Source organism: Haliotis rubra, unplaced genomic scaffold, assembly GCF_003918875.1.
Source record: "Haliotis rubra isolate DU_JTF1 unplaced genomic scaffold, ASM391887v1 Scf1886, whole genome shotgun sequence".
In the NCBI taxonomy this organism is placed as follows: domain Eukaryota; kingdom Metazoa; phylum Mollusca; class Gastropoda; order Lepetellida; family Haliotidae; genus Haliotis; species Haliotis rubra.
The window spans coordinates 30,520-96,963 of NW_025765876.1; the positions used below are offsets into that span (position 1 = coordinate 30,520).

Consider the following 66,444-nt stretch of genomic DNA (forward strand, 5'->3'; position numbering starts at 1 on the left):
GCATTAAATGTCACCTATACATTTTCTGATACCAATTAATGGACAGGACACCTTCGCTCGTGCAGCTAAATATGTTTGTGTTCTGAGTACAAGATATTTTAGAGTAACTATTGCACCTAAATATCTATTATTTATTTTGCTTTTTAAGTAACATTTTCCAATTTGATGAAGTGGTCTATCCTTTCTAATAAAGAATGTCTTGCTTTACCTTAGGTTAATATAATAAATAACAATTCATTTGTACATAAAATTTAACAAAATATTGTAAAGAAGTAAAATTAATATCTGTAGTTTTCATTGTGCCCAGAGACAACTACGGATTAAGTTTGACGAGTATTTGTAGTCTAGCTGTATACTTGCCAGGATCCAAACGTTACCATGGTTACAATGGTATGACGAGTCTGAGAGGAGAACTATGCTGGACACAACTGAAGAAATGTTGCTTTAGGCACTCAACTATTCGTGTACACTATCATCATTCTTGCCATAACACAGAGTCAACATTTTTCAATAATCACAGGGGTTGAGACGCGTGCATGCAGGTGTTTTGGTGTGCTTTATGATGTTTTCAGACATAGATTAAGAATGACATATGCAACCACAAAGATCGCACTCAATGGGGACGCGTTGGAATGAAAGAAAACAAAAAATCTTAAGAATAACTATCTATCAATGTTGGTGCTGTTATTTTTTAAATAGTTGGGACCTTAACAAGATTTCCTGATTGCCCATACACTGAGTGATTGAGCGAATTTGTTTAGTTTTACACCGTTTTAAGCAATATGTCAGCAATATCAGAAATGGGTTTCACATGTACCTATGTTGGGAAGCGAAGGCTTTAACTACAAGAACTGGATTTTCTTGTTCATTGATCACTTGATTGTGTGGTTTGTTCACTGACCGCCATCACAATGGCCTGAGTCCTGCTGTGTGGCGTGGGCTGAACACACATTGTGTGAACAGGTGCTACCAGAAGATAAAATGCTATACAAATTCCATGAACACCTGGTGTCATCTGATTTTCACAGTGTTTCATACTTTGAAAGAATGTGACAATCATATTTGTAGGGAGTGAGTAGGTGAGTGAGTGAGTGAGTGAGTGAGTGAGTGAGTGAGTGAGTCACACAGTATGGTTTGACACCCCTTTTAGCAATATTCCACAGCAATATCACCAGGAATGAGCTTCACACATTGTACCCATGCAGCAGTTTGTAAAAGTAATCTGAGATGTGGGTAATGTTATGTGAAACAAACACTGGTTCAGTGAAGGCAAGGGTTAGAAATGACACCTACAGTGTTCGAAGTGTTGTAAAACTGCACCTGTAAAAATCAGAAGTACAATGTATTTGTTTATTTAAAAGAAGAGGGTTTCATGTTCTGAGCTTTCAGGAAATAAAATTACTTGGATGAGTGAGTGAGTCTGGTAAATTACAGTCTCTGCCTCATTAGGCAAATGAAACTACTTTGAATTTCCTTATCCTTACATCCCTATATCTGGTATTCATTAGCAAAGTGACAGGTGAAATAGCTGCCTGCCTGTTATTTCCGCAGCTAGTCTAATGCTACATTATGATGTCATGTAGGTAATTGATTCCAACTAGTTCTGAATACTTTAATGTCGGTTCTGCCCTTGGCAAATCATTACGCTAGTTTCAGACTTCATTATCTGCTGATGAAAATGGTCATGAGAATATGAAGGGCATCAAATTAAGTTGTCAACACTTTTCACCTACAAGAGTGTGTCACTGGCAATATTTCAGCAATGGCTCCCTAACCCTAAGACTCTGAAAGGGGTGCCACACCCTCGACATGGCTCCCTAACCTAAGACTCTGAAAAGGGGTGCCCCACCCTCAACATGGCCCCCTAACCCTAGGACTCTAAAAAGGGGTGCCCCACCCTGAACATGGCTCCCTAACCCTAAGACACTGAAAGGGTGTCCCACCCTCAACATTGCTCTTTAACCCTAAGACTCAAAAAAGGGGTGTCCCACCCTCAACATGGCCCCTAACCCTAGGACTCTAAAGGGGTGCTCCACCCTCAAAATGGCTTCCAAATCCTAAGACTCATAAAGGGGTGTCCCACCCTCAACATTGCTCCTTAACCCTAAGACTCATAAAGGGGTGCCCCACCCTCAACATGGCTCCCTTACCCTAAGACTCTGAAAGGAGTGCCCCACCCTCAACATAGCTCCCTATCCTAAGACTCTGAAAGGGGTGTCCCACCCTCAACATTGCTCCCTTAACCCTAAGACTCATAAAGGGGTGCCCCACCTTCAACATGGCTCCCTAATCCTAAGACTCTGAAAGGGGTGTCCCACCCTCAACATTGCTCCTTAACCCTAAGACTCATAAAGGGGTGCCCCACCTTCAACATGGCTCCCTATCCTAAGACTCTGAAAGGAGTGCCCCACCCTCAACATAGCTCCCTACCCTAAGACTCTGAAAGGGGTGTCCCACCCTCAATATTGCTCCCTTACCCTAAGACTCTATAAGGGGTGCCCCACCTTCAAAATGGCTTCCTAACCCTAAGACTCTGAAAGGGGTGCCCCACCATCAAAGGCACTCCCTAACCCTGAAACACTAAAAGGGGTGCCCCACCCTCAACATGGCTTCCTAACCCTAAGACTCTAAAAAGGGTGTCCCACCATTGATATTGTTCCCTAACCCTAAGACTCTGAAAGGGGTGCCCCACCTTCAACATTGCTCCCTAAGCCTTAGTCTCTGACAGGGGTGCCCCACCCTCAACAAGGATGCCTAACCCTAAGTCTCTGATAGGGGTACCCCACCCTCAACAAGGATGCCTAACCCTAAGTCTCTGATAGGGTGTCCCACCCTCAACAAGTATGCCTAACCCTAAGTCTCTGATAGGGGTGTCCCACCCTCAACAAGGATGCCTAACCCTAAGTCTCTCATAGGGTGTGCCCCACCCTCAACAAGGATGCCTAACCCTTAGTCTCTGACAGGGGTGCCCCACCCTCAACAAGGATGCCTAACCCTAAGTCTCTGATAGGGGTGTCCCACCCTCAACAAGGATGCCTAACCGTAAGTCTCTGAAGGGGTGTCCCACCCTCAACAAGGATGCCTAACCCTAAGTCTCTGAAAGGGGTGACCCACCCTCAGCACAGATGTTGATAGGGTTGTAAAAAAAGGGATGGTGACTCAAAGGGATAAGTATATATATATTTTAGGGGGTTGGGTCATTTTCAATATTTGGAAGTGATGAAAATTCAATATTTCTTTTGTGTTGTATTGTCATTTAGATGATTAGTAAATAAATAGTAATATTTCCACTGTTAAATCAATCATAACAAACGCCAGTATCCTGAACAAATAATGTTATTTATTCATTGTAAGACGAACTGAAAAGAAATTACTTCATGAAGACTTGTAGCATGTCAAAAAGTAAGATTATTTACTGACAACATTTCTGCACTTTGTGACCAGATCACTTCATTGGCATGGTATTTGAGTTAATCATTCTCAGTATGTAACTGTGTATGACACACCACCAAATGCAACTACAGCAGAGTTCAATGTCAAATAGCCAGGATAAATGTCTCCTCTGAGTTCTCTGGAACAATCTGACAGCTCTGTCAAACTATCACTGAAATCTATCATTCTTTGTTTATCGAGTTGATTTTTTTAAACTGCATTCTAAGGGTCACACATAAGAACTGCGTCAAGCTTGACTCGTATTATAATATTTTGAAAGTCTGTTAGAAAATTGTTGTGTCAAATAGGCAGGAATCATGTGTCATGTAAAACCCCTCAACATGGCTCCCTAATCCTAAGTACCTGAAAGGGGGGTCCCACCCTCAACATGGCTCCCTAATCCTAAGACACTGATATTGCCTTAGTTCCCTGTTTAAGGGTACTCACAACAGGCTACTGAAGATTTACCAGCTCCTATCTTCAAAGAAACTAAGCGAGTTATAAATGTGTGCCTAGTGGGGCACTGGGTTATTGACCAAACTAGCATCTGCACACCGGCGCGGCGCGGCGTGGCGTGGCGTGGCGTGGCGTGGCGTGGCGTGGCGTGGCGTGGCGTGGCGTGGCGTGGCGTGGCGTGGCGTGGCGTGGCAGGGCAGGGCAGCAGGGCAGGGCAGGGGCAGGGCAGGGCAGGGCAGGGCAGGCAGGCAGGGCAGGGCAGGGCAGGGCAGGGCAACTTCTCAGCCATGGAACTATTTCAGCAGGTAGAACAGGGAACTGGAAACCCATCAAGGACTGAAACAAACATTTGAACAAACTAGTAACTCTTCTTCAACACCCTTTATGTAAATAAAAAAAAATCATAATGGAATCACTTTTCATTGGCCAATCTGTATTGACTGATAAACACTGACACACTTACACTGCCTTACAACTGTGTTGTACAGGCAGGAGCATCTAGTATGTTCTCAGTATTTATTCAGTTTATAGCTTGGAGGTTTTATTCAATCCCTGGAGACAGTTTTCTTAAAGCACCCATGGCACTCACACATACATGCAGGCATGTGTTGCTTCACATATAGTGTGTTCTCTACAATGGTGGTGAGGCTCTCCAGTAGGACTCTACACTGAGGAAGGTAAACAATATTGAAAAGCAGATAACAGAGCTCCATAGAGAAGCAGGGCACACAAACAGCTCCCTGAATGTCATCAAAGCCATTTAGCACCTCAACCCTTATATGCTGTTTGCATTTTAATACTCAAGGATGACAAAAGTACCTGGGACATCCTCAGAACATTGCTAGAACATTGTTGTGGCATGGGACATGCTGAAGAGACACTACTTGAATCTGTCCTTACAACTCATACATGTACAGACCAGTGTGGATGCTTGTGAAGAGGCTGTAGTCATTTAAAATAATTGAAAGATTTTAATTAAAATTAAGCACCCTGACTGAATCTGAGTGGCATTGTAGTGCTACTTGTCCAACCAAGGTAGAAATCTCTGGGGCTGATGGTGTCTTTGTAGGAAGACTGCTTGAACTTGATTATGATAATATAAATTATTACACAATTATATTTCATGGGGATTCTTTAAACATGGTTACAAACATATTCTTGTCATAGAATCCCTAAAAGTCTCATGTTAATTGTCTTGTACATGTAGAAGTAAGCTCACACCTGATTCACAATATCAGCTGACAATGGGAGACCAAGGGAGCTCACTCTTCCACCAAACTTTTCCGATTATCTCCCCTTGACCACTCATCAATTATATCACACTAGCAGTAGTCATCTGGTAATTCACATACATGTAAATATCTTTAAAAGCGGCATTTAGGTTTCAGAAATTGTAAAGCCTTTCACCCATTATAATATCTGTCAACAAAATCTACAAATACTAGCATGTATTTGGACACAATAGACCTTGTGAGGTCTTGACCAATTCTTGAAAGACCTTTGAGCTGTAAATCATGGTCCAGATATCAACAGAGCTAAACAGTCACACATGCATGTACAGTATTAATACCACCTGTGTGTGTGTGTGTGTTGGGGTGGGTGGGGAGGAAGAGAAGGGAGGAGAGAGAGAGAGAGAGAGAGTGAGAGAGAGAGAGAGAGAGAGGAGAGAGAGAGAGAGAGAGAGAGAGAGAGAGAGAGAGAGAGAGAGAGAGAGTCCTAGTAGTCCTGTAGTTAAAATCAATCTTTGCAGTCTTGTATGTCATAACTGTACATGGTCTCAACCATTTCCACAGAATATTTTTAACCTGAAGCTACACAAATCACTGGGAAGACATCCTACAATGTATATCTACCCTTGTTAAGATGAATCCTTGCTCAAGTGTATTTTGACCATTTCCAGACTTGTGACCTAAGTCTACCAGTGCCCTGATGTTTCTTACCACAAAACAGAAGAGTTCCCCACTAGAATATTTCCAGACATACACCTCTAATCTGAAGCTACAAGAAACACCCTCAAGATACACTGTACTCAAGACACACTGTACTCAAGACATGCTGTTCTGAAGACACACTGTACTCAAGATGGTGTACTAAAGTAATGCCAGAAATATCGAAAAACTTAGAAAAAATTCCATGGTAGAAACACTTCTAAGAAACAAACGCACCAGCAGTACATGTCAGGGACCGTCTCAAAATATCAAGTGTCAGTATCACTGCTGGTCGAGGACTCTAGCGGAATTACAACAGGTGCAAATCGGCTGATGTTAACGCCGTCCCGGTATTCATCCTTGATTTTGAGAACACGGTCTTCTGCCTTTTGCCACAACGTCTGAAAGCTTGAATGTGGTAGTATTGCGAGCAATAAAATTCTTACGGTTACCCCAGATCAGCTCGATGGGATTGAGCTCACAGTGCTGTACTGGTGTACGCAGAACTATGTGGCCATGTTTTGCAGCTAGTTCGTCAGTGATGTACTGGATTGGCTTTTTGTGCTGCCAGACTTTTTCCATGAGCTGGGGCTTTGTTCCTGATTGCCTGTAAATCACCATCAGAACAAAGTCACAACCCCCAATCAGTCCCTTGCTACGGGTACCAGCATGCAAGATGATCAGGCGTCTACCTTTGCCTGATGGTAACACTGGTGCCTTAGAACAATCTGAAGGAAGCCACATCCGATCGGTTGAGTGATTTTTATTACACCAGGTTTCATCAAGGTATATAATTTGAAACCCCAAATTGCGGTATTCTTCAACTGTTCTGAGATAAGCTGATCGCATGGACAGGATTGAGTACTTTTCTCTAAACACAGCTCTGTCATCTCCCCTTTTGTTGTACCTGAACCCCATTTCTACCACAGCTACAATAAGTGTTGTTTCAGAGACATTTGTTGTATCTTGATGTCATCTTTGATTGCGTTCATACAGTTTATAAACTGCACGGTGTATGACACCCTTATGAGATTTGTTTACAACTTTGCAAACCTGACTATATGTCAAATTAAGGGCTGGGTTGGGATATAGAGTGGTTGTATAGCATATTTTGGGCTTAAGTTGTTGGTGGTATTGGTTAGGTAAGGGTGTGGAGGATGCGTGTGGTTGACTTAGGGTCGGGGTGGTGGAAGAGTCGTTTGTAAATGCCAGGTTGAAGTATGAGCTGATGATGATGGTTTGGGGTTTAACGTCGGCTTCTGACTGTAGCCAATGTCGCTGACGGGGTAGGTGGGATGTAAGATTTATAATAAAGAATAAACCACCCTACCCAAAACAATGTAAATGATGGGGCGTTAACCTAAGTGGAATTTTGAATAAAAACGTTTAAAACAGATAAACGAAATAAAATAGTAAAAGGCGAGTTTATGAAGGGAAAAAGAGAAATAAAAGGGGTAATGATAGTTAATAGGTTAGAGATAGGATTAAATTAAACGATAGATAGTGTAAAGGGGCCCTAGGATGTGAGTGGGGGTTGGGGGGAGGAGGTAGGGGGTAAGTTATAAACACGTATAGCATAGTGGGGCATAGAATGTAGATGCAGTTAAGCTGCATTAGTTTAATAATGGGACTGTATAAAGAAGGAAAAAGGGGTTAAGCTGGGATGGGTGTGGGGAGGGGCGAGAGGGAAAGCGTAGAAGGCGATGGGCAGGGCCGAAGCTGAGAGGCAGCGCAGTGAGCGGCTGTGATTGAATGGCCTTGACCATGTCAGTGAGGGCTTGCGACAGGTTGTTTACATTAGCGAGAGGGGAGAGCTAACGTGGCGTGTGCAGAGTATGGATAACTGAGTTTGAGCGGCGGGTCTGAAAGTGTGGGCTTATTTATTATACTTGGGACATAGTATGGATAACTGAGGGTTAAACGCCTGGTCTAAATGTAACAGTAGGTTGAAGGTGAGAGTGGTGTATGTAGTTTATATGGGAGGTTCTAGATCCTTTGTAATAAGTTTGAGTTTTGAAGGTAAGCGGCTATGGCCTTCAAAATGATGGGGTGGGGTGGTGGAGTTTAGGAGTAGTGGGATATTGTTGTGATATTTAGGGGAATGCTGTTGTGTAGTTGCTTGATATTTGCTTGTTGTAGTTTGCAGTGAATGAATATGTGGTTCATGTCTTCTTGAGTAGTGCAGTGTGTACATAAGCCATCTGTATGTCTATTTTGTTTATAAAGTGTTGGATTTAGGTTTGTGATCAGTCTGTTTATAGCCGTGTCAATGTTTTTAATGTTACAGTATACAGGGATTTTCCTTAATGGTGATTTTATTATTCATGTGACCCATGTTGATTTGTTTGTGTTGATGTTGTGATGGAAGTTGGTATGTAGTATGTTTTATTACCCACGTGGTCAACGTATGGGTAGTTGCATACTAATCTAAGTACGTAGTACGTCACACGAGTGTCGTATCGCGTTGACCTGTGTTGTAACGACTTGACCTGAGATTCTAACGATTTGATTGGATAACCGATGACCTCTCAATTAGGTCACATTCTGACATAACTATTTTTTCATTCATAACAAACACGTGAATTCATTCATTCTACAACTTAAATGCATTGTGGGAATGTAAACATTGCGAACGTTGCCGTGTCGCTGTTTAATTGTGAGTCGAACTGAGACATTATATCCGTCGAAAAACATAAACGCAATGTTTCCACCAGTGATGTTAGCCGAATGAAGCAACTGCAAACCAAGAAACGGGGTGCTACGGAGTAGTTTACTGTAGGAGGCTGTACGAGGCGATGGCAACTGACATGCATCCTGACGTCTGTTACCAAGGCAGTGACGTCATTACAGTGGTGTATGTGTATATCGTTTGTATTGTAGTGTTTAGTTGTTAGGAGGTTTATTTGTATATCATTTAGCTTGTAATAGCAACATATTAAGGTGTATGTTATGTGTTTCTTGAGTTTAGTTGTTGTGTATTTGTGCAACTGTGTAATGGGAGGTGTATATTTGTATGTCGTGAGTTTACTTGTTATAGTGGTTGTGAGTGTAGCTTGTAATGGGATGTGATTCTATTGTATATTTGTATGTCGTTTAGGTGTTGTTGTGAGTGAATAGCAGCTTGTAATGGGAGGTGTATATTTGTATGTCGTTTAGTTATTTGTGAGTGTAGCAGCTTGTAATGGAAGTGTATGTTGTATGTCGTTTAGTTGTTGTGAAGTGAGTGCTTATGCAACTTATTTGTAATGGGAGGTGTATGTTGTATGTCGTTTAGTTGTTGTGTTGTTGTGGAGTGCAGCTTGTAATGGGAGGTGTATGTTGTATGTCGTTTAGTTGTTGTGAAGTGTAGCAGCTTGTAATGGGAGTGTATGTTGTATGTCGTTTTAGTTGTTGTGAGTGTGAAGTAGCTTGTAATGGGAGGTGTATGTTGTATATGGATTTAGTTGTTGTGAGTGTAGCTTGTAATGGGAGGTGTATGTTGTATGTCGTTTAGTTTGTTGTTGGAGTGTATGTTGTATGTCTAGTTTAACCTGTAATGGGAGGAGTATGTTGTATGTTGTATGTAGTTAATGGGAGTGTATGTTGTATAATCGTTTAGAGTTGTGTGAGTGCACTTGTAATGGGAGGAGTGTATGTTGTATAGTTGTTGTAGAGTGCACCTGTAATGGGAGGTTTATATTTGTATGTCGATTTTTGTGTGAGTGCTTAGCTTGTAATCAGGAGAGGAGGTGTATGTTGTGATGTCGTGTTAGTTATGTCTCGTTTAGTTGAAGTGTAGCAGCTGTAATGAGGTGTATGAGTATGTGTATGTTGTGAGTGCAGCAGTAATGGGAGGTGTATGTTGTTTAGTTTAGTTGTTGTGAGTGTAGCAGCTTGTAATGGGAGGTGTATATTGTATTGTATGTCGTTTAGTTAATGGGAGGTTGTGAGTCGTAGCATTTGTGAAGAGTGAAAGCTTGTAATGGGAGGTGTATGTTGTATGTCGTTTAGTTGTTGTGAGTGCAGCTTATAATGGGAGTGTATATTGTTTGTATATCGATTTAGTTTGTGTAGAGTGCTTAACTTTGTAATGGGAGGTGTATATTTGTATGTCGTTTAGTTGTTTGAGTGTGCAGCTTGTAATGGGAGGTGTATGTTGTATGTCGTTTAGTTGTTGTGAGTGTGCACTTGTAATGGGAGGTGTATGTTGTATGATCGTTTAGTTGTTGTGAGTGTAGCGGTAATTAGTTGTATGTTGTATGTCGTTTTAGTTGTTGTGAGTGTAATGGGAGGTGTATGTTGTATATCGTTTAGTTGTTGTGAGTGTAGCTGTAGCTGGGAGGTGTATGTTGTATGTCGTTTAGTTGTGAGTGTATGTGGGAGGTGTATATGTCGTTTAGTTGTTGTGAGTGTAGCAGTAATGGGAGGTGTATGTTAGTTTAGTTGTTAGAATAGCAGTAATGGGAGTGTATGTTGTATGTCGTTTAGTTGTTTGTGAGTGCTTAGCTTGTAATGGGAGGTGTATGTTGTATGTCGTTTAGTTGTTGTGAGTGTAGCTTGTAATAGGAGGTGTATGTTGTATGTCGTTTAGTTGTTGTGAGTGTAGCAGCTTGTAATGGGAGGTGTATATTTGTATGTGAATTTCTAGTTGTTGTGAGTGTAGCTTGTAATGGGAGGTGTGTATGTATGTCGTTTTAGTTGTTGTGAAGTGTAGCAACTTGTAATGGGAGGTGTATGTTGTATGTACGTTTAGTTGTTGTGAGTGTAGCAGTAATAGCTTGTAATAGGAGGTGTATGTTGTGTGTCGTTTAGTTATTTGTGAGTGCTTGCAGCAGTAATGGGAGGTGTATATGTTGTATGTCGTTTAGTTGTTGTGAGTGTAGCTTGTAATGGGAGGTGTATGTTGTATATGTCGTTTAGTTGTTGTGAGTGTAGCTGTAATGGGAGGTGTATGTTGTATGTCGTTTAGTTGTTGTAGAGTGTAGCAGCTTGTAATGGGAGGTGTATGTTGTATGTCGTTTAGTTGTTGTGAGTGTAGCAGTTTGTAATGGGAGGTGTATGTTGCATGTCGTTTAGTTGTTGTGAGTGTAGCTTGTAAGTGAATGTTGTTGGGCCCCAGCCCAGTAAGTGAATGTTGTTGGGCCCCAATGGAAGTAAGTCAGTGTTGTTGGTGCTAGCCAGTAAGTCAGTGCTGTAGGAGGCTCCATCCCATAAGTCAGTGTTGTAGGGCCCCAGCCAAGTATGTCGGTGTTGTTGGGCTAGCCCAGTGAAGTGAGTGTTTGTTGGGCCCCAGCCAAGTAAGTGAGTGTTGTTGGGCCCAGCCCATTAGTAAGTCAGTGTTATTTGGGCCCCAGCCCAGTAAGTCAGTGTTGTTGGGCTAGCCCAACCCAGTAAGTCAGTGTTGTTGGGCCCCAATGCCGAGAATCGTCAATGTTGTAGTAGTCACTAGCCCAGTAAGTGTGAGTGTTGTTGGGCCCCAGCCCAGTAAGTGAGTGTTGTTGGGCTAGCCAATGAAGTGAGTGTTGTTGGGCCCCATTGATGGGGGTCAGTGTTGTAGGGGACTATTGATTAAGTGAAGTGTTGTTGGGCCCCAATTGATGAAGTGAGTGTTGTGGGGCCCCTGGCAGTGAAATTGAGTGTTGTTGGGCCCCTAATGATGAAGTGAGTGTTTGTTGGATGGCCAGTGAAGTGAGTGTTGTTTGGCCCCTGTGAGTGAAAGTGAGGTGTTGGTTGGGCTGGTGAGTAAGTCAGTGATGTTGGGCTATTGATGAGTAGAAGTGTTGGGCCCTGGCCGGTAAGTGGAGTGTTTGGATATTGGTCCAGTGGTGAGGTTGTTGTTGAATGAAGTGAGTGTTGGTGAATGTGATGATGTGTGAGGTGTTGTTTGGCTGGTGAGTAAGTCAGTGTTGTTGGGCCCCCAGTAAGTCAGTGTTGTAGGGCCCCAGCCCTGATCAGTGAATGAGTGTTGCTGGGCTCAAACCCAGTAATAAGTCAGTGTTGTTGGGCCCCAGCCCAGTAAGTGAGTGTTGGGCTAGCCCAGTAAGAGTAGTGTTGTTGGACTATTGCAGTAAGTCAGTGTTGTTGGGCCCCAGCCCAGTAAGTGAGGTGTTGTTGGGCCCCTGCTCAGTGTTGAAGTGAGTGTTGTTGGGCCCCAGCCCAGTGTTGTTGGGACTGCCCAGTAAGTGGGTGTTGTTGGGCCCCAGCTCCTGCACTGAAGTAAATTGTTGGAGCTTGTAGTAAGTTAGTGTTGTTAGCCCCAGCCCATTGAGTGTTGTTGAGGCACCAACCCAGTAAGTGAGAGTGTTGTTGGGTCCCAGCCCAGTAACTGAGTGTTGACTGCCCCAGTGAGTGTTGTTGGGCCCCAGCCCACAGTAAAGTGAGTGTTGTTGGGCTTATTGAGTAAGTGAAGTGATGTTGGGTCCCAACCCAGTAAGTGAGTGTTGTTGGGCCCTGGCCCTGATGAAGTCAGTGTTGTTGGACCCCTATTGGTATGTCAGTGTTTTAGCCCCTATTGAGTAAGTCAGTGTTGTTGAGTCCCGGCCCAGTAAGTCAGTGTTGTTGGGCCCCAGCCCAATAAGTGAGTGTTGTTGGGGCCCCAATGATAAGTGAGTGTTGTTGGCCCCTGATGAAGTCAGTGTTGTTGGGCCCCAATCAGTAAGTCAATTGTTTGGGCCCCAGCCCAATAAGTCAGTGTTGTTGGGTCCCAATCCCAGTAGTGAGTGTTGTTGGGCCCCAGCCATGTAAGTGAGTGTTGGGCCCCAACCCATTAAGTGAAGTGTTGTTGGGCTATTGATGAAAGTGAGTGTTGTTGAATTTAATCCAGTAAGTGTTGGTTGCCCCTGTAGTAAGTGGTGTGGGCCAGAAATCCCAATGAGTGGATCAGGTGGTAGGGCCCGTTGCCCAGTATGTCAGTGTCGTTGGGCCCCAGCCCATGGAAGTGAAGTGTTGTTGGGCCTAGGCCAGTAAAGTCAGTGTTGTTGGGCATATTGCCCAGTAAGTCAGTGTTGGTGGGCTGGCCAATGGGTAAGTCAGTGTTGTTGTTGGCCCAGCCCAGTAAGTCAATGTTGGGGCCCAGCCCAGTAAGTCAGTGTTGTTGAATGATGCTGCTCAGTAGTCAGTTGTTGGGCCCCAATCAAGTCAGTGTTGTTGGGACTGGCCTAGTAAGTCTGTTGCTGGGCCCCAGCCCAGTAAGTCAGTGTTGTTGGGCCCCAGCCCAGTGAGTCAGTGTTGTTGGCCCCCAGCCCAGTAAGTGAGTGTTGTTGGGCCCCAGCCCATTAAGTCAGTGTTGTTGGCCCCCAGCCCTGTGAGTCAGTGTTGTTGGGCCCCAGCCCAGTAAGTCAGTGTTGTTGGCCCCCAGCCCAGTAAGTCAGTGCTGTTGGCACCCAGCCCAGTAAGTGAATGTTGTTGGGCCCCAGCCCAGAAGGTGAATGTTGTTGGGCCCCAGCCCAGTAAGTGAGTGTTGTTGGGCCCCAGCCGAGTAAGTCAGTGTTGTTGGCCCCCAGCCCAGTAAGTGAATGTTGTTGGGCCCCAGCCCAGTAAGTCAGTGTTGTTGGGCCCCAGCCCAGTAAGTGAATGTTGTTGGGCCCCAGCCCAGTAAGTCAGTGTTGTTGGCCCCCAGCCCAGTAAGTGAATGTTGTTGGGCCCCAGCCCAGTAAGTGAGTGTTGTTGATAACCCCAGCCCAGTGAGTGAGTGTTGTTGGGCCCCAGCCGATAAGTGAGTGTTGTTGGGCCCCAGCCCATCAAAGTGAGTGTTGTTGGGCTAGCCCAGTAAGTGAGTGTTGTTGGGCCCCTAACCAGTAAGTCAGTGTTAGTAGGCCCCAGCCCAGTAAGTGAGTGTTGCTGGGCCCCAAACCCAGTAAGTCAGTGTTGTTGGGCCCTGGTTTGCAAGTGAGTGTTGTTGGGCTGGCCAGTAAGTGAGTGTTGTTGGACCCCAGCCCAGTAAGTCAGTGTTGTTGGGCCCCAGCCCAGTAAGTGAGTGTTGTTGGGCCCCAGCCCAGTAAGTGAGTGTTGTTGGGCCCCAGCCCATTGAGTGTTGTTGGGCCCCAGCCCAGTAAGTGAGTGTTGTTGGGCCCCAGCCTAGTAAGTAATTGTTGTTGGGCCCCAGCCCAGTAAGTTAGTGTTGTTGGGCCCCAGCCCATTGAGTGTTGTTGGGCACCAACCCAGTAAGTGAGTGTTGTTGGGTCCCAGCCCAGTAACTGAGTGTTGTTGGGCCCCAGCCCAGTGAGTGTTGTTGGGCCCCAGCCCAGTAAGTGAGTGTTGTTGGGCACCAACCCAGTAAGTGAGTGTTGTTGGGTCCCAGCCCAGTAAGTGAGTGTTGTTGGGCCCCAACCCAGTAAGTCAGTGTTGTTGGACCCCAGCCCAGTATGTCAGTGTTTTTTAGCCCCAGCCCAGTAAGTCAGTGTTGTTGAGTCCCGGCCCAGTAAGTCAGTGTTGTTGGGCCCCAGCCCAATCAAGTGAGTGTTGTTGGGCTGGCCCAGCCCAAGTGAGTGTTGTTGGGCCCCTGCCCAGTAAGTCAGTGTTGTTGGGCCCCAGCCCAGTAAGTCAGTGTTGTTGGGCCCCAGCCCAGTAAGTGAGTGTTGTTGGGTCCCAGCCCAGTAAGTGAGTGTTGTTGGGCCCCAGCCAAGTAAGTGAGTGTTGTTGGGCCCCAGCCCAGTAAGTGAGTGTTGTTGGGCCCCAGCCCAGTAAGTGAGTGTTGTTGGGCCCCAGCTCAGTAAGTCAGTGCTGTAGGGCCCCAGCCCAGTAAGTCAGCGTTGTAGGGCCCCAGCCCAGTATGTCAGTGTCGTTGGGCCCCAGCCCAGTAAGTGAGTGTTGTTGGGCCCCAGCCCAGTAAGTCAGTGTTGTTGGGCCCCAGCCCAGTAAGTCAGTGTTGTTGGGCCCCAGCCCAGTAAGTCAGTGTTGTAGGGCTCCAGCCCAGTAAGTCAGTGTTGTTGGGCCCCAGCCCAGTAAGTAAGGTGTTGTTGGGCTGGCCACAGTAAGTCAGTGTTGTTGGGCTAGCCTAGTAAGTCAGTGTTGTTGGCCCTGGCCCAGTAAGAAGTCGGTGTTGTTGGGCCCCAGCCCAGTGAGTCAGTGTTGTTGGCCCCAGCCCAGTAAGTGAGGTGTTGTTGGGCCCCAGCCCATTAAGTGAATGTTGTTGGGCCCCAGTGAGTAAGTCAGTGTTGCTTACCCCCAGCCCATGAAGTGAATGTTGTTGGACTGGCCAGTAAGTCAGTGTTATTTACCTGGCCAGTAAGTGAATGTTGTTGGGCCCCATGCCAGTGAAGTCAGTGTTGTTGGGCCCCAGCCCAGTAAGTCAGTGTTGTTATTTGGCCCATTAAGTGAATGTTGTTTGGGCTAGGCCAGTAAGTCAGTGTTGTTGGGCTGGCCAGTGAAGAAGTGTTGTTGGCCCCCAGGCCAGTAAGTGAATGTTGTTGGGCCTGTGAGTAAGTGCAGTGTTGTTGGGCTGGCCAATGGAAGTGAGTGTTGTTGGCCTAGCCAGTAAGTGAGTGTTGTTGGGCCCCAGCCCAGTAAGTGAATGTTGTTGGGCCCCAGCCCAGTAAGTCAGTGTTGTTGGCCCCAGCCCAGCAAGTGAATGTTGTTGGGCCCCAGCGTGAGTAAGTCAGTGTTGGCCCCAGCCCAATGATAAGTCAGTGTTGATGGGCCCCAGCCAGTAAAGTCAGTGTTGTTTATTTAGCCCAGTAAGTGAATGTTGTTGGGCCCCAGCCCAGTGAAGAGTGAATGTTGTTGGGCCCCAGCCCAGTAAGTTAGTGTTGTTGGGCCCCAGCCCAGTAAGTCAGTGTTGTTAACCCCAGGTAAATTGGAAGTGAATTGGCTGGTCCAGTGGCCCAGTAAGTGAATGTTGTGTTATTTATTGATAAGTGAGTGTTGTTGGCCCCAGCCAGTAAAGTCAGTGTTGTTATTTAATACAGTAAGTGAATGTTGTTGGCCCCTAGCCAGTCAAGTCAGTGTTGTTGGGCCCCATTTGCCAGTGACAAGTCAGTGTTGTTATATTGAGCCAGTAAGTGAATGTTGGGCTCCAGCCCAGTAAGTCAGTGTTGTTGGCCCCAGCCAGTAAGTGAATGTTGTTGGGCCCAAGCAGATAAAGTCAGTGTTGTTGGGCCCCAGCCCAGTAAGTCAGTGTTGTTTTATTTGCCCAGTAAGTGAATGTTGTTGGGCCCCAGCCCAGTAAGTCAGTGTTGTTGGGGCCTAGCCCAGCGTCGTCAGTGTTGTTGGCCCCAGCCCAGTAAGTGAATGTTGTTGGGCCCCAGCCCAGTAAGTCAGTGTTGTTAACCCTAGCCCAGTAAGTGAAGTGTTGTTGCCCCAGCCCAGTAAAGTCAGTGTTTGTTATTTAGCCCAGTAAAGTGAATGTTGTTGGGCCCCAGCCCAGTAAGTCAATGTTGTTGGGCCCCAGCCCATTAAGTCAGTGTTGTAGAGCCCCGGCCCAGTAAGTCAGTGTTGTTGGGCCCCAGCCCAGTAAGTCAGTGTTGTTGGGCCCCAGCCCAGTAATTGAATGTTGTTGGGCCCCAACCCAGTAAGTGAGTGTTGTTGGGCCCCATCCCAGTAAGTGAATGTTGTTGGGCCCCATCCCAGTAAGTCAGTGTTGTTGGGCCCCAGCTGAGTAAGTCAGTGTTGTTGGGCCCCAGCCCAGTAAGTGAGTGTTGTTGGGCTCCAGCCCAGTAAAGTGAGTCAGTGTTGTTGGGCCCCAGCCCAGTAAAGTGATGAGTGTTGTTGGGCCCAGCCGAGTAAGTCAGTGTTGTTGGGCCCCAGCCGAGTAAGTGAGTGTTGTTGGGCTCCAGCCCAGTAAGTGAGTGTTGTTGGGCCCCAGCCCAGTAAGTCAGTGTTGTTGGGCTCCAGCCCAGTAAGTCAGTGTTGTTGGGCCCCAGCCCAGTAAGTGAGTGTTGTAGGGCCCCAGCCCAGTAAGTGAGTGTTGTTGGGCTCCAGCCCAGTAAGTCAGTGTTGTTGGGCCCCAGCCCAGTAAGTGAGTGTTGTTGGGCTCCAGCCCAGTAAGTCAGTGTTGTTGGGCCCCAGCCCAGTAAGTGAGTGTTGTTGGGCCCCAGCCCAGTAAGTCAGTGTTGTTGGGCCCCAGCCCAGTAAGTCAGTGTTGATGGGCCCCAGCCCAGTAAGTCAGTGTTGTTGGCCCCCAGCCCAGTGAGTGAGTGTTGTTGGGCCCCAGCCCAGTAAGTGAGTGTTGTTGGGCCCCAGCCCAGTAAGTGAGTGTTGTTGGGCCCCAGCCCAGTAAGTCAGTGTTGTTGGGCCCGAGCCCAGTACGTCAGTGTTGTTGGGCCCCAGCCCAGTAAGTGAGTGTTGTTGGGCCCCAGCCCAGTAAGTCAGTGTTGTATGGCCCCAGCCCAGTAAGTCAGTGTGGTTTGGTTGATTCTTTGTGTGATGGAAGTGGTGCCTCAGAGTAGAAGGAGTGTGTTTAGGGAGGTACCACTCCTCGTGCCTAGGGCTAACTTTTGGGCTTTGTATTGAATAGAGTTTAGTTTTTGGAGGTTGCAGGGGGAGAGGGAGAAAGGACCGGGGCAGTGTAATCCAACTAAGGCAGTATAAGGGTTTTATATATGTTGATAAGTGTGTGTTTGTCGGCACCCCAGTTTGTGCTGCTGATGGCTCTCATTAGGTTGAGATCTTTTTGACAAGAATTGACCAGGTTGTGAATGTGGGGTGTCCATGTCATATGTTGGTCGAAAGTTACTCCTAAGAATTTGGCTTCCTTTTTTAATTCTATTTTTTGGTTATTTAGGTGCTGTTTGGGTGTGTAATTTTGCATTCGTTGATTTTTGAAGAGTATGCCCACGTTTTTTTAACATTTATGAGGAACCCCCATTGTTGAGCCCAATTTTGAATATGGTTAAGCATTTTTTGACATTTGGTCGAGGCTTGTTTAAAAGAGGTGGAAGAGGTCCAGAAGGAAATGTCATCTGCAAATTTAGCTTTGGAAATTTCTGGCCTTTTTTCTGGGAATATATTGTTCATCATGCAGTTAAAAAGTGTTGGAGATAATATGCTGTCCTGGGGGTCCCATTTTCTAGGGGTTGGGGTCCGGAAGGGTGTTGCGAGATTTGAGGGTTATGAGTGTATTATTAAGGAAAGAGTGGATGAAATTTAGAATTCTGCCGTGTATGGCATGTTTTTGTAGCTTTTGTATGAGGCCGTTGTGCCAAACCATGTCAAATGCCTAACTAAAGTCAATGAAAATGGCCATGGTGTTTTGGTTTTGTGCATGGGCTACTTTGATATCTTGTTCTAAATGTAAGATGTGGTCCAAAGTTTTGACTAAAGCTACTCGGGTCTTTTGAATAAATGGGATGTTTGAGCCTGTTGTTAATGATGATCTAGGGTTTTACATAAATGTGAAGTGAGGGAAATGGGGAGATAGGAGTCAGGCTCATTGCTTGGTCTCCCTGGTTTGAGGATAGGTACCACCCTGGCTGTTTTCCATGTCTGGTATAGTATCTAAATTCCAGATATGATTGAGGAGGGTAAGTGTTAGGTTTTTCATGTTGGGTGTGAGTTTGTTGAGTATAGTGTATGTAATGGTATCTGGACCCGGAACTGAGGCTGTCTTTTTGTTTCTGAGTGCAGATTGTAGTTATTGTATGTTTATGAGTTTGTTTATTGGCAAGTCTGTATGGGGTGGTTGTGGGGTGTATGGGGGGTGGTTATTTATGGTGTTTTGGAAGGAGGGTGGGTAGTTGGTGGAGCTGCTTACGGCCGAGAGGTGGGCAGCAAATGCATTAGCTCTGTCTTTGTTTGTGGCTTACTAAGGTCCGGAAAGTTTGGATAAATGTTTTTTTTGGAGATGCCCTTAAATTTGTTGCACATGGTTCTGGAGTTTCGGTTTGTTAGCCTAAGGGTAGAACAAAAAATTGTCCAGTGGTCATTTTTTGCTGCCTTGATTAATTTCTTAGTTTTATTTCTTAGTTGTTTTGCCAACTGTAATTTGGAACGGTCCCTTTTTGATTGATTTAGGGCACTTTTTCACCGTTTGTCTTTCATGTTGTTCTGGCAGATATCCATGTCTGATCATCCTGTTTTTGTACTTTGGGCAGCGCCATCAGTTGGTCATTTCAGTTTTCTTGTTGCTATAGGGCGATTGGGGTGGCCTAGTGGTTAAAAGCGTTACCTCGTCACGCCCGAATGGGTACAATGTGTGAAGCCCATTTCTGGTGTCCCTCGCCCATTGATGTTGCTGGAATATTGCTAAAATCGGCGTAAAACCAAACTCAGTCAGTCAGTCAGTCTTGTTGCTATATGTTAGCATAAAATATTACAAATTTATAAGCAATGTTATTATTACATCACAATGTCTCTGTTCAGCTTCAGTTGAAGGTAGTGATGGGCTTGCTGCTACACTTGGAGTCTTGGGCCATAGAAACAAAGAGCACTGATCATGAGCTGAATTTGATGGAAGGACAAAAATAACCAGTCTCACATCCTCTCTTAATATATTTTATTCCAGTACAACACATATTCTGCACATGCAGAGTGTCAGTTTATGGCATAGAAAAATAGCTAGAAATTATCTCCTACATCTGCATGGAACTTGAAAGCACATCTCAAGTGTAGGTCATTTGCAACAGTGATGCACCACAGCAACCATCCATACTACAGCCTCCCTACATATCCCTGACAATACAACGACATTCATTACATGTACTCCTAAACCTGGGTCTCTCGGGACACATTCCCTCAACTATACATCAACAGTGTTACGACTGTCATGGAACTGTGTCCCAGTATAGACAGTTGGTGTTAGAAACTGCTTCTCTTGACCGTGCATTCCGTCAGAACAATCATTTGTTTGAACTGAAAATATCTTTCTAGAGGTTTTGTAGCTTATTACGCTGTGGAAAATAGACAAAAAAATATTTTTACTTTGTTTTGTAATAGCAATATTAACATGCTAATTGCCCTGAAAGAAAATGTTCGTAAATTTTCAAATTGTACATTTCCTCATTTATGAGAGAGTAATTTATGTCTTGAAACAGTGAATGACAAAAGAATCCGGTTTCTATTAAAAGTTTTACCAAAATAACTAATGGTTGGTCCCAATTTTGGAAAATTATGAAAATTTCTAGGAAAATTATATTAATATTGCATTCTGCATAGGTGCAGACTTCATGCTGTGTTGTCCTCTTGTTACCAGCGTGCTGGTTTAGACAAGAGTTCCACATTCCTGTCTCTTTGACACCGATATGAACTTCCAGTGAAGATCACCTGACAATACTTATAAGAACACATACCATGTACTACAGGATCTATGCAAATCTCACAACAAGTCCAGGTACTCATTGAAAATGTTTGCATAGTAACATTCTGTAACTTACAAATCAGTGAGTAAACATGATATTTAATCATTCATGTTTCCAAAATCCTGAATACAGCCACACAAAAGTTATTGTATTGTGTTAGAACGATTTTGTTAAAAACACCATCTTATAAAATCCACTGTTACACTATTGCTTGATTATTGTGTAAGTTTGGCCGAGGATGCACCATCTTGTCCGGTTTCCATGACAACTACACACAATGTATGTACAGATTTAATCTGAAGTATGGAAAACAACCAGTGAATGGAATGTATGATATCACAAATGCTTTAAATCTTCAAACACTTCACCTGATATCCTCTCATACAATATTACATGACTTTTGGCACAGGCCAGACTTTGTACAGACCTCCCAGAAGTGAGTGAGTTGGGTTTTATGCCACTTTTTGCAATATTCCAGCAATTTGATGGCAGGGGACACCAGATATGGGCTTCATATTTTGCACCCATGTTGGGAATCGAACCCGGGCCTTCGGTATGGGTGTGTGTGTGTGTGTGTGTGTGTGGTGTGGATGTATGCGTCGTCGTCGTGTCGTCGTCTTGTCTGCTTGTGCAAGACAGACAGAGACCACACTCCTTATTCTCCAGGCATCATGGTCTTCAGCCCTGCTGGGAGGTCTGTGTGAATGACTATCACATTAAACACAAGCAAGCTTGCTAAACAAACATGTCAACTAAATACAATTTCCTCGCAGCAACACTGAGTATTTTCATTTGTTATAAACACTGGAACCACCTTCAAGAATAATATTTACATATCGCTCCTATCACTCTCATTATAGATCAACTTTTAGGCTAGGGTAAAATTTGATAAACAAGAAAACTTTCAACATTTTAAGTTTATGAACATAAAATTTCAAACTGTTTGAAAAATACTGCTACATGAACTGTATGTCATTTGTTTTGAACATTATTGAACTGACAAACTGTCATGAAGACGTACCTTCATACACTGACATACAAATTATATTCTGTACATGAGATAAATTCTTCTGAATTCTTACAGATATCAGAATGTGCTTATTTCACTATTACATATTACATTTCAGCTTTAAAATCTCACATTTGAGGGCTTTGTTTTGTGTAATTAGAAATATTTAAATATGTCCAGGAATCATTTATGAAACAAAATCAGTGAAGTGACATTAAAATAACCTAACCATCTGCAGACATTATATTATATAACTCAGACAAACACTCATTCTTGTCTGAGATTCTCACTAACCTATTCCAAGCTGCATCTACAAGCATATAGTGTCCACACAGTAACACAATGTACCTGTTCGTTCATGCCCACCTCCGTCGTCTACATGTGTGCATGATGTAGCTGTAATCTGCAGATGTACCTGTATCTACATGCCCACCTCCGTCATCTACATGTGTGCATGGTATACCTGTAATCTGCAGATGTACCTGTATCTACATGCCCACCACCGTCGTCTACATGTGTGCATGATGTACCTGTAATCTGCAGATGTACCTGTATCTACATGCCCACCTCCGTCGTCTACATGTGTGCATCATGTACCTGTAATCTGCAGATGTACCTGTATCTACATGCCCACCTCCGTCGTCTACATGTGTGCATGATGTACCTGTAATCTGCAGATGTACCTGCATCTACATGCCCACCTCCGTCGTCTGCATGTGTGCATCATGTACCTGTAATCTGCAGATGTACCTGTATCTACATGCCCACCTCCGTCGTCTACATGTGTGCATGATGTACCTGTAATCTGCAGATGTACCTCATTCACAGGTAAGTGAAGTCAAACTGTAGCCTATTGTGTCCCTTATCAAGGCATGTGGAGAATGTCATGTAAATATATAATGTCACGTCATAAATACAAACTATACAAGTAACATTTAGCATTTCAGCCTTTGATGAAAATACGCTGCAAGCTGGAACCCAAGTGTTGCTCGTGTCAAACAGATCTCACAAATAAAACAACAAAATATGACTGGGAGAAAACCGTCAGACTAGGAAAACCATTGAAACAAAAGAAGGATGACTAATTGTGAACAGGAGTTAAAACATTGTGACATATATCCTCTGTTAAGAGCCTCCGTATATTATGGGATGCATGTACAGGTTTAAAAGAGCCAAAATCTTTGGTAGGTACAGGAGTATATTTCATGACTTAAGGTTGCAACTGAAAACACCTCTGGTGAATATATTTGTATATTTCACACAGTGGTCAGTCGCCACAAGAGTCTGGACACTAGGGCTGCAGCGACTCACGCAGACTTCGATTCGAGTTTTGATATTGGACCCTCGATTTGATCATTTTCGATTCGATTCTTCATACAAAAAACGTCAGATTTCATTTAACTCTCAGAAATTATTAAACAAAACATATCACATTGAAAACCGTTCTCCAAGAGTTTACAAGGAAATCAGGAATGTAAAGGATGTAACCTTTTTCAAACAAATATAATATGATGTTTAACCACCAGCACTTTGGTGATGTCTACTATCAACAGTTCTCATTGGATAATTAGTCCGGCATCAACCAATCACGTTTCGCCTAATTTAAACGCTGTTTGGGTTGGAGTCAAAATTACATTATCTCTGTGTGGAAATAATTTAGATTGATATTCAAATATCGAATTGAAATAGTGATATTTTACAAAAATCGAAACTGAGGTGTCAGATTTGATTTTCGATCACACCGAATCGTCGCAGCCCTAATGGACACCACTGTTAAAGGTACTGATTTCTCACCATTATTTCTTACAGCCGTGGCAATGACTAAGCAAAGACTCCCTTCTTGTGACACAGATAACATTAACAATTAGATGCTATATATTAAGGCTGAAATAACGTGTACATCTGGATCCAGATCCACAGACCGATGCCAGTCTTCATGTAAGTCTTGGTAAGGAAAGGCAGCTCTCAACACAGCAGCTGGCTGTTGTTGGTCCCTGTGATATAGGACTATTCAAGGAACGTTCCTTGTGTAATAAAACTAATGCTGATTCAGATAATGACAGTATAACAAGCCATCAAAACTGAGAAAACTAAAATATAACTGTAAAGGTGAAAAAAGAGTAAAACTTGTAACAAGTCCAAGTACATGTAAATGATGATTAGAAATTAGTTGTTGTCATCTTACCTTTGTACACATAGTTTAGGTTTAGGAACTGACTACAGTGAGGTTCCGTTAAAACTCCGTTAATAGACTAGTTGCCCACCTGTGACACTGTGGTGATGCTCGGAGTATGCTCCGGTGACACATGGGTGAGCTCTGGTTACGAACTAGTTACACACAAGTGATGCTCGGAGTATGCTCCGGTGATACATGGGTGAGCTCTGGTTACGACCTAGTTACACACCAGTGATGCTCGGGTATGCTCGGTGATACGCTGGTGAGCTCTGGTTCTGAACTAGTTACACACCAGTGATGCTCGGAGTATGCTCGGTGATACATGGGTGAGCTCTGGTTCACGAACTAGTTACACACCAGTGATGCTCGGAGAATGCTCGGTGATACATGGGTGAGCTCTGGTTACGAACTAGTTACACACCAGTGATGCTCGGAGTATGCTCGGTGACACACGGTGAGCTCTGGTTACGACCTAGTTACACACCAGTGATGCTCGGAGTATGCTCCGATTTGACACCGCGGTGAGCTCTGGTTACGACCTAAGCTACACCCCAGTTACACCTGTATCATGTTCGGTAATGCTCTGGTTATACTCATTGCTTAACAACTACTCATAATTACATTTATTCAAACCTGTTCTTCCAACTGGCATATAAAATATATAATGGATCAACTTCAGGGCAATGTGCAAGAAGAATACCCGTGGACAAACAGACAGTGGACTGTAATAAAACAGCATTAAAAGAGATTCCCTTGCCAGTGATAGATCATAAGATAAGAAACCTTCAACAACACTGTAAAGTCTTCAACAACACACAAGTAATCAGATCAGCGGACATAGCTACATCCTCACTCATGTTTGATTCAGATACAAACTTGATTGTAGGGGCTCGCATAATATAACCAGTTTACGGTATTTACCGGTTCAGACATGAAAACGATCGCATAGTAATGCGATCGCTGATCGAAAACCGGTATTCGACATGCATTAAGTAAAACTTAAACTTTCGGAAATCTTCGGATATTTCCGCTTTTTAAATTGTTCTTTTCATTAGTGCCAAATGTTACTTACATTTTTAATTTGACATGATCAAAAGTTTTTATTAAAGGTTAATCAATCATAGTCATTTTGTTGTGTTTTTGGTTTATAATCAAGCATGATATCGATTATAAGTAGTTTTTGTTAAAAAATAATTCTTGCAATATATTTCAATACATATCGCAATATATGCTTTCGCATCGCAATATATCGCAATATCGAAATTCTCTGCAATACCCACCCCTACTTGATTGCATTGCTCATGTCTGATTAGCATCCTCAAACAGTACAAAAATATAGAATACCTGGATGATATGCAAATGTTCTAATAATACTTCATAAATATTTTAAATATGTGCTCCATATAAAACACCTTGTCCACACACACATGGCTCTCTCACACACGATCTTTTGTTGAGTGTCAGTTGGGGCCAAAATTACAAGGAGGTGGTAAAAAATTATCAAAAAGCTTCTATGAATTATGAATTTCTATCAATGGATGAAAAGCCAACAAGTTTTCACTGGGATTTAAAGCTCTAATTTGGACGAAAAAGTTGATTTTTTTACGCCGCTTTAAGCAATATTCCAGCAACATCACGGCGGGGGACACCAGAAATGGGCTTCACACATTGTACCCATGTGGGGAATCGAACCCGGGTCTTTGGCGTGACGTTTTCCGGCTGACACCCACAAGTATCAGTTGGTAACATCATGGGTACCAGAGCTTTGTATTGACAACTGTAACAACACCAGTTTCTAAAGTCATCACTTTGTACACAGATATGGTCCACCTTCGAGTCGCCTACAAATAATACAGTTCTAGATGACACGTAAATGTGAAACAAAGTTCCTCACTCCCTGAAGCCCAACCCCATCTCATGCACAATTTTAAAAAAGTAATTTTCTCTCATTCATGTGTTCATTTGTTCATAAACCAACTGATAGTAAACCAAAGTCTGTGTGGACTGACCATCACTGTCCGTGAAGTCTGGTACTGGAGCTCACCTTCACAATACCTGGTAAAACCAAAGGGCTAAACTCCACCACAGTGCACACAAACATCGTTCATCCTCCGTATCATACACACTGATCAAGGCGGCAGGACATAGCAAGTTGTAGCAAGTATCTTGTCATGCAGCGTTATCAAAGATCAACAGGTTCACCATACTTGCTTCAAACGCATACCACGGATCTACATATGATCAGTTTCTGGACATTAGGTCATGAAAGTTCCATGTCAGGTCATATCAACAAGCAGTTAGGTTTCTCTCAGTTGCAGATGAATAATAAGCTCATTACCAATAATGGTCTCAAAGTTTTGATAATGATTACTTGCTCGCCAAAACCAAAATGGCAAATTCCACTGCAATGGGATTAGTAACATTTTGCAGATTCTGACTTCCCTGAAAATCTGAAAAGAAGTCATCTGGTTCAACAATCCCCTGTATCTTGTAAAAAGAAATTTTTCTATCTGACAATGATTTCCCTTTTAATGACACGGAACAAATTGATGAACCCACTTCTCTTGGAATGATCCAACACCACAACACGTTCACACATAGAAAACTACTGCCTTTGACAAAGACGACTAGCGGACATTCAGTGACAAGAAACTTAAGCTCACAAGGCTCTGTATACCATGAGAACAAATACACATGATACACAGATAAAGATATTGCATCCAAACTTGTTGTGTCACAAGAAAGACTGTTGTCATAGCGATCGCTGTCCTACTCCACATCGTACTTGCTGTCGGGGAAGGTGTTTCCATTGTGGTATCTACTGGAGTAGGGGTCGTTGTTGATTGAGGCCATGGAGTACGATGAAGCGGGCTGGTTGACCACGCCGCCGTGGCCAGCACGTACGTCCACCTCCTCCACGAGGTCCCCATCCGTCATGTTGTACAGCAGCTTCTCCTTCATATTGCGAGATCGGTGTCCCTGGGCGCTGCGGGCCGCGCTGTTCAGGGAGATGGTTTCAGGGCTAAATGAAGTCCCGTAAAGTCGGATTCTGGAAGCAGAATGTCACAGGTCTCAGCACTATCCCAGCTATATGGCGGTGGTCTGTAAATAATCTGGTCCAGACAAACCAGCGATCAACAACATGTGCATCAATTTACCATCAGGGATACGATGACATGTGTCAACCAATCCCATTAGTCACCTATTACGATAAGCATGGGTTACTGAAGGCCAATTCTAACCAGGACCTTCACGGGACAGATGCGTGTATAAGATTCAGAGAACGAAGGCACAACCTGCAGAGAGCCCAGAGCCACATTTATCATTCCACACGTTTCAAATCCACTGAAGTGGGGCCAAAATATCAGACCAAAACTGACACCAGTGTACCATTCTTCAACAACAGTTACATGATACAAATACTTAACGAGGACAATGGGATTCAACATTATGGGATTCAAGTGTTGCACACACCTCTGTACTATAAACACCGTGATGATTATCACAGCTGACAAGACGTCCACGGTCACCCACAGGATTAGGTAGCTGGACGGTACCTGCAACAAACAAACCAATCTGTTGACTCTTCTGTTTTACAATTTAACCAGTGGAAACAAAATCCTGTACAATGAGTACTGACAGGACCATATTTCATTCTGTGACAAAACCATCAATATTTGATTCTGATGATGAGAATAAGCAATGATGAACTTGTTGTTTTAATAAGTGGGTGGTGCCTGGATGTCTTGATGGGTGTGTGGATGGATGTCTTGGTGGGTGTGTGGATGGGTGCCTTTGTGGGTGTCTTGGTGGGTGTTCTGATGGGTGCCTTTGTGGGTGTGTGGATGGATGTCTTGGTGGGTGTGTGGATGGATGTCTTGGTGGGTGTTCTGATGGGTGCCTTTGTGGGTGTGTGGATGGGTGTCTTGGTGAGTGTTCTGATGGGTGCCTTTGTGGGTGTGTGGATGGATGTCTTGGTGGGTGTTCTGATGGGTGCCTTTGTGGGTGTGTGGATGGGTGTCTTGGTGGGTGTTCTGATGGGTGCCTTTGTGGGTGTGTGGATGGATGTCTTGGTGGGTGTTCTGATGGGTGCCTTTGTGGGTGTGTGGATGGGTGTCTTGGTGGGTGTTCTGATGGGTGCCTTTGTGGGTGTGCTGATGGATGTCTTGGAGAGTGTTCTGATGGGTGCCTTTGTGGGTGTGTGGATGGATGTCTTGGTGGGTGTTCTGATGGGTGCCTTTGTGGGTGTGTTGATGGATGTCTTGGTGGGTGTTCTGATGGGTGCTTTGTGGGTGTGTGGATGGATGTCTTGGTGGGTGTGTGGATGGGTGTCTTGTTGTGTGTGTGGATGGATGTCTTGGTGGGTGTGTGGATGGATGTCTTGGTGAGTGTTCTGATGGGTGCCTTTGTGGGTGTGTTGATGGATGTCTTGGTGGGTGTTCTGATGGGTGCTTTTGTGGGTGTGTGGATGGATGTCTTGGTGGGTGTGTGGATGGGTGTCTTGTTGTGTGTGTGGATGGATGTCTTGGTGGGTGTGGATGGATGTCTTGATGGGTGTGTGGATGGATGTCTTGGTGGGTGTTCTGATGGGTGCCTTTGTGTGTGTGTTGATGGATGTCTTGGTGGGTGTGCTGATGGGTACCTTTGTGGGTGTGTGGATGGATGTCTTAGTGAGTGTTCTGATGAGTACCTTTGTGGGTCTGTGGATGGATGTCTTAGTGAGTGTTCTGATGGGTACCTTTGTGGGTGTGTGGATGGATGTCTTAGTGAGTGTTCTGATGGGTACCTTTGTGGGTCTGTGGATGGATGTCTTAGTGAGTGTTCTGATGAGTACCTTTGTGGGTCTGTGGATGGATGTCTTAGTGAGTGTTCTGATGGGTACCTTTGTGGGTGTGTTGATGGATGTCTTGGTGGGTGTGCTGATGGGTACCTTTGTGGGTCTGTGGATGGATGTCTTAGTGAGTGTTCTGATGAGTACCTTTGTGGGTCTGTGGATGGATGTCTTGGTGGGTGTTCTGATGAGTACCTTTGTGGGTGTGTTGATGGATGTCTTGGTGGGTGTGCTGATGGGTACCTTTGTTGGTGTGTGGATGGATGTCTTGGTGGGTGTTCTGATGAGTACCTTTGTGGGTGTGTTGATGGATGTCTTGGTGGGTGTGCTGATGGGTACCTTTGTGGGTGTGTGGATGGATGTCTTAGTGAGTGTTCTGATGAGTACCTTTGTGGGTCTGTGGATGGATGTCTTAGTGAGTGTTCTGATGGGTACCTTTGTGGGTCTGTGGATGGATGTCTTAGTGAGTGTTCTGATGGGTACCTTTGTGGGTGTGTGGATGGATGTCTTAGTGAGTGTTCTGATGAGTACCTTTGTGGGTCTGTGGATGGATGTCTTAGTGAGTGTTCTGATGGGTACCTTTGTGGGTCTGTGGATGGATGTCTTAGTGAGTGTTCTGATGGGTACCTTTGTGGGTGTGTTGATGGATGTCTTGGTGAGTGTTCTGATGGGTACCTTTGTGGGTGTGTGGATGGATGTCTTAGTGAATGTTCTGATGGGTACCTTTGTGGGTCTGTGGATGGATGTCTTGGTGAGTGTTCTGATGAGTACCTTTGTGGGTCTGTGGATGGATGTCTTAGTGAGTGTTCTGATGGGTACCTTTGTGGGTGTGTTGATGGATGTCTTGGTGGGTGTTCTGATGGGTACCTTTGTGGGTGTGTTGATGGATGTCTTGGTGAGTGTTCTGATGGGTACCTTTGTGGGTGTGTGGATGGATGTCTTAGTGAATGTTCTGATGGGTACCTTTGTGGGTCTGTGGATGGATGTCTTGGTGAGTGTTCTGATGAGTACCTTTGTGGGTCTGTGGATGGATGTCTTAGTGAGTGTTCTGATGGGTACCTTTGTGGGTCTGTGGATGGATGTCTTAGTGAGTGTTCTGATGAGTACCTTTGTGGGTCTGTGGATGGATGTCTTAGTGAGTGTTCTGATGGGTACCTCTGTGGGGGTGTGGATTGATGTCTTGGTGAGTGTTCTGATGGGTACCTTTGTGGGTGTGTGGATGGATGTCTTAGTGAGTGTTCTGATGGGTACCTTTGTGGGTGTGTTGATGGATGTCTTGGTGAGTGTTCTGATGAGTGCCTTTGTGGGTGTGTGGATGGGTGTCTTGGTGGGTGTGCTGATGGATGCATGTTTTTTAAGTGTTGGTTTTGGTCATGTGTGGATAAGTGGTAGTGTGTGTGAGTATGAGAGCTAAAGTGCAGCTTACCAGGTGCCAGATTGGTGCCTGGACGTTTTTCAGTTTGTGGCAGCTGTCGGATGTGACGGACGAGATGCCCATGCACCAACACAGGGAGTACATCCACTCGGAGTTGACGGTCCACATGTTGATGCTGATGTTGGAGACCTGGTACTCTCTGGAACACAAACAGTTGCAGCTACAGCTGGGTACATCTCGGGACGAGTCATGGACTGAGTGGACTAGTTTTACACCACTTTTAGCAATATTCCAGGAATATCACAAGAGGGGACACGAGAAATGGGCTTTAAACATTGTACCCATGTGGGGAATTGAACTGGGTCTTTGGCGTGATGAGCAAACACTTTAACCACCATGTTACTCCACTTCCCCGACATTGTTTTGAAGACAACTTTCTGCGTCATGTTTTCTTGATGTGGCTAAACCATCAGTGGCCTACTTTAAGGAAGAAATAAGAGAGAAATATACACAGCAAAACATCTCTAGATAACCATTACGTGGACTGAAAGCAAGATTCAATGAAAGGCTAACAGGAGTTATGTCCCTTACATAAACAAAATATCATTAGTGAGTTTAGTTTTACGCCCGCACTCAGCAATATTCCAGCGATATGGCGGCGGTCAGTAGATAATCGAGTCTGGACCAGACAATCCAGTCATCAACAGCATTAGCATCGATCTGCGCAATTGGGAACCGATGACGTGTCAGTGAGCCTGATCACCCGATCCCCGTTAGTCGCTTCTTACAACAAGCATAGTCACCTATTGTGGCAAGCATGGGTTGCTGAAGACCTATTCTACTCCAGATCTTCACGGGTCCAAAATATTATTAGAACATTCATCAGGCTTGATGTTATTTGAGATGATATTTGTATATTTTTCTAAAGGAATCAATAAAACATATTCTACAATTCTGATATTGTGATACTGATTGATGAGGGCCTAGCTGGTCCATTGTCATACTGTCTAACCGTTGCTACACAACTAATCAAACTGGTTCAGTCGAAGTCTTCATTCCAAGAGTGGGGGCGGTGGGATAACCCAATGGTCATATCGTTTATTCTTCACACCAAAGACCCAGTTCGATGATACAATGTTTGAAGCCCACTACTGGTGTCCCCCGCCGTAATATTGCTGGAATATTGCTAAAGGGCGGTATAAACCCATACACACTCACTCACTCACTCTGCATGTGATATCAAACTGTAACTGTATTTTGTCCTCAGATAATCCTAATGAACGTCACTCACTCTATCTGGCTGTCGGTCAGCTCTGTGTACTGGACGTTGACCATGGACATGTTGTCCTTCTTGAGATCGTCGACAGGGATGTAGCGATCTCCAATGAAGGTGACACCGGTGGGACGGCTGTTCTGGAACTGCAGCCACAACACCTGCAGCAAGGGGGCAACTGTAACTCACACAACTGTAACTCACACAGCTGTAGCTAACACAACCCTAACTCGCACAACTGTAGCTCACACACTGTAACTCAGACAACTGTAGCTCACACACTGTAACTCACACACTGTAACTCACACCTTCAGACATCTCAGATAATGTGAAGTCTGACTTGAAATCTGGTGACTTGTACCTAGGGTATCTGTGATGTCTTGTGTGTGTACCTAGGATATCTGTGATGTCTTGTGTGTGTACCTAGGATATCTGTGATGTCTTGTGTGTGTACCTAGGATATCTGTGATGTCTTGTGTGTGTACCTAAGATATCTGAGATGTCTTGTGCGTGTACCTAAGATATCTGAGATGTCTTGTGCGTGTACCTAGGTTATCTGTGATGTCTTGTGTGTGTACCTAGGATATCTGTGATGTCTTGTGTGTGTACCTAGGATATCTGAGATGTCTTGTGTGTGTACCTAAGATATCTGTGATGTCTTGTGTGTGTACCTAGGATATCTGTGATGTCTTGTGTGTGTACCTAGGTTATCTGTGATGTCTTGTGTGTGTACCTAAGATATCTGTGATGTCTTGTGTGTGTACCTAAGATATCTGAGATGTCTGTGTGTGTATTACCTAAGATGATCCTAGGATGTCTTGTGTGTGTACCTAGGTTATCTGTGATGTCTTGTGAGTGTACCTAAGATATCTGAGATGTCTTGTGTGTGTACCTAGGTTATCTGTGATGTCTTGTGTGTGTACCTAGGTTATCTGTCATGTCTTGTGTGTGTACCTAAGATATCTGTGATGTCTTGCGTGTGTACCTAAGATATCTGTGATGTCTTGTGTGTGTACCTAAGATATCTGTGATGCCTTGTGTGTGTACCTAGGTTATCTGTGATGTCTTGTGTGTGTACCTAAGATATCTGTGATGTCTTGTGTGTGTACCTAGGTTATCTGTGATGTCTTGTGTGTGTATTGTCACCCGTATAATTTATCTGTAAATTAAATAAACCTAAAGTGGTTATCTTTAAAAACGGCGGAGTTCTTTCGAGGGGCGAAAAATGGTATTTGATGCTAATGTTATTGAATGTGTCTCATCTTATAGATATTTAGGTGTGGTATTTTCTAGGAATCTAACTTGGAATAAGCAGTTTATTAGTTCATCGTTGCAATCTTGAAAAGCATTATTTGTCAAAGCTTAGACCATTACCATATAATGATTTCTTTAAGGTTTTTGATAGTGAAGTGATGTCAATTTTCTTGAATGGTTCTGAAATATGGGGACTAGACTTTAATTTTGAATGTAAGATGAGCAGTGTTATTGAAGGAGTTCATGTTCAAGCGTGTAAATATTTTCTTGGTGTGAAAACGTCAACTTCAACGATGTTGTTTGTGGCAAGTGTGGGAGATACCCGGTATATATCTTTGCCTATAAGTGTTGTATAAAATATTGGTATAAACTGCTATCCATGACAAACTCACGCTTGCCCAAGAAATGTTATAACATGTTAATATTAGATATGAGTCATGGTAAATGTAATTGGGCTTCAAAACTGAGAAATATGTAATTTTCTGACTAAAATTGATATTTTATACTTATCCTGATTCATGCTAATTAAACTTGTCTCCATCCTCTTGCGAATGATAGTGGAACACTTGAAATCCCTTGAAGTTCCCTTCTTAAAAAGCGGACTTAAATTCACTCACCCATGAATAGTCTCCCTTTCCTCCCTTTTGGCACCCTTTTTGGTCACATGACCAGCCATGTTTTGTTACTCTCTCCGTATGTATGCCCGACACCCGGATTTACAGGGAAATCCAGAGTGCCATAAGAGGGGAGGTAGGTAGCTAACCTCATGAGTCAGGATAAGTATAAAATATCAATTTTAGTCTGAAAATTACATATTTCTCCTTATCCTGACTCATGCTAATTATGCTCGCAGAATCTGTCAGAAATGGTGGTGGGTCAGGCCACGTTCTGGATTCACTGGCTGTTGATTTACGTCTTATGACAGCACTGGTGAAGATTCTGTTCTTTCAACTTCTCTCTGATGAGTCTGGGGGGTACCACAACTTGTCAGATTTCTTCCGAAACTTCTCCTGACATTTTCTCCTACAAGTACAGGGTCTATCAGTCATGCTAGTCTGTCCTAGACATGTGCGTGGACTTATAGCCATTGCTCTCCAGAGCGTTGGTTTTCACAAGTCACGTGATAAAAAGGGGTGATATTTACTCAGCGCCTTTGTGGAACCATTAGTTTTTGTGCTACAACAAGTGACCCAAACTGGTGAATGCCTGAGACGTCTTCAGTGGCAAACACCGTGTTCGATCTCCAAAAGCAGCCCTACAGAGCAAGTGTTGAGGCCAGGGCTCTGCCTTCATGTGGGTTGGAGGCTCGTGGAGGCTCAAGTCCTGCTGCTTTATAGGCCCTTAGTATAATGGCTCTCATCCAGATCGGTACTGTTGTCCAACTTCCGTTGGCGTTTCAGTGGATAAGGGGATGAATAGATGCTTGAATTTTCGTCTCTTTGTTAATATTTCTCTGTAAGTAGACTTTAAAAGCTCTGACTGGGCATAACGATAGATCCTGCGTATCCTGTGGCCCAAGGACTGTAGATAGTGGAACTGTCTGTCAGGCTGACTGGGCGGTTGTTTCTTGGCGATAAAATCCCATCTCAGGCCAAGATGTACGATGTCACGATGTCTTGATTCAAATCGTGTTTGTTCAAAGTCCAGAGCATGTATTTCCGACATCCATGCAACTGTTGCTAGGGCGATCAGGAACAGCGTTCTCTGAGTTAGTAGTTCAAAGGATGTCCGTCCTAGAGGCATCACTGGTCAGATGTTGTAGAAATATGTTGAGATCCAAGGCAGGAGCCTTAAATTTCTTTTGTTGGTCTTCCACCTTGAACGAGCATAGTAGTGCCAGAATCTCAGGTACTTTGGTCAGCTTGATACCCGTTTTCATGGTAATAACTGTACTGAGGGCAGCCAAGTAAGTTGAGAGTGCATACTTTTCAAATCTCTCCCACTTGTCGCTTTTGCATTGCAAGGGCGAAGTTGATCTCGGGCGTAGAGCTAGTGTAACTGCTTTCGCTACTCTGGTGGAGTACCCTCTGGTCTTCAGGCAAGCTTTAATACGCTCCACTGCTGTAACTGGAACAGTGTTGGGTTCCCGTGAGCTTGCTTGGTGTGTGGATGGACGAGTAGGTTCGACCACTCTGGTAGTTTCAGGGTTGAACTTCCGAGTTCTTGTATGAGGAGGAGAAACCATACCCTCGCTGGCCAATAGGACATGGCCAAAATCAGTTGCAACATAGTCCTCTGCTTGATTTTCTGTAGTACTTGTGGTTGCAGTGCAGGAGGTGGAAACGTGTAAACGTTTAGTCCTTCCCATGAGATGCTTAGAGCATCTGTTGCCCATGCCTGAGGATCTGGAATCGTTGAGACGAATGTTGGTAGCTGTTTGTTGAACTTTGTTGCAAACAGGTCTATTTTTTTTAGGGATCCTATAGTCTGTATGATGAACTGGAATGCTTCTCGATGCAGCATCCATTCTGTCGGAGCGTCTGCTATGACATTCTTTGCTCCCGGAAAGTGACATGCCTTCCTGTAGATGTTCAGGTTGTTGACTATGCTGAACAGGAGAAAGATAAGTTGTAGCAGACTTGTTGATCTTGTTGACCCTTGTTTGTTAATGTAAAACGCCACTGTGGAGTTGTCTGTGTGTACCATGAGTCGTGCGCTCTTGAGTGCGCTGGACCAGTGTTGAAAGGCGTTGATTATTGCTTTCATCTCAAACAGATTGATGTGTGACTTCTGATCCTGACTCGACTACTTTCCTGCTGCCACTTCGTTGTTGAAGTGCGCACCCCATCCTTGTAGGGAGGCATCCACGTAAAGATGAGTATTGCAAACCGGCTCTGTCAAAAAGGTTCCTCCGCAAACATTTGACTTCCAAGTCCACCATAGGAGATATGGTTTCAAGCTGTCTGGTAGTATTAACGGATCTAGGCTGTCTAAGTGGGCGTTCACAAATACTTGTAGTGGGTGCAACTGTAGTCTCCCTCTGTGAGTCATGTCTTGAGCTGAGGTGAGCAGACCTAGCATGCTTTGCCAAGCACGAAAAGTGTCAGTGGAGAGAGCATTGCTTGAGATATCATCTGTTGTATCTTGACCCATCGATCCTCTGGAACGACTATGCAATTCACTGGTGTGATGAGTCTAATTCCTAGAAATTGCACATCTTTTTTCGGCTCCAGTTCCGACTTGAGGAGATTTACAAGCCATCCTAGTTGAGTGAGCAGCCTGATAGTGAAGTCTCTTTGCAGTCTGAGTTGACTGGGATCTTGATGAGCTTGAATCCCATCGTCCAGGTAGAAAGCAATGCGTAGACCTCGACGACGTAGATATGTGACGATGGGCTTGGTCACTCGAGTAAACAACCAGGGGTCCAACAATATTTCAAATGGTAGGACCTTTCACTGGAAGTTATGTCTGTGGAGAAGGAATCTTAGGTATTTCCTTGAGTCTGGATGTATCGGGATGTTGAGGTACGCATCTTGTAGATCTATGCTGGCGCGGTCGTCTGCTGGACGAACGAGATGTCGGAGCTGAGGAAGATGTATCATCTTGAATTCTGCTGGTCTGCGTAGATACTCCCGGTTGAACTTCCTCATGTTGTAGATGAGCCGAAATTTCTCCTAGTAATTCTTCTTCGGTACGAGGAAAATTGGGGAGTAGAACCCGGGCGTGAGGAGATCTTGATCTATCTCTTCTACTCACTCATTGTTGAGTAGGGTCTTGATAGCGTCATCCAGTTTCTCTATCTGGTCGGGTTGCTTGTGAACGGAAGGGTGGCTTCCAACTGTATCTTGTACCCTCTGCGCAGTATCTGGGACTCATAGTCGTCTTGTAAGATTCCCCAATTTTCCCAGTACTGTTGAAGATGTCCACCCACTGCCTTCAGCGCTTGATTCCTTTTGCACCCCTAGGTGCTCGGCCTCTTCCGGGGTTACCTCTAGGAGCTCTGGTTGAGCGACGAAGGAGCCTCTTCCTCCTTTCATGCTGGAATACTTCTGTTCTCTGGGTCTCTGGACTCCTGCAAACTTGGATTTGTTGGAGTAGGGTTGGGATGTCTGACGAATAAAATTAGCCAAGATGTTGATGGATTTAATAATCATAACCTCCCTTGTGTCGTGAGAGACTTCTCTGGCGACTTCTTCAACTCCTCCACCAAAGATGTAAGATGCTGACCATGGGGCTCTGTATAAGGACTTGGTGAAGCGTTCACTCCAAGTGCATCCTGACAATAACCCTTGTCTTCTTAGGAGAGTCAAGCCCGCTGATGTGGATGCTAAGTGCTCCGACATAAACTGATGGTCCCTTTTCTGCATTAGTAGAGCGGAGTATATCATCCGGTCTTCTTCGGTCGAGGAATTCTTGAACTTCGAGATCTGTGTTTCATTGATAGCCCTCGATCTGGCTAATCTGAAGTAGGTACGTCTGGTGGTTGTATCCAGCTGCGCTAACTTCTTATCCTCGATCTTGACGGGAGTCAGTGATAATCTTGTAGTCATCATCAATGTCTGGAGCCTTCTGAAAGGGTTCAATCCTATGTAGAGGGAATTTCCTGGCGTTGAACGTCGAAAATATACAAGGATATGTGCCGTATAGGGACCCAGGTGCTCTCACAACCGTCCTCAAGGGCAAAGAAGGAGAGTGACAAACATGGCTGGTCATGTGACCAAAAGGGCGCCAAAAGGGAGGAAAGGGAGACTACTTGTGGGTGAGTGAGTTTACGTCCGCTTTTTTAGAAGGGCACTTCAAGGGATTTCAAGTGTCCACTATCATTCGCAAGAGGGAGACAAGCATAATTAGCATGAGTCAGGATAAGGAAAAATGTGTTATTTAAAATGGGATTTGGCTTTGTTTGGGATAACCAGTGTATTGATAATATTCAGTCATTTTTATCAGAATTTATGGATAGAGCTAGGTCATAGTAAATGTATTTATCAGCAAGTTTGGCATACATCTTTGTCACAAGGTTCTAAAACATATAATTATTCTATGTACAAGTTAAACTTATATCCAGAGCATTATATTAAGCATATAACTATTCGGAAATTTCGTGTCGCTTTAGCTAAGTTTAGATGTAGCTCTCACCAACTGGAAACTGAGATGGGTAGATATTCAAATGTCCCAAGAAATAAACGATTTTGAGAACAATGTCGAAGATGAGTACCACTTCTTGTTAGTATGCCAGGCTTATGTCGATTTACGTGAACAGTTTATTCCTAGGAAATACTACATATTTCAAACATTACCTAAATTTAATCTTTTAATGTCAAGTGAGAACAGTGATCTTATAAGAAAGTTGGCTATGTATGTTGAGAATTCTATGTAATGAAGAAAAAATCATCTACATCTACATCTACAAAAATGTTAATGTAGGCAATATGCATTGTGGCTGCTGTACAACTGCTGTGTCATGGGCCGATGGCCGACGTCTCTTGCTGAATAAAACACTATTGAGTTGACTGCAGTGTCAGAGGGTGTTTGGGGTGACCGCAGTGTCAGAGGGTGTTTGGGGTGACTGCAGTGTCAGGGGATGTTTGGGGTGACTGCAGTGTCAGAGGGTGTTTAGGGTGACTGCAGTGTCAGGGGACGTTTGGGGTGACTGCAGTGTCAGAGGGTGTTTGGGGTGACCGCAGTGTCAGAGGGTGTTTAGGGTGACTGCAGTGTAAGGGGATGTTTGGGGTGACTGCAGTGTCAGAGGGTGTTTGGGGTGACCGCAGTGTCAGAGGGTGTTTGGGGTGACTGCAGTGTCAGGGGTGTTTGGGGTGACTGCAGTGTCAGAGGGTGTTTGGGGTGACTGCAGTGTCAGGGGGTGTTTGGGGTGACTGCAGTGTCAGAGGGTGTTTAGGTTGACTGCAGTTTCAGAGGGTGTTTGGGGTGACCGCAGTGTCAGAGAGTGTTTGGGGTGACTGCAGTGTCAGAGAGTGTTTGGGGTGACTGCAGTGTCAGAGGGTGTTTGGGGTGACAGCAGTGTCAGAGGGTGTTTAGGTTGACTGCAGTGTCAGAGGGCGTTTGGGGTGACCGCAGTGTCAGAGGGTGTTTGGGGTGACTGCAGTGTCAGAGGGTGTTTGGGGTGACTGCAGTTTCAGAGGGTGTTTGGGGTGACTGCAGTGTCAGGGTGTTTGGGGTGACAGCAGTGTCAGAGGGTGTTTGGGGTGGCTGCAGTGTCAGAAGGTGTTTGGGGTGACAGCAGTGTCAGAGGGTGTTTGGGGTGACTGCAGTGTCAGGGTGTGTTTGGGGTGACTGCAGTGTCAGACGGTGTTTGGGGTGAGTGCAGTGTCAGAGGGCGTTTTAGGTGACTGTAGTGTCAGGGGGTGTTTGGGGTGACTGCAGTGTCAGGAGGTGTTTGGGGTGACTGCAGTGTCAGGGGGTGTTTGGGGTGACTGCAGTGTCAGACGGTGTTTGGGGTGACTGCAGTGTCAGAGGGTGTTTGGGGTGACTGCAGTGTCAGGGTGTGTTTGGGGTGACTGCAGTGTCAGACGGTGTTTGGGGTGAGTGCAGTGTCAGAGGGTGTTTGAGGTGACTGTAGTGTCAGAGGGTGTTTGGGGTGACTGCAGTGTCAGAGGGTGTTTGGGTGACTGCAGTGTCAGAGGGTGTTTGGGCTGACTGCAGTGTCAAACTGACTGACTGACTGAGTTTGGTTTAACGCCGCTTTTAGCAATATTCCAGCAACATCACGGCGGGGGACACCAGAAATGGGCTTCACACATTGTACCCATGTGGGGATTTGAACCCGGGTCTTCGGCGTGACGAGCCAACGCTTTAACCATTAGGCTACCCCACCGCCCCCAGTGTCAGAGGGTGTTTGGGGTGACTGCAGTGTCAGAGGGTTTTGGGGTGACTGCAGTGTCAGAGGGTGTTTGGGGTGACTGCAGTGTCAGAGGGTTTTTGGGGTGACTGCAGTGTCAGAGGGTGTTTTGGGTGACTGCAGTGTCGGGGGGTGTTTGGGGTGACTGCAGTGTCAGAGGGTGTTTGGGGTGACTGTAGTGTCAGAGGGTGTTTGGGTGACTGCAGTGTCAGAGGGTGTTTGGGGTGACTGCAGTGTCAGAGGGTGTTTGGGGTGACTGCTGTGTCAGAGGGTGTTTGGGGTGACTGCAGTGTCAGATGGTGTTTGGGGTGACTGCAGTGTCAGAGGGTGTTTGGGGTGACTGCAGTGTCAGAGGGTGTTTGGGGTGACTGCAGTGTCAGAGGGTGTTTGGGGTGACTGCAGTGTCAGAGGGTGTTTGGTGTGCTGGAGTTGTCTGGTGGTGTGTTTGGTGTCATGGTGCTCCTGTGTGTTGGGGAAGTTGTCAAAGAGGTGGGGATGACTGGTATGCCATATTTTTTCAGTCACAGTTTCAAAACATAGCTCTTATGAACAGAATCACACGTGTCTCTCACTCACTCACCCACACACCGCCATCCTTACGTTTTGTAACGGGTATCCCGCCTGAGTGAGGGCATGTATGGTGTAGTTGACACTCAGGTTGTAACAGGGATGCGAATGTGGCGGGGCCAGCAGGTCGAACATCAACACACTGTCACTGTAGTTCCTGCCCAATCGTGCAAGCTCTTCCAGTGTAGGCAATGTCTGATTGGCTACATGCCTCCGCTGAACATCGGTCAAATCCCCGGATGTCCAGAAAGGGTCATTCTGAAGAAAGGTAAAAATTGTTGTCAGTGCTTAATTCACATGCTCAACAGTTTCCATGCACAGAATGAAACCTCAGTTGACTTAACCTCGTTAATCTGTAAACCTGCCTTTGTTGACGATAAATACCTAAACATTTGTTGGCTTGGTGGTGTTCATTTTGACGAGGTTGCTGGAGACTGTCAAGTGTCATAATCTGAATGATTTTACTGGATAACAGTGTCCACAGAGTGTCAGTATGTTATACATAAGCATGAACTTGCTGGAGACAGGCTTGACTTTAAGGTGTCTCTGTATTTAACAAAACAGTTCCGTAATGGCCAATTATCAACTAATTAATCTGACAATTTTCAAACGTTTTGTCAACACTTAATGAATCTCGATATTTCACCATGTACATAATCTTCTTAATCGCCGAACTGTTTATCCAGAGAAGTGGTGGCATGGACTCTGTCCATATTTGCAATCTTTACATAAATTACAAGAAGGGAGGTAATGCAGTTGAGTTGGTCGACTTGATATATAACGTTGCACACAGCAATATTCCAGCTATGTGGCGGAAGTCTGTAAATAATTGTGTCTGGATCAGACAGTCCAGTGATCAACAGAATGAGCATTGATTGACACAATTGGGAGGTGATGACATGTGTCAACCAAGTCAGCGAGTCTGACGACCAGATCCCAATAGTCGTCTTTTACGACAAGCATGGGTTGCTGAAGACCAATTCTAACCCAGATCTTCACCGATATTTTCAGTTGAGTAACCACACCTCACAGCAAAGTCACACAGTGAAAGGTGACTTGTTTGAGTGGCATTTTAGAAGTTGAGACGTACAAAATGGAACAAGTGTTTATGGATAACAACTTCTTTATTTCGTGAGTGCGACGTTTCGATACAGATTCTTGTACTGTTGTCAAGCAAGAGTGTCACTCTTGCTTGACAACGGTACAAGAATCTGTATCGAAACGTGGCACTCACGAAATAAAGAAGTTGTTATCCAGTGAAAGGTGGCTTTCAGTGTTCAGCAAATACTCACTTGTAAAAACCACGAGCCAGCATCCAGCCTTTTCAGATCTGACATGTTGAAAGACGACGGATCATCATTTACCCGGTCAGGGAAAACTTCTTTAATATTTGTTGTCCTCTCCAAACTCTTGTCATGGAGGATGAAGGGCACACAGTCCAAACTGAAACAGACAGAAGACATCAGTGTTTGTGTGTTTGTTTGTTGGTCAACACAAGTTTCAGCAATATTCCAGTGTTAGTGCAGTGGTCTGAGTCTCATCAAATCTGTACCAGATCCAGAGATCGATATTGTGAGCAGCTACACATCAGAGTATAATGACACTGAGTTTGATTGTTTGGGCGTCTCTTCCAAGCAGCATGGATTTGGCCAATTCTAACAATGAATCTCTACTTGCGGTAACTGTAAGGCAGAGTCTACACCCAGCACAACCAATCTTCATACACAGGTAGAACTGATGACACTTCCAGCTTCTAATACAGATCTGCTTTAGTCTACAAGATGCAGCAACACAACACAAAGTACAGCTTGTTCAGCTTGACCTGATCAAGTGAATACTAATGAATTGCGCGACCGTGTCACAACTGGTTGGGTCAATTATTGTGAAGGGGTGCACCATTGTCAGTTGTTTGTCAACATGTCCGAATAGGCGAGACAGGTGGACCTTTGTCCTAACTTTCTTCAAAAAAGAAGCTACAGATGGTTTGATGTTTCCGATTCGGGCTGTAACGAATCCATGTATGAATGCAACATTAATAACATTCTCTGCTACCCTATTTAATGAAGTTAACTCGACCGGCCGTTTGTGCCATTTGACATCCCGGGTCATGCATATGTAGAGTAGCTCAGGTCAAGCTGAACAAGCTGTAGCATCTCCACAATGAACGACAAAGTCATATTTTGAAGAAGAATCCAGCCCTGTACATCACATGGCCTGAGCAAAACCTGGGACTCCCCATTCACACATGCCTAGCATCAGCAACTGACATTGTGAGGGACGATTCAAGCAAACAGTCTCTTCTTAAAGACATAGTGAGGAACAGTTTCCAGATGGAGAAAACCAGATGGAGAATGTTACACTCACCTGAGCTGCACGTCACTCTCCACACCGTACACACCATCCTGGTAGGCAAAGTCATATGCCATCAGTGTATTCTCAGGTAAAATCTACAAACAGGAAAGGTATGTATCTTAGAAACCTTGCTGCAGCTGCATGCCACTCTCCACGCCGTATACGCTATCCTGGTAGGCAAAGTCATATGCCATCAGTGTATTCTCGGGTAAAATCTACAACAGGAAAGGTATGTATCTAAGAAACCTTGCTGCAGCTGCACGCCACTCTCCACGCCGTATACGCCATCCTGGTAGGCAAAGTCATATGCCATCAGTGTATTCTCGGGTAAAATCTACAAACAGGAAAGGTATGTATCTTAGAAACTTTGCTGCAGGTGTGATACACAACACGCCGTACACACCATCCTGGTAGGCAAAGTCATATGCCATCAGGGTATTCTCGGGTAAAATCTACAAACAGGAAAGGTATGTATCTTAGAAACCTTGCTGCAGCTGCGTTACTCAACACGCCATGGTGTAGAGTGATTACACTGTTATCACAGACCTGTTGCATGTTGGACTGACTGACTGACTGACTGAGTTTAGTTTTACGCCGCTTTTAGCAATATTCCAGCAATGTCACGGCGGGGGACACCAGAAATGGGCTTAACACATTGTGCCCATGTGGGGAATCGAACCCGGGTCTTCGGCGTGACGAGTCAACACTTTAACCACTGGGCTACCCCACCGCCCCTAGCATGTTGAAAGTTGTTGAGATGCTGTTTCCTCCAGTTTGAACCATTACTCCACTTAACTGAAACCTCCATAAAGTGGGGCCTGGGTTTTACATGGTGCAGATGTGCAGGTTTATTGTATCAAATACTTAACCTCTAAAAATTAATACGCATCAGATTATGGTGGGCTAGGGGGATTGCCACTATGAGATTGGGTGTTACAATGTTAAGGCCAACATATGGTGTACAATAAGAGCGATGTTATGATGTTATGTCCAACTTAGAGGGCATTATAAGAGTGATGTCATTATATTATGTCCAACTTAGAGGGCATTAAAAGAGTGATGTCATTATGTTATGTCCAACTTAGAGGTGATGTTATGATGTTATGTCCAACTTAGAGAGCATTATAAGAGTGATGTTATGATGTTATGGCCAACTTAGAGGGCATTATAAGAGTCAATGTCATTATGTCATGTCATGATCCAACTTAGAGGGGCATTATAAGGTGATGTTATGATGTTATGTCCAACTTAGAGGGCATTATAAGAGTGATGTTATGATGTTATGGCCAACTTAGAGGGCATTATAAGAGTGATGTTATTATGTTATGTCCAACTTAGAGGTGATGTTATGATGTTATGTCCAACTTAGAGGGCATTATAAGAGTGATGTCGTGATGTTATGTCCAACTTAGAGGGCATTATAAGAGTGATGTCATGATGTTATGTCCAACTTAGAGGGCATTATAAGAGTGATGTCATGATGTTATGTCAACAGAGGGCATTATAAGAGTGATGTCATGATGTTATGTCCAAGGGCATTATAAGAGTGATGTTATGATGTTATGTCCAACTTAGAGGGCATTATAAGAGTGATGATGTTATGTAGGTGCATTATGTTATGTTATGATGTTATGTCCAACTTAGAGGGCATTATAAGAGTGATGTCATGATGTTATGTCCAACTTAGAGGGCATTATCCAAAGAGGGCATTATAAGTGATGTCATGATGTTATGTCCAACTTAGGGCATTATAAGAGTGATGTTATGATGTTATGTCCAACTTAGAGGGCATTATAAGAGTGATGTTATGATGTTATGTCCAACTTAGAGGGCATTATAAGAGTGATGTCATGATGTTATGTCCAACTTAGAGGGCATTATAAGAGTGATGTTATGATGTTATGTCCAACTTAGAGGGCATTATAAGAGTGATGTCATGATGTTATGTCCAACTTAGAGGGCATTATAAGAGTGATGTCATGATGTTATGTCCAACTTAGAGGGCATTATAAGAGTGATGTCATGATGTTATGTCCAACTTAGAGGGCATTATAAGAGTGATGTTATGATGTTATGTCCAACTTAGATGGGCATTATAAGAGTGATGTCATGATGTTATGTCCAACTTAGAGGGCATTATAAGAGTGATGTTATGATGTTATGTCCAACTTAGAGGGCATTATAAGAGTGATGTTATGATGTTATGTCCAACTTAGAGGGCATTATAAGAGTGATGTTATGATGTTATGTCCAACTTAGAGGGCATTATAAGAGTGATGTTATGATGTTATGTCCAACTTAGAGGGCATTATAAGAGTGATGTTATGATGTTATGTCCAACTTAGAGAGCATTATAAGAGTGATGTTATGATGTTATGTCCAACTTAGGGGCATTATAAGAGTGATGTTATGATGTTATGTCCAACTTAGAGGGCATTATAAGAGTGATGTTATGATGTTATGTCCAACTTAGAGGGCATTATAAAAGTGATGTTATGATGTTATGTCCAACTTAGAGGGCATTATAAGAGTGTTATGTATAAGATGATGTTATGTCCAACTTAGAGGGCATTATAAGAGTGATGTCATGATGTTATGTCCAACTTAGAGGGCATTATAAGAGTGATGTCATGATGTTATGTCCAACTTAGGGCATTATAAGAGTGATGTCATGATGTTATGTCCAACTTAGAGGGCATTATAAGAGTGATGTTATGATGTTATGTCCAACTTAGAGGGCATTATAAGAGTGATGTTATGATGTTATGTCCAACTTAGAGGGCATTATAAGAGTGATGTTATGATGTTATGTCCAACTTAGAGGGCATTATAAGAGTGATGTTATGATGTTATGTCCAGACTTAGAGGGCATTATAAGAGTGATGTCATGATGTTATGTCCAACTTAGAGGGCATTATAAGAGTGATGTTATGATGTTATGTCCAACTTAGAGGGCATTATAAGAGTGATGTTATGATGTTATGTCCAACTTAGAGGGCATTATAAGAGTGATGTCATGATGTTATGTCCAACTTAGAGGGCATTATAAGAGTGATGTCATGATGTTATGTCCAACTTAGAGGGCATTATAAGAGTGATGTCATGATGTTATGTCCAACTTAGAGGGCATTATAAGAGTGATGTTATGATGTTATGTCCAACTTAGAGGGCATTATAAGAGTGATGTCATGATGTTATGTCCAACTTAGAGGGCATTATAAGAGTGATGTCATGATGTTATGTCCAACTTAGAGGGCATTATAAGAGTGATGTCGTGATGTTATGTCCAACTTAGGGGGCATTATAAGAGTGATGTCATGATGTTATGTCCAACTTAGAGGGCATTATAAGAGTGATGTCATGATGTTATGTCCAACTTAGAGGGCATTATAAGAGTGATGTCGTGATGTTATGTCCAACTTAGAGGGCATTATAAGAGTGATGTCATGATGTTATGTCCAACTTAGAGGGCATTATAAGAGTGATGTTATGATGTTATGTCCAACTTAGAGGGCATTATAAGAGTGATGTTATGATGTTATGTCCAACTTAGAGGGCATTATAAGAGTGATGTCATGATGTTATGTCCAACATTATAAGAGGGCATTATAAGAGGTGATGTTGATGATGTTATGTCCAACTTAGAGGGCATTATAAGATGTGATGTCATGATGTTATGTCCAACTTAGAGGGCATTATAAGAGTGATGTCATGATGTTATGTCCAACTTAGAGGGCATTATAAGAGTGATGTCATGATGTTATGTCCAACTTAGAGGGCATTATAAGAGTGATGTCATGATGTTATGTCCCAACTTAGAGGGCATTATAAGAGTGATGTCATGATGTTATGTCAACTTAGAACATTATAGAGTGGCATTATAGAGCATTATAAGTGATGTTATGATGTTATTATGTCCAACTTAGAGGGCATTATAAGAGTGATGTTATGATGTTATGTCCAACTTAGAGGGCATTATAAGAGTGATGTCATGATGTATATGTCCAACTTAGTCCAAGGGCATTATAAGAGTGATGTCATGATGTTATGTCCAACTTAGAGGGCATTATAAGAGTGATGTCATGATGTTATGTCCAACTTAGAGGGCATTATAAGAGTGATGTCATGATGTTATGTCCAACTTAGAGGGCATTATAAGAGTGATGTCATGATGTTATGTCCAACTTAGAGGGCATTATAAGAGTGATGTCATGATGTTATGTCCAACTTAGAGGGCATTATAAGAGTGATGTTATGATGTTATGTCCAACTTAGAGGGCATTATAAGAGTGATGTTATGATGTTATGTCCAACTTAGAGGGCATTATAAGAGTGATGTCATGATGTTATGTCCAACTTAGAGAGCATTATAAGAGTGATGTCATGATGTTATGTCCAACTTAGAGGGCATTATAAGAGTGATGTCATGATGTTATGTCCAACTTAGAGGTGATGTTATGATGTTATGTCCAACTTAGAGGGCATTATAAGAGTGATGTCATGATGTTATGTCCAACTTAGAGGGCATTATAAGGTGAAGTGATGTTATGATGTTATGTCCAACTTAGAGGGCATTATAAGAGTGATGTCATGATGTTATGTCCAACTTAGAGGGCATTATAAGAGTGATGTCATGATGTTATGTCCAACTTAGAGGGCATTATAAGAGTGATGTCATGATGTTATGTCCAACTTAGAGGGCATTATAAGAGTGAATGATGTGATGTTATGATGTTATGTCCAACTTAGAGGGCATTATAAGAGTGATGTCATGATGTTATGTCAACAGAGGGCATTATAAGAGTGATGTTATGATGTTATGTCCAACTTAGGGGCATTATAAGAGTGATGTTATGATGTTATGTCCAACTTAGAGGGCATTATAAGAGTGATGTCATGATGTTATGTCCAACTTAGAGGGCATTATAAGAGTGATGTCATGATGTTATGGCCAACTTAGAGGGCATTATAAGAGTGATGTCATGATGTTATGTCCAACTTAGAGGGCATTATAAGAGTGATGTTATGATGTTATGTCCAACTTAGAGGGCATTATAAGAGTGATGTCGTGATGTTATGTCCAACTTAGAGGGCATTATAAGAGTGATGTTATGATGTTATGTCCAACTTAGAGGGCATTATAAGAGTGGTGTTGTGATGTTATGGCCAGCATATGGGAGTGTATCGATTATAAGAGAAGCTCTGTATTTGCACTACTAACCTCTGATGCTCCTCGGTGGGCCAGTATCAGGGGTTTGCTAGGCAAGTCATCGGCGTGAGCGACACACGGAGAGTTGATGAAGTAAGGTGATATGTACAGTCCTATCATCACAGCAACATACATGGTCAGCCACAACAGCTTCAACGCTGAAACAGAGAGGCACTCAGTAAAGTGATCGCTTTTAGCAATATTCCAGCAATATCACAGCTGGGGACACCAGAAATGGGCTTCACACATTGTGCCCATGTGGGGATTCGAACCAGGGTCTCGGCTTGATGAGCCAATGGTTTTAACCACCACCCTACCGCCCCCACTCAGTAAAGGGAGAAGGAGGAAATGTGTCAACATCAGTTCAGTGACTGACATTATGAGTCGTGACCTACGATCAATGCAACAAACCAGGGTTTTCTTGGCACAAATTTGTCCAGAGAATCAAAATGTTTAAGAATAGACACAGAAATGATATGCTGCATCCCGAGGGACGTACAATGATATGCTGCATCGAGGGACGTACAATGATACGCTGCATCGAGGGAGGCATACAATGATATGCTGCATCGAGGGATGTACAATGATATGCTGCATCGAGGGATACAACAATGATATGCTGCATCGAGGGACGTACAATGATATGCTGCATCCCGAGGGACGTACAATGATATGCTGCATCCCGAGGGACGTACAATGATATGCTGCATCCCGAGGGACGTACAATGATATGCTGCATCCCGAGGGACGTACAATGATATGCTGCATCCCGAGGGATGTACAATGATATGCTGCATCCCGAGGGACGTACAATGATATGCTGCATCCCGAGGGACGCATACAATGATATGCTGCATCCGAGGACGTACAATGATATGCTGCATAACGAGGGCTGCGAGGGACGTACAATGATATGCTGCATCCCGAGGGATGTACAATGATACGCTGCATCCCGAGGGATGTACAATGATATTCACTGCACCAAATTCTTGACAACAAAATTAAAGGTCCTGTTATCAAAGTAATTATACATTCCTACAAACGAGCACACTACACCCCTTAGTTTCAAGGACACTCATATTTCCTGTAAGGACCCTTGAAAATAGTATACAGAGGTTAAGTTAAAACCTGCATAACCCCAGTCATAGTCTGTCATACAGACCCTGAAACAAATATATCCAAGAAAGCCCATGCAAATCTAGAATATGTGGCAATCCTTGGCTCCTTTTCATTTTATTTGAAGATTATTTTTATGAACAGTATTTTTCTGCAAAATATGTTCATTTCAGAGACTGATAGTCCATCCCAGTCATCAAGCCTGACCTTACAATGATTGCTGGGCAACTCCAGCCTGGAATCATCCAATACGGTTCAGACATGTAGGTGTGTAACAGTTGTACATATTTTGTGTTTAAGTGTAGCAGCCTGAAAAATGCAATCCTGGGTCAGTGACAACTTATTCTTTTCTAATTTGAGTTAAGTGACTCTTCCGTACTAACATGATTTAAACTCATGAGCAGGTATCACATTCAAGTCACGAACTGAGGCCAAAACCTCTCACAACATCCTATGTAGATCTGAAACCTGATGACATTTGCATGTCAATATATGTCAATGACAATTAGCTGTGTGTGAAGGAGCAATAACTCTCACGTTAAGGGCACCATCAGACCCCCAGACCTGACTTAGCAATCAACATCTGTGGGGTTACACTCAAGTCACATAACACGGAGTGGGCGTGGCACATTGAGAGCACATGTAGGCAGAAAGTGACCCATGGCTTGTGTTGAGACCTTTAAAGCATGGAAGTCAAGGGTCCTTGTAGGAGATGTTGAAGATACAGACTAAAGGGTGTCTTGGATTCAGGAACAATAGGAAATGCCCCCTTATATTGAACACTGCAGTATTAAGGAAGGATAACAATATATGGGTGAACAACCTCGAGAGCGATGTTTCGGTGTAGGTTCTAACACTGTGTGAGGACAGAGAAACATATACACGTTTGAGATGTTTGTACAATAATGTAGAACACTATAGTGTTTATTTCTCCCTAAGACTAGTCACAAGGACTAATGAAGTATTCTTAATAGTTGCCCGACATTGTAGGAAGTACTGTTGATTGAAACAAAACTGTTTACAATGTGTACATATTCCATCAGTTTTATTTAGTTCTAATTTGTAGCAAAACTGAGCATTCAGAACTGGTTCAGTATAACCCTCAGATGCTGTGTCAATTGATTACTAGTCATACAGTCCCTGAACCATATTGATTTCCCTTCTGCCCAGCCCTTGACTTCAGTCAAAGTCATTGTGAAATATACAGTCGGACATTGTGGCCACTTCCACTGGACCGTCTGCGAATCTGCCTGATTTGTCAGTGGGTCAGACGTTATTTGTGAACACTGCCTCAGGTTCATTTCCCACAGGCTCCTTTTTGATAAAAAGGGAGTTATTGCTTCTATCAAATTGTATATATTCAGAGGTGAAGTGTTAGTTGCATGGACCACCATCATCACACTTTTTCTTCCTGCTCTGCACAATTTAGTAGTCCAGTATGAATTTCAAAGGTTGTTCATGTGCGAAAATGAATAAAAACCCAGCTTATTTGAATAATTGTTCCATCAAATATTTTTTTAATAGTTTCAGGGTGTTAACAATTCCTGTGAAAGTGAGATGCCGAGCCTCCACAACGAGTTGAATCAGTTGTCTCATTACGTGGCTAACAGTGAACATAATGAGACACATCTGTGAAATGAGCACCGCTTGCCCTCCTCTCATCACACTCACAGGTCAGAGGGCACACAGCTAATGAGGCCATTAATAGCCTGTAAAGGGAGATAACCCTTGTTAAAGACAACCTCACATGTGATAACTGTGAAACATTAAACAACAGCAGAGACGCCCTGAACCTTTGATCCATTTAAAAAAAAAAGAAAACAACAGATGGTATACAGTCAACTCTCGTTAATCCGACACTTGTATATATAATGATTTTTGTCATCGTTGCTTCAGCAAACAATCTGATGGGGTTACACAGAACGTATTAATGTCGAGTGGGTGTGGCACATGAAGAGCACATGTAGGCAGAAAGTGACCAATGACTTGTGTCAGTAAATAAGACTGTCAAGCAATAGAAAGTATACACTTGAAACTTGGATTTGATCATTCAATTACAAACATTATCAAAACAGTTGCGAAACACTGTAAACTACAGGTCCAAAACTCAACTATACCACATTAATCTAATACACTGTCAGCTTCCATCACTGTTCGCCATCACTCAACATGGTTGCATACTTCCTTGAACAGTTTGTGGGCCTCAAAAGATAGAATGTAGCAATAGCATTGATATATTGCAACGTTTCACAACACTTCATCACAAACCTTCATGTATTTCAATGTAAGTAAAGTGTGTTGGTCCGCTTGTTTGTTGCTTAACGCCGCACTCAGCAATATTCCAGCTATATGGCGACGGTCTGTAAATAATTAAGTCTGGACCAGATAATCCAGTGATAAACAGCATGTGCATGGATCTGCACATTGGGAAACGATGACATGTGTCAACCACGTCAGCGAGATTGACCACCCATTCTTGTTAGTTGCATCATTTGAACTTAATTAGTTCACATCTAAATCTCAGAAAACAAATGTTAGTCGTGTATGGTTTTATTCTGTTACTTGGGCATGAAGTCACTCAGTCCTTACAGACCTCTTGTGGTAGCACAGTGGGACTTGATTACTTGGTATAAGACACTCAACCCTTACAGACCTCTTGTGGTAGCACAGTGGGACTTGATTACTTGGTATAAGACACTCAACCCTTACAGACCTCTTGTGGTAGCACAGTGGGACTTGATTACTTGGGCATGAAGACACTCAACCCTTACAGACTTCTTGTGGTAGCACAGTGGGACTTGATTACATGGTATAAGACACTCAAGCCTTACAGACCTCTTGTGGTAGCACAGTGGGACTTGATTACATGGTATAAGACACTCAACCCTTACAGACCTCTTGTGGTAGCACAGTGGGACTTGATTACTTGGTACAAGACACCTAACCCTTACAGTACAGGACCTCCTAAATGAATAATAGTAATATAATAATAAGTATATTTATAATGCACCAAATCCAGACACAAAGTGTCTGCTCATAGCGCTACATAAGAGATTCTGACATCACGAGGTTAAGAGACTAATCTGACTATCATCTTTCTGAACCATGAGTTTGCTTTTGAGTGGTGTTCTAAGCAGTGTCAACAGAAGTGCCTTACCCCAATGTGAGAGTTTAAACCACTGAAGGGAGATAATCCATGTCATGAGAGTCATCAGCACAACTGCTCCTATCTGGAGGAAGGGACCCGTAATCTGCAACACAGAACAGAGGAGACTGTTCACATGCAGTACTGTAACTGCAACACAGAACAGAGCAGACTGTCCACATGCAGTACTGTAAAGCACCATCACAACAATTACTTACATTCATCCACACTCTTCATAATTGTCAGAGAAACTTTAGTAAGATTCAGTACACCATTGGGCCCCCATCTAAGTGTAAACCTCAGTAAAACTACAGAATACGGATACCTTCCATGCATCTTTGAAAGCATGCAAATTTACTTAGGGTTAGGGTAAGGTTTAGGGTTAGAAGTTAGGGTTAGGGTTAGAGGTAAAGGTTTAGGGTTAGCGTTAGGGTTAGGGTGACATGACATTAAACAATATGGCAGGTAGGTATCCAGTATTCTGTAGGTGTACCTAAACCTCAAATACAAAAATTCCATGGTCCTTATTGTGAGTTACCGAGTAGGTTATTGTGAGTTACCGAGTAGGTTATTGTGAGTTACCGAGTAGGTTATTGTGAGTTACCGAGTAGGTTATTGTGAGTTACTGAGTAGGTTATTGTGAGTTACTGAGTAGGTAGTTGTGAGTTACTGAGTAGGTTATTGTGACTGTGAGTTACTGAGTAGGTTATTGTGAGTTACTGAGTAGGTTATTGTGAGTTACTGAGTAGGTTATTGTGAGTTACTGAGAAGGTTATTGTGAGTTACTGAGTAGGTTATTGTGAGTTACTGAGTAGGTTATTGTGAGTTACTGAGTAGGTTATTGTGAGTTACTGAGTAGGTTATTGTGAGTTACTGAGTAGGTTATTGTGAGTTACCAGTAGGTTATTGTGAGTTACAGCTAGTAAGTTATTGTGAGTTACTGAGTAGGTTATTGTGAGTTACTGAGTAGGTTATTGTGAGTTACTGAGAAGGTTATTGTGAGTTACTGAGTAGGTTATTGTGAGTTACTGAGTAGGTTATTGTGAGTTACTGGTAGGTTATTGTGTGAGTTACTAAGAGTAGGTTATTGTGAGTTACTGAGTAGGTTATTGTGAGTTACTGAGTAGGTTATTGTGAGTTACTGAGTAGGTTATTGTGAGTTACTGAGTAGGTTATTGTGAGTTACTGAGTAGGTTATTTTGAGTTACTGAGTAGGTTATTGTGAGTTACTGAGTAGGTTATTGTGAGTTACTGAGTAGGTTATTGTGAGTTACTGAGTAGGTTATTGTGAGTTACTGAGTAGGTTATTGTGAGTTACTGAGTAGGTTATTGTGAGTTACTGAGTAGGTAATTGTGAGTTACTGAGTAGGTTATTGTGAGTTACTGAGTAGGTTATTGTGAGTTACTGAGTAGGTTATTGTGAGTTACTGAGTAGGTTATTGTGAGTTGCTGAGTAGGTTATTGTGAGTTGCTGAGTAGGTTATTGTGAGGCTACTAGGAGGAGTTATTGTGAGTTACTGAGTAGGTTATTGTGAGTTACTAGTAGGTTATTGTGAGTTACTGTGTAGAGTTATTGTGAGTTACTAGTAGGTTATTTTGAGTTACTAGTAGGTTATTTGTGAGTTACTAGTAGGTTAGGTTAGGTGAGTTACTGAGTAGGTTATTGTGAGTTACTGAGTAGGTAATTGTGAGTTACTAGTAGGTTATTGTGAGTTACTGAGTAGGTTATTGTGAGTTACTGAGTAGGTTATTGTGAGAGTTACTGAGTAGGTTATTGTGAGTTACTAGTAGGATATTTATTGTGAGTTACTGAGAAAGGTTATTGTGAGTTACTGAGTAGGTTATTGTGAGTTACTGAGTAGAGTTATTTGTCAGGCTTTGTTTGTTTGGAGTCAGCAACATTTGTATCCACGCTATGTGACGGGGGGTCTGTAAACAAGTGAGTCTGGACAGACTATAAAGTGATTGACATCATGAGCATTGAGTGAATTCCTGAAGCTTTATCCCATAGTGGGACAGAGCTTGATCCCATGACAGAGCATCAATGTATAATTCACAGAGCTTGATCCATTAGTTCACAGAGGCAGTATAGGCTGGTTCACAGAGCTTGATCCCATTAGCCCAGGCTAGTAGGGCAAGTATAGGCTAGTTCACAGCAAGAGTTTGATCCCATTAGCGGGCCAGTCTAGCAGCTTGTATAGTTCACAGAGCTTGATACACATCAGCCGAGGCAAGTGATACAGCTGGTTCACAGAGCTTGATCCCATTAGCCGAGACGAAGCGGGCAAGCATTATAGGCTGGATTCACAGAGCTTGATCCCATTAGCTTACAGTGCCAGGCTGGTTCACAGAGCTTGATCCCATTAGCATAGGCTGGTTCACAGAGCTGATCCCATTAGCAGCAAGAGAGGCTGGGATCCCATTAGCCCGGCAAGCATAGGCTGGTTCACAGAGCTTGATCACATTAGCCCGGCAAGTACAGGCTGGTTCACAAACATGATAAGGCTGGTTCACATTAGCCCGGCAAGTATAGGCTGATTAGCCCGGAAGCATAGGCTGGTTCAAGAGGATCACAACATCACAGAGCTTGATCCCATTAGCCGGGCGATATTTCAAAAGAGCATATATCACAGCAAGTCCAAAAGGCAGAGCAAGAGTCCAAAAAGCAGAACTTTTTTTTTAACTTTCGTGACTATGTGAACCCCAGTGGGATGATACAAATCAGATTTAGGGGCAAATATCTCAGGATCAACAGTTACTGGCTAGAAGAATTAAAAAGTCACAGATGGAAAAATTATTGCAAGAAGGGTGGCATTATCATATGATGTCTTTGAGGAGAATATATAGACAATACTACCTCTGTCTCATAACATATGAATTATCTGAAACAAGTGTCCTTCCTATGGTACCTGACCGGCCAGCGAGGTCGAAATATAAGAAACGAGTTTCGTATAATTCAGTATGTTATGACACCGAGTGTGATATTTTATTTATTACCCATGTCTTACATGCATTAAATTGTGAAATAGCTTATTTTTGTTATTTTATGGTTTCATAAAAGAGGTTGCGGAAGAATTTTGTTCTGTAGTACACTTTTGCATGATGTCACACTGTAATGACCACTACTTTCTCGTCTGCCCCTTTGTAACCCTGACGTCCCGTGCATGTCAGTTGTCATCGCTTTCTTTAAAGCCTCCAACATTAAACTACTCCGTAGCACCCGTTTCTTGGTTTTGACAGTTGCTTCACTCGGAAACATCACTGGTGGAAACTTTGCGTTTAAGAATTTTCAACGGTATAATATGTCTCAGTTGGACTCACAATTAAATAACAACGCAACGTTAAGCAATGTTTACATTCCCAACAATGCATACAAGTTGTAGAATGAATGCGATTCACGTGTTTGCAATGAATGAAAAAATAGTTCCGTCTAATGTGACCTAATTGAGAAGGTCATCGGTTATCTAATCAAATCGTTAGAATCTCAAGGTCAAGTCGTTACGACACGGAGTCCAACGCGATATATCACCCTTGTGACGTCTGAGGATCAGTATACAGCTTACCATACGTTGACCACGTGGGTAATAAAGATCTGGAACTAATGTAAGGTGACGAGGGAACTCACCCCAAGAGAGTAATACAGCGACAGCGATTCCTGCCACATCATCCACGGCAAGCTGTGACAGATGCTGCCTAGCAGGCTGAAGATGATCGATTGGACTGGGTGGATGTGGGAGTTGGCAACGTGCAGGACGTGGCACAGCACACAGGCACTGCAAGCAGGCATTACACAGCCAACAGTCAGAGAAAGAAGATCATTTTGTAGAGGTGGAATCAAAGGGTAGCTTGAAGCTATGATTTAAAATATCTACTCTCAGCATGTAGTGAGGTGGTATGTAGGTTGAGTTTACGCTGCACTCAGCAATATTCCAGCTATATGGCGGCGGTCTGTAAATAATCGAGTCTGGACCAGACAATCCAGTGATGAACAGCATGAGCATCCATCTGCGCAATTGGGAACCGATGACGTAATGTCAGCCAAAGTCCCAGCGAAGGCCGGACCACCCGATCCCAGTGTAGTCGCCTTTTACGACAAGCGGTCGCCTTTTATGACAAAGAATGGGTTGCTGAAGACCTATTCTACCCCGGATCTTCACGGATACTCTCTCAGCATGTAAGCTGGAAATATTAGTATTTTGTTAGTTTGTTGTTTAATGCCACGCTCAGCAATATTCCAGCTATATGGTGGCAGTCTGTAAATTATCATTCCTGGACCGAGACAAAATCCAGTGATGAACATCATGAACTTTGATCTACGCAACCGGGATATGATGAAATGTATCCAACCAAGTCAGCAAGGCTGAACACCTGATCAGTTAGTCGCCTCTTCTGACGCGGACAAGGAAGGGGAGTGTTTAACAAGTCTGTACTTCATTAACTTTACAGTGTGTGTCAGCTTCAGGTATGAGCAGAGCTTTATATGGCAAAAGGTGAGGAGATGCTGACAAGCCTAATGAAACACAGGTATGGATTGTTTACAAACCAAAGGATTCTTATTTGAATTGAATCTGGAAGTTCAAACCCGCGACAAGTAGAAACTTGCAAATATTTGCAGATCATGTGTGAAACTTTGCCTCCAAGTATTCCAGTCACAGCACTAAGTCTGACCTCAGCATTGGACCTCACAAGGACATCTAACCTGAATATCAATAAGGTGAATATTTCCAGGCACCAAAATACCCGTGCTCAAATCTCACAGCTTTAGGCCATTTTACAACCCTAATGTAGAGGCAGTAGCAGTGACGTAGTGAATCAGTTCACTATCGGTACCCACCATGACTATGATGAAGTAGGCAAACCACGGAGCAGGTGAGACCCAGGATGATCCTGTACCATGGAACCCATGTCCACAGGAGTCAAACATGTGCCTGAAACAAAAGCTATGGTTACAGTGAAACCCTGATAATCTGGACAGCAGCCCAAACATGCCTGAATTCCAGAAACCACATATAGGAAGTAGCCTTCACCTGGAACCATCAAGGCTCCCTTCGGTACTGTCTAGGCTTCCACTCAGTACTGTCGGAGGCTCCACTCAGTACTGTCTAGGCTCCACTCAGTACTGTCTAGGCTTCACTCAGTGCTGTCACCCAGGCTCCACTTCTCACTCAGTGCTGTCAAGGCATCACTCAGTACTCAGGCTTCACTGTACTGTCTGAAGCTTCACTCAGTACTGTCTAAGCTTCACTCCAGTGCTGTCAACAGCTTCACTTGGTGCTGTCAAGGCTCACTCCAGTGCACTGTCAAGGGCTCCACTCGTACTGTCCTGGAGGCTACACTCCAGTGCTGTCAGGGCTCACTCCCAGTGCTGTCAAGCTCCCTCAGTGCTGAGGGCTTCACTCCAGTGCTCAGTCCTGTCTAGACTCCACTCCGTGCTGTCCTCAGGTACTGAAGCTTTACTCAGTGTCCTGTCCTGGGGCTTCACTCGAGGTACTGTCAAGGCTTCTCCTCAGGTTGCTGTCTGAAGGGCTTCACTCCAGTACTGTCAAGGCTCCAGGGCTTCACTCCAGTGCTGTCAAGGACCCAGCTGTCAGGCTTCACTCGGTACTGTCAAGGCTCCACTCAGTCACTCAGTGCTGTCACTCAGATACTGTCTTGCTCCACTCACTCGGTGCTGTCAAGGCTTCACTCGGTGCTTATCAAGGGCTCCCTCGGTACTGTCAAGGCTTCCACTCCCAGTGCTGTCTCTGGAGCTTCACTCTCGGTGCTGTCGGGTGTTGCTCAGGCTCCACTGGGTACTTTCAGGGGCTCCACTTTGTGTATCAAAGCTTCACTCGGTGCTGTCAAGGGCTTCACTTTCGGTACTGTCAGGGCTCCACTTCGGTTGCTGTCCGAGGCTTCTGGTGCTTCAAGGCTTCGGTACTGTCGGGTGCTGTCTAGGAGCTCACTCGGTGCTGTCAAGGCTTCCCTCAGTGCTGTCTGGGGCTTCACTCAGTACTGTCTAGGCTTCACTCAGTGCTGTTTGGAAGCTACTCAGGTCTAAGCTTCACTAGGTACTGTCCAGGCTTCACTCGGGGGCTGTCAGGCTCCACTCCGGTACTGTCAAGGCTCCACTCCCTAGGTACTGTCAAGGCTCCACTCGGTACTGTCCTAGGCTTCCTCAGTGCTGTCAAGGCTTCCACTCCAGTACTGTCTATTGTCAGGGGCTTTGCATCCCAGTACTGTCTAGGCTTCCTTGAGGTGCTGTCAGGGCTTCACTCAGTACTTTCAAGGAAGCTACTTGATTGCTGTCGGGTGCTGTCAAGGGCTTCCTTGTCAGAGACTTCATAGGTGCTGTCTGGGCTTCACTTAGGTGCTGTCCAGGAGCTTCACTAGGTGCTGTCTGAGCTACTTCCGATTGCTGTCAAGGCTACGGTGCTGTCGGAAACCACTGGCGGTTCAAGACCAGGCTGCCGAGAGACCCGGCTCCAGGGCCTTAATCCCTCTCCTCCATCCTGTTTTGCACCGGAGCGTATTGCATCTGTATGATGACGGTCGTGTTCAGAGTCTGGACCAGACGATTCCTGTGATTGGTGAGAGCAGCCTCGTGTTCTTGCCTCACGAGACTGTCTGGTCAGACATGATAATGAACAATATAATGTAATAATGCTGGTGTCTTCAATCTTTGGTGGCGTGTGTCCCGTGGCTGAACGGTACTCGTCGGTAACTAGACGTAGAAACGATGCCGGTGGCAGTACCCTGACATTGAAATGGCTGGTGAACGACATGCTGAGTGGCTTGACGTACGGTAACCTTGACCGGTGAAAACCTGCGTACTGGAAACGCTGCAGTGGCTGACGGTGGTAACGACGGTACTGACGGTACGATGGCTGATGCCGGTAATGACTTGTGCAGTGGCTGTTTGTGCGATGACACTTGACGGCTGCCGGTGGTACTGACGGTACCTGAACGTGCCGTGAAGCAGTGCGGCTTGACGTACGATGGCCTTGTTATTACTGGTGACGAGCAGTGGTACGATGTGAAAGCAATGCCAGTGAAGCGACAGTGGCTATGTGCTGATGAAGCACCTAACGGTGTGCTGTTTGGCTACTGAAGTGTGACTTGACAGTGGCGCAAACGGTGATGAAATGATGTGAACGATGACTGACTTTGGCTGCAGTGGCTGCCGACAGCGCGATGACTGGGTGGCCCGATGGCTAGACACTGATCGGCTTTAGTGCGAAAATATTGACGGTTGAGTGACTATAATGATTTCTGATCGGTATGTTTGGTAGATATCGAGTTTCACTATTTCACTCAGCTTTGTTTATGTTTGAACTCCTCTTGAACATAGTTCCATGTTGAAGTTCATCTGAGTCTTCACCTAGTGTTTGCCCTACTTCATCATCGATGAACTTTGACCTTGCGTCTGCTACTGCCCACTTTGCGATGGGTTGTCGGGTGGCGATGGTGCTGAATCTTCGCAGCGATGATATTCGGGTTGTTCCCTTTGTGAAAGATCAATACTGGTCACTGAACAGGCTGCATAATCTGGTATTGCAATGCTGATAGTGGTTGATTATTCAATAAACGGTTTTGTAAACACCATACTGTCGTTTCATTAGACTTTGTCCGCCGCGCCTTTGCCATGCCTTTACCGGCTGACTGCACTTCAACGAGTTAACCAAAGTGAACGTGCGCTCTTTCCCTTGTCGCCAAAATTAACAGATGATGTTCGGCTATGCTGACGACTCATGTCACGATTTCTAACAGATAAAATTCCTTCTTGATCCGGAGCTATTTACGAACGCCGCCAGGCAGCGTATTACAGGCAAAGGCAACAGGCCGGCAATATGTAACCTGTTCCGGCTACAGCTGATCAGATATTTACCCGTCGCCAATACCCTTTCCGGTTGATCCACCTTTACGGGCTGTTTTATTCGCTAACCGACTGTTGACCAATGCTGACGGCGCTGCGAACCAGTGCTTGCGACTTACCAGCTATCACCCGGTCACGTAAACTGTCATCTTCGGCCTCTGGCGGTTCTGTCGCGATTTGTCGTGACGTCGAATGGGCATGTACCTGCTAACCCAGAGATGACCCTGCGTCACCTCCACCATTAATTCCAGTATTACTGATCTCGGCTGTTCTTGATGCCGTCGTCGCAGAAATCAATCGTATCCGCGACCTGTTAGCGACTGACGTTAGCGATTTGATCGAATGACCGTTGTTCAATTAGATGCAATGACGGTCATTCGTTCACAACTTGTGCATTGTTGGGAATATTTTGTCGTGCTGATTGATCCCAACTGGTTGTAAAGATAAATGGCGGCAAACAAACGGTATTTAATGTTGAACAATGCAGGCGTTGACGTCATAGAACGTGGAATTACCGAAAGGGCTGAAGCGGCGAAGCGTCAGTAATGACGGATAATACGAAGATTGTGCGTTGAAATTATTCTTACGGCTGCTGTCGAAACCGTAATAACGAAATAAACTTTGTTCGTGTTCGTATGAACGATAATAAATGCCGCCGGGTCTTAACATGCGGGTGTAAGGCTGGTGACTATGGTTTCGCGATTACCGTTTTTCGATCGGTTACCATGGGAAGGACTTGTTCGTGCTTGAATTCGTATGTTATCGTGGAAGTGTGACTATCCTCAAAGGTGTCGCCATGATTTTCATCTGTGTTTTGATTCTTCTGACCGTGACTGTTGATCTGGTGTTGCTAAATTCGATTTGGACATCACCGGATAAAGCTGCTACTGAACTTTGCTGTGATATGAACAGTATCGGTCGAAGCTGACGTCGTGGGGCTGGTCGTAACGATAAATGAACCGGCTATCAACAGGATCAGCTATTGGCTGCTGCCGTAATGGGATCATGATGCTTAATGGGTTCAAATTCGCGAACCGGCTGCGTTAACACCGACTGTGGATCGATAACGTGAACAATATCGCCGGCTAATGGATCAGCTGTTCGTGCCGTCGATCTGATGCGACTCGATATATCGTGATGATCGCTTGCGAACTTTCGCTTACAGCGACTTCAACGATGACTGCTCGATGCGTAATATCGATATTTCACGATTACGCTAACCGATGACTCACAATGATACCGATGACTGTCGATTGACTCGACTGTCGACCAGCAAACTCGACAACAAATTACTCCGGACAACTGTGGCTGTCGATAAATACCGATAACCCCAGATGACTCGATATTCAACGACGACTGCGACCAATAACCGACGGCTTCACAATATTATCGTTTCGATGACTACCGATATTTAACAAAACTGACTCATTGCTCGACGGCTGTCTTCTACCGATTCTGATATTGCTCGTGGCTCGATATTCTCGACGACTCTGATATTGCTCGACCGACTACGATTATCGTGTCTGATATTGATATTGTCGATGATTACTGCTCGGCTGATAACCTCGATGACTGCGATAATTATCGATGACTTTCTGATGACTCGATGACTGCTCGATGACTTTCTGATGACTGCTCGACTGCTCGATGACAATATTATCGGCTCGATGACTCGATGACTTCGATGACTTTCTGATGCTCGTCGACTATCGACGACTTCGTATTTCTCGATGACTCGATGATTGACTTCGTTACTATCGATGTCAATGACTCTGATATTAGATCGACTGATATTCTCGATTGACTTCGATGATGCTCGATGACTCGATCGACTCGATCGACTATCGATGTTCTGATTCTCGATATCGATATTCTCGATGTCGATGACTCGATCTATCAATTGCTCGATTGACTTTCTGACTTCGATGACTTTCGATATTATCGGTGACTCTGGATGACTCGATAATCTGATGATATCGATGATAATGATAAGGACCGTGGGTTACGTGATTTGGTTTGATCTTCGGATATGATTTAATGATCATCTCTGGAATATCTTCAAACAACCTGACAACATCGACCTGGTATTATACAAATCGTCTTCAGATGATTATCGATTCGGTTTACTGGTTACATGGATCGGTCAGTTGTACTGAATACTAAGTACGATGATCATGATGGATATCGGATGATGTTTGATGATTCTTTGTTGATGACTTCTGATTTGCGGTCGTCGGTTGATCTCGATTCTTTGATGATTGCGTGCGGTCTCAGATGGAATGATGATGATAATGACATGGATTCTTCGAGTCGGTTCAAACTTCGATAACAGAATTTACCGCTCAAAAGCAAACTCATCGGTTGATCTCTTAATTCGATGATGATCAAAGATATAACGCTTTGATGATCGATACGTCTATAAATCAATAGCGATATATTACTGTTGTTGGAAGTCGATGGTGGTGTCTTGACAATCGAAGTCATGATACCAGTGATTGATAACCTTCGTGTAATCGAGTCGCTATCTTTACCACCTTGATTGATAACATACTGCGTATTTTGATATACCACTGGAAGTCTTCCGAAGTTGATGTTCATCTTAGTGATCATGATGATATTGCGGAAGATCTTCAGCATAATGATGATCACTGTTTCTTTACCATAAGGTTGATGATAATATGCCAGTAAATCCGCGTATATACTGGAAGATGCTGTGGACGGTGTTCGTCTTCGGAAGTCAAACCAATACTGCGACTGACTGGTTAGATATTGAACTGAATGAAGTTCGAATGACCAAACTGGCGCAATTGAATAAATCACCGCTGGCGTGGGGCGGCACATGTCGTTTCTGGCCATTGCTGGTCCCCATGCATTTATACTGAATTATCAGTCGGCTGTTGGCTTACAGACGTCAACCATGCCAACTGAACATCTGCTGATCGGCGTGCTGTTGAAACAGCGACGTTCAACACGCTTGCGTGGCTTCCGAAAGGACTGTGATAATTGTGATGGCGTTACGTATGCTTTGTGCCCATTCTATTCTTTTGAGGCCACAAACGTTCAGCGGCTCATGTTGGTGATGGCTGTGTGATGAGCGGCTGTGTGTGGGTAATGTGATGGTTGGTTTTGAACCTTGTGTTTGCGCAGCTGTTTTTATTGAATGATCAAATCGAAACAGTACTATTGTGACGTGCTCTTGTTTGCGGGAGTCATTGATGCTGCTGCTACCCTGGCTTTCTTCATGTTAGCCTGCGTTCTGTAACAACCCATCAGGCTGTTTGCTGGCTGGCAAAATAATTGCCTACGGTGACCGTTGACTGTATGTTGAATAACTTTTTTAAATGGTCTTGGCATAACCGTATTGACGATAACTTAACAGGGTTATCTCACTTTTGGCTTTATTAATGACACTCGTGGCTGTGTTGTTCGGCCGATTATTGGTGGCGACCAACTGTTCCCGGGTGTGTCGTGTGTTTGCGCTGTTCAACTTGCCAACTGATTCCTTTCGTGAAGGCTTCATTTCACCTACGAGGTAACGCCTGACCAAAAATGTTTGATGGGGCTAATAGCTGGGTTTTGACCATTTTGGAATGTTGTGAGAATTTTCAATTTACTGAAGAAAAAAGTGTGACTCGGTGATCCATGCAACAACACCTGCGATGCTACAATTTGACAAGCAACAACTTCCGCTTTTATCCGAAATTGCAATGGCGTATTCGCAAATAGCGTCTGACCGAGCGTCCGGTGGCAATAAAACGCCTATTTCACGTGACACGATTTGAAGTGAACGTAGAAATCAGCGCTATGTTCGAGGTTATGACAGTAATCATTGACACGGCATCTGGCGAACCGGTTATGAATGCTCGGTTGCTACAGGCTAAACAAAACTGGGGATATACACGTGTCAAGCGGACTGTTTCAATCAACGACGCTATTAGAGCGGCTTGTGAAATGCTTCATTGTCGCTTGTGACAATCGCCAGGGAGAGCTGGCCCTTATGTCTGCGTGCTGGCTTGCAGGCATCTCAGCATTGCATGACTCACACGGTGTTAAGAACCGCGGCAAACTCGATTGTTCACAGCTATCGCTTAATACTGCGGTGTTAATATAGGGGCATTTCCTAAATCAGACGCCGCACAATTTCAACCTCTTCATCTTCTACGGAACGCCCAGCTTTCCATGCTGGGCTCCAGCACGAAAGCCATGAATCGCTTTACATATTATTCTCAATGTGCCAGCATGCCTCGTTATTATTGACGGTGCTCAGCTTACGAATGTTGTTATGGGCAGGTCTTGAAATTTCAATGTTGCCGCTGCGCGAGTTCAACTCCTTCCTGCAGCAATGTCGTTGATGTCATCGATTTCGAATCTGCAGCAGGAGGGTTTGGCTTCGTTGGCGGGGTGTGATGCTCGCCCAGTTTGTCATATTGTGCTGAAGAATCGCCCAGCTTCGGGCAGAAGAACAGGTTGATGCTGACGGGGTGCGTCGAACGCTGCAAAATAACGGCTTTATTACACACCATGTCTGGCTGCGTGATAAAACAATATTTCAAAATGAAGGCTTTTAGAGATTTCGCCTCGCTATCTATGAGCTAACTGAATTATATTTGTTTCACGTCACGTATAACCGAACCTGTTTGGTATCGTTGTCTGTATGTTGGGGACAGCGGTATAGGTGATGCAGGCACAAGAACCGGCGATAACACAGATTTGTGGAAATGTATATTACGCTTATTAGCTGTTTTTGTTGTCGAGGCTGATTATCGTGAAATCGTGGCCATCTAGGGGATTGCGGTCATCGTGTGCATCCATAGGATTGCGGCTTCTTCGACAGCCAGATCTTCGACATGCGCTGTATCGTTAACGGCTCACTGGGGATGCGGCATGTCGTAATATTCGTCACGGCATATCGCCCGGGATTGCGGCATATCGTGACGCGTCCTGGGGATGCGGCGCTATCGACCGGCATCCTGGGGATGCGGTATCATCCATAACCTTCGTTATAGATTTCGGGATGCGGCATCGATAGCGTCCTGGTCTGGCATATCGTATTCGTCACCGGTTGCGGCTTTATTACTTCCTGAGGATCTTGTTCTCATTGTGCATCCTGGGAGTTGCGGCGTATCTGTAGATACCGAGGATCTCGGCGTATCTTCCGTCCCTGAGGATGGCTTCATTAATGAATGCGGCGCTATTTCGTACGTTTCAGTTGGAAGCTGACCTTCAACCTGGACTGTTGCGATTGTCGTCTGGGTGACTGTTGATTTTTCACCTATTTCCTTTACTGACGTTGGTGGAATCACGATGACCGACTGCGGTGATACCCGGCTTTAACGATTATGGGATATTAAGCGTCGCTGCCGGTCTTTCTATTTCGGCGTTGACTGTTGATGTTGCTGTGTTGGGACTGTTATCATTGATGGCTTCAGCGCCGATCGACACTGGCAAACTGATGCATCGGTTATTCAGTGCCGGAAGCGCTAACATAATGGAGCCATATTGACTGACGCCATCTTCGTATTTTCAGGACCGGACGCGGCATCATATTATAATGCTAATTGACCGTAACATCGCGTTTGTCATCTTATAATGCGTGGACGGACAGCGGCTCATAACGTCTTTCTGATTGACGTATCGACGTCATGTGCGGATCTGATTGACCGTATCATACCATATTTTCTGAAGTTGACCGTATCTTCATCAATACTGGATGACCATCAACCTCTTATAATGCCCTGAGAGGTTGGACATGGATGCGACGTCATATCTTCCTGTCGCCCTCGGATCAGGCATCATACATCTTTCTTATGCCCTCTATTGACCATACATCGTTTATCCTCTTTATAATGCCCTGGACATGATCGCTCACTAATGATTGAACATCGGCGTCGCTTTCTTATACAATTGAACATCATGAACATCATCTTCACTATATTGAACATCATCATACCGTATGCTGCGTGGATGGCGGCAATCATCGTTCGACAATATCAATGATCATCGTCCGATATTCGGCGTCATCTTATAATGCCGACCGGTTATCATGGCGTCATATTATGATGCCGGCCGTATCATCGACATCATATCTGGACCGGACGTATTTATCGTCGCTCTTATATTATAGTCGGACGTCATCAATATCAGGATGATATGATATCGCGACAAACCGGATTCGGACGTAACATCGACATCATCTCAATGTATCAGGATTCGGACGATACCGTCGTAACGTCATTTCTTCAGTGGACGTCATGACGTCATCAATGCGGATCTGGTCGGACGTATCATAACGTCATCTTATATCTTCGTCGATGATTATGGCTCATAATCTATCTGGTCGATATTCGTAACGTCATCTTATCTGATGAACCGGACGTAATCGCGATCATCTTCCTGAACCGGACATGACGACATCATCATAATCTTCTCTGGTGGACGTCATCGATATCATACTGATATGGTCCGGACATAATGCTCATAATGCCATAAGTTGAATATTATCGCGAACATCATATGCTCTGGATGGATATGTTTGATCGTAACGTCATATTATGTCTCTGGACATCTTATAATGTATCTGGTTGATCGCGATCATCTGATAACCTCTGGACCGGACATAACGATCATCGACGTCGCTCTTATCGATAATATCTGGGACCGGACGTAATGACGATAATCTTCAAGGATCGGACGTATCGCTTCGTCATCTTATCGTCATGCCGGACGTAACGATATTCATATGATATGCGGACATCAATCGTCATCTTCAATTATAACCGGACATCTTTATCTTTCATCTTCTGGATGACGTATTGTCGTCGCTCTTCGATCTTCTCTGGACTGACGTCGTCATCTTATCAATCTTCGGACCGGATATTATGACGTCATCGCGATCAATCATCTAATTATTCCGGACGATTGATCGATGCCGGACATCAATGATATCATGACATCTATCTATTGATCATCTTCGATATGATCGTCAACGTCATCTTCAATCGTATCTGGGATCTTCTTCGGATTGGACGTCATGATATGGACATACGTCGCGAACGTCATATGGACCGGACATCATCAACGTCATCTATATTCATTCTCTGGATTCGGACATAACATCATATTTCATATCAATGGACCGGACATCAATATCAACATCGATATTCTTCTGGTGGACATCATCGTATCTAGACCGGATATTCGAACATCCTCTTCTGAGTTGGACATATTCATCAACGTCATCAATATCTGGATGATCATAACGGCATCTTTAACTGGTTGGACGTAACGTCATCTTATCGATATGGGTTGGATATTCATCATCTTCTCAATGCCCGGACGTAACGTTGAATATCATGTTTGTCCTTCATCTTATGGATGATAAATTGATCATCTGGTCGGACGATCAATATCGTCGGACTCAATAATGATCATAATGTATCTAAATTGACCGTAACGTCCTC

General features: G+C 44.0%; 1 protein-coding gene and 1 long non-coding RNA gene across 2 annotated transcripts; both read right to left on the reverse strand.

Moving 5' to 3' along the window:
- Positions 1–19,209: 19,209 nt before the first annotated feature.
- LOC124274173 lies at positions 19,210–21,852 on the reverse strand. Its single transcript, XR_006897883.1, has 2 exons — positions 21,670–21,852; positions 19,210–21,401 (listed from the first exon to the last, which is right to left on the reverse strand). It is a non-coding gene; the product is annotated as an uncharacterized LOC124274173 (long non-coding RNA).
- Positions 21,853–24,610: 2,758 nt separating this feature from the next.
- LOC124274174 (glycerophosphodiester phosphodiesterase domain-containing protein 5-like) lies at positions 24,611–51,254 on the reverse strand. The gene is made up of 9 exons (XM_046709485.1): positions 51,142–51,254; positions 46,881–47,026; positions 41,672–41,754; positions 40,600–40,750; positions 39,341–39,565; positions 30,709–30,851; positions 29,469–29,616; positions 26,686–26,768; positions 24,611–26,260 (listed from the first exon to the last, which is right to left on the reverse strand). The coding sequence occupies exons 1-9, from the start codon at positions 51,194–51,196 to the stop codon at positions 25,981–25,983; spliced, it is 1,314 nt and encodes a 437-aa protein (XP_046565441.1). The 5' UTR covers positions 51,197–51,254; the 3' UTR covers positions 24,611–25,980.
- Between the last annotated feature and the right edge of the window lie 15,190 nt (positions 51,255–66,444).

What these genes read in the sequence shown, in the direction of transcription:
- LOC124274174 (XM_046709485.1), bottom strand. Translation starts at nt 51,196, where the DNA reads ATGACTCTCATGACATGGATTATCTCCCTTCAGTGGTTTAAACTCTCA. An exon ending in CGGGATACCCGTTACAAAAC is followed by an intron (nt 30,852 to 39,340) that starts GTAAGGATGGCG and finishes CCCTTGCTGCAG; the next exon opens with GTGTTGTGGCTGCAGTTCCA. An exon ending in AGGCACCAATCTGGCACCTG is followed by an intron (nt 26,769 to 29,468) that starts GTAAGCTGCACT and finishes TGTTTGTTGCAG; the next exon opens with GTACCGTCCAGCTACCTAAT.